The 72,089-nt window shown below is 38.6% G+C and overlaps 1 protein-coding gene and 1 long non-coding RNA gene across 3 annotated transcripts; both read left to right on the top strand.

Moving 5' to 3' along the window:
• Positions 1-35,769: 35,769 nt before the first annotated feature.
• On the top strand, positions 35,770-38,932 carry LOC103497265 (uncharacterized). Of its 2 annotated transcripts, XR_001763721.2 has the most exons (3): positions 35,770-36,306; positions 36,730-36,867; positions 38,636-38,932. It is a non-coding gene; the product is annotated as an uncharacterized LOC103497265 (long non-coding RNA). The 2 variants fall into 2 exon arrangements; XR_001763722.2 differs by lacking the exon at positions 38,636-38,932 and having other exon boundaries at positions 36,730-38,266.
• A 30,535-nt stretch (positions 38,933-69,467) lies between these two features.
• LOC127150565 (uncharacterized) lies at positions 69,468-70,685 on the top strand. Its single transcript, XM_051088435.1, has 3 exons — positions 69,468-69,660; positions 69,727-69,996; positions 70,087-70,685. The coding sequence occupies exons 1-3, from the start codon at positions 69,468-69,470 to the stop codon at positions 70,683-70,685; spliced, it is 1,062 nt and encodes a 353-aa protein (XP_050944392.1).
• Positions 70,686-72,089: the final 1,404 nt, after the last annotated feature.

Below are 72,089 nucleotides of genomic sequence, written 5' to 3'. Positions count from 1 at the left end.
ACTATCCTCTATTTAGGTAAGCCGGTAGAAGTTGCTTTGGAACGATTTGTAATGTGGATTTTCGGTGATGTCATTGTTAAACCCTGATGTTTGTGTTTAGGTGGATTCGTTTGGACGTCGAATTGAACAAGGAATTTAGCTACATTTCAAGTAAGGGATTTCTTACTACTGGACCTCGGACCGAGACTGGAAACGTAGTAATCCACATGGGAATTATACGATAGTAACTGTATTGAATTGATTGACGCATGTTTGACTAGTACATATCACTTATATGCTCTTGACTGATTAAAGGTAATGTGATCGTTAGTTGTAGCCTATGTACTATTATATATGTAATGAGTTGTTCTGTTGATGGGTACCGATGGCCTGATGTTCTGTGTATTGTGGTTATGTTGATGGGTTGTGCTGTCAATTGAAATAGTAATGCCGATGGATTATGAAAATCTTAATGTTATAAAAAGTTGAAGTCTGTTATCAGGATACTGGGTATGAGTTATGTCGTGGTGGTACCAAAGGTTTGAAATGTGTATACGCGGATGAGCCGTGCTGTAAACTGAATACGACTGTTATGCCCAATATGGACGTTATGCATAAAATAGATTACCTATAGATGTGCTAGGGTTTGAATTGAGACAAAGTACCATTAGGAGAATTTACAAAGTGATGATTTGACTATTAGACTCAATTTAGGGAATGTCACGATGAAGTGTGAATCGGATATACATATAGCGATCGAGGAGACAGTTGTTTAAACCTAAACTGTCTGACTGGCTAAGCTTATGACTGAACCGTTAGCCTGAACGTTATTGGGATGTGACTGTTGTAGATGGTTTAGTATAGACTGTGGGGTAACGGTTAGCTTTATCTATGGGGTAGAGTACCTTACAGGCATGGTGTCCTTCGGGATTCCTTCTCTTGATATGTGTATCCTTTGGGATCACGAGACTGATATGTGCATCCTTCGGGATCACTAGACTGATATGTGTATCATTCGGGATCACTGAACTGATATGTGTATCCTTCGGGATCACTAGACTGATATGTGCATCCTTCGGGATCACTAGACTGATATGTGCATCCTTCGGGATCACGAGACTGATGTGTGCGTTCTACGGAACCAATAGACTGTTTATGTAGGATACCCAAACATCTCTCTAAGAGAGTCCATGATCTGACGTGCAGTGACCATGATCTTATGTTTCTTGCTCAATATGTCAAACATACTAGCCAAGATGTGGAGGCGAGTCTTGTCATTGGCCTTTGTCCAGCGGTCATATGCATCCCTAACACTTTGGGATGCATATTTAGTAGGGAAAGGAGGACATTCCTCCATTAAGACGAAGCGTAGATCTGCGATAACTAGAATCATATTGAGTTTCGATTTCCAGGTCGCATAATTTTCACCGGTTAATTGATCTTTTTTAAGCAATGTAATAATTGAGGAAGACATGCTGGAATAGCAAATAATTGACCGTATTAGTTATCTTTGTCTTAACCCATTACATAAAACAATCCAATCAATTCAGTAAAAAAACAAACAATCAAAGAATCCTAATAAAACTAATGATTTAGTTTTTGCAAAGATACTTCAGAAGTTTAGAGCAACAGCCCCGAAGGGTGATCAATTACTCCTCTTCTGAATTGAGACAATCTCAACTAATTACTAATACCAGAATAACTCTTATTCCTATAGTTCTTAACTATCGTTGTTCGGTCAAGGATTCATTAACTAACTTAATTCATCCCGTAAGTGTGACCCTACCATTTTTAGATCCCAAAGGTACGCTTCAACAGGCTACCGTTAGAAAAGACAACTGTTGAAGATTAACCTAAGAAATCCTATCCATTTCTGGAGTTTGCGATGTTCCGACTTATATGATCAAGCCCTCTGAAGGGATGGTCGCTCCAAAATGATAGGCAAGCAGATCATAGAAATATCACGGTCCAACCTAATGGAGGAGACTGTAGGATACGTTGACACGCGTCCTTCTCCCACTTACTATGAACATTTTCCCTATTCACTTTGTTATTGATCCATACAAACACTTTTCGAAGGGAGGCCGCGCCCAGGGCGACACGAAGTCGAGTATGGATCTCACGTGTGAACTCTTAGGGACGTGAGAGCAAAAAAATTGATATACCATATATACCATTTTTCTCCCACTAAAATGTTCTATTAATTGAGGGCTTAGTTGCACTTAGCTAAATTCCGGCTAAATGAATCTAACTAAGTCTATTCTTATTATAACACTTGTAATAAAACTTTACACTAAAGTTTCTAGGTGTATTAAACCATTTAATTTACCTAGTGACATCTTATGCTAATAGGAATAAGGTTAATTCAACGTCGGTTCCGGGTCAGTTCCCAGGTAGGAGGTGTTCCGTAAACCGTCAACTTAAGTACCCCCAGCCTTAGACAAAACTTTACCGGTGGAGTTCCCTTATAACCTTAAATCCTATTTGTCCTATTTAGTTTCATTAAACTAAAAATAAGACTTAATTCTAATCCTATTAGAATTAATGTGATCTTAGGTCTATTTAATTTTAAACAATTTAAAATTAAATCAAATTAATCCTAAGATCCTATGTTTGCATGCAACTCTTTATTATAGGTTGACTGTTTCTAATAATGAAATTTTATAACTATTATAAAATTAGTTAATTTGCCCTATAATCATGCATACTATGGTTTAAATAATTAAAATCAAATTATAATTAAATAAAACCATATTACATGCATACATTATATTAATATAACAATTATATTAAACTTTGGATGTAATATGCACAATGCAAATTAATTTTCATCTTTATTAATATAACAATTATATTAAATAAAATATGAAAATCAATCAAGCATATACAAGACATTAATTTAAATATAACAAATTATATTTAACTAAGTAATGTCATGCATCATGCTTATTCAATTTCATATATTTATAATATCAACATATTTTAAATTACTCATGAAATTCCCAATCATGCATTAAAACAATACATTATAACATTTATAATATATAAAAATGCATGAACATGCTTAACCTAAGATGGGATTTATCTAAATGACATTCATAAAGCATTTAAATAACAATTGAACCTGTAAAATTGGTCCCTAAGATAAAATAAAGCAAAAATTACAATAATAAAGCCTTAAAATTATCCTAAAAGTGCTTTCAAAGCTCCAAAACCGGTCTCAAAACCTTCAAAAAGCTTCAAACTGGACCCAAACACCTTGAACCAGTCAAAAACCGTTCCAACCCGGTTAAAAACTACTTGAACCGACCCAAAAAATGAAGAACCAGCCCAAAACCGCCTGAACCGGCACCATATGAAAAACAAAACCGGAGCCGAACCGAGCCGTCCGTACAATCGAGCCGAGCCGACCGTCCGTACAACCGAGCCGAGCTGAGTCGTCCGTACAACCGAGTCGAGCCGAGTCGTCCGTACAAAGCCAAGCCGAGCCGAGCCGCGAAGCCATTCGTACAAGCCGAGCCGAGCCACGAAGCCGTCCGTACAAGGCGGTAACGTCATGATGATGTCATCCCTTCTTCAACCTCCAGACGCGGAATTTTTTTTTCTTTTTTTCGCTTCAGTTTCTGTACAGAATCGAAAAAACTCCCGTTCATGGCCTTCCGGTTGTTCGTTTTGAGCAAATTGGGTGTCGAAAAACTCAGAAAAACACCCCGAATCCAAAAATTGGACTCTAAATTACAGATTTACAAATTAAAATGCCAAAAAATGCAGAGGCCTTTACACTTTGATCTTATCAAAACAGTAAATCTATGGCCAAAATTACAGAAACATCCAATTGCAAAAACCACATTCATAATGCAGAGATCCCACCTAACCAATGCAAATTTTTAAAATTCTCAATTAAAATTGACTTGGCTCTGATACTAATTGAAGGGATGAAAACCCTTTACAGGGGAAAAATCACAGAAACTCAATTTTAATTGGAACCTTAAAAATACCAATACATTGGCAAAAAATAGAAAAACAATTTTTATGGTTAAACATGCTTTGAAAAAAATACAGAGAAGAAAAAACTTACGCTCGTTGACGACTCTAAATCTACCAATCACCAAATTTTGGGGCACCACCACTTGGAAACCTTCCTATTTTCTGATTGAGATGGTTTGTGGGAACCAAAATTGGAATAAGGGAATGGAGAGAATTTTTTCAGAGAGAATGGAAGAGTCTTCTTCGCAAAACTCACTGTTGTGATTGTTACGCAAAGAATTCCCACTTCTTCTGACGAAAGAAGTGAGAAGTTGGAGATAATAAATGGAAACGTGGGAATACCACCCACGTTCCCTATTAACTTAATAATAATTATTAAATTAATATATATATTAAATTAATTAATTAATTTAATTAAATAATTAATTAAATCATATTTAATTAATATTTTCATTTAAATCATATTTAAATGAATATCTCTCGCATAACCTATAGTTTTAATTTAATTAATTTAATTAAATCAAATTAAACTAAACTATTAATTAATTCTCCAATTAATTAATTTCTAAATTAAATATCTTATATTTAATTTAATCCATAATTTGAATCATATTCAAATATAAATTTCTCTCATAACCTATAGTTTTAATATGTATCATATACACATTAAATTTTAACTTATAGTTTTAATATGAACCTAATTCAAATTAAACTAATATTTGAACTTATTCAAATATTTTATTCTCTCGTAATTTAATTTTGAATCATATCCAAAATTAAATTTATATAATAAAGTCTAATAAACTTTATATTATAATGTATCAATATACATTATATTAATTCCCAAAGTAAATTTGAACATTTCAAATTACAACCAATATAAATAAATCTCATTACTCTTTATGAGCTAGGAAGGGGACCTAATGGACCTACAGATCAGAAGCTACAACGATATGAGATTAATTAGCTAAACTCATTAACTACATTAATCAATATTCGTTAACTGTGTGTACACTCCACTAAAGACTCATAGCTGAACTCTTCTCACTGTAGATATATTTCTGTGTCCACGGATATAGACCAATACCAGTAAGTTAGTCCTTCACAAGTGTTCGTAACACCAACTGGGTCAAATTACCGTTTTACCCCTAGGTTACCTCTAGTCCTTAAATACCAGTGCTCCTCTAATGAACAACTTGTTTATGGTCCAACCACTAAACAGAAAACCCTCTCGTGCCATAGAGAGGGTAGGGCCCTTTGTACAAGTTCCGGAGACACCATTTAAGGGAACACTTATCTACTTACCCTAAAGGTGGGAAGGAGTAAATTCCATCTTGTGTGATTATGTTTCCAGCTCCCCACTCGGTCTTGTCCCCAAAATGATAAGCATATTGAGTCGGCAATTTGGCCACTCTCACCCATACAAATCAAAGGACAATCTCTCGCAAACAGGAGTTCATAATACACTCAGGATTAAGACTAAGGCACCTAGGTCATCCTAATGAAATAAAAATTCAACTAGTTAACGGAGTTACATCTAGTGATTACTATTTCGTGGTCCAGTCTTATGCAAACTCATTGCATAGGATACCCTCACTCACATGTCGCATACATGAACACATTGGATCAATGTATTTTTATCAAATACAAAGTGAGCCGTATCCATAGTGTTAACAGGATAAGGTACCCAACCTTAGCACTATATTATAGACCCTTTAAGCTAATCTTGAACAATGATCCCCGTATGCTTCTACATACTGTTCAAGACTCATCAAACAGCTTAGGATGTTAGTTTATTGGATTTAGGTTATTAAGACAAAACTAATAATATAATCAATAACACTTATTGAAATTATAATAATAAAACACTTTATTAATGGCAGTCAATTGATTATATTTACTATCTACGAGTTTTAGGACATAAAACCCAACAGGTCGGTCAACCAAAAACCAATTTATGGGAAGGATACGGAGGCCTCAAACATTTTTGAAATAGGGTCATCACGATACCAATACCGATGGAAGAAGGTGGATGATGGAAGTTCACGGTCGAAGAGGGGTTTAATAGACGAGATTCACGACCAAATGGGTTTGGGAGCAAAGATTCATAGTAGATCGACAACCAAACGAGAGTCTATAGAGAAATTAGAGACGAAAATTAAGAAAAATATGGAGAAAGAAAATAGGCTAAGAAAGAGGAAAGAAAATGGAGAGGATGGAGGTGAAAAGGGTGGTCGGATAAGGAAGAGGGAAGGGTGAAAAAGGGAAAAGGAGAGATAAGAGGAAGAAGGAAGATGAAGGGTTAACTGTGAGAAAAGAGAAGGAATATGGATGGATTAGAAAATGAGAGAGACGGAATAAGAAGGAAATGGGGAGGGGGGAAGAAAATTTTCCTTTTCTTTCCTTTCCTTTCCGTGGGCCAAACAGTCCCTTAGTATAATTGAGTAGGGAGATTCGAACTACAAACTTTATAAGTATTAATATACTTAATGACAAATAAGCTATGTTCTTTTTCACTACTAAGAATAATTTAAAATGAGATTAAACAATGTAGTGCAATTTTAATTTAGAAGTAAATATTAATATATATAGAGAGATAAATTACCTTTTCAACCCCAATAGGTCTCAAAGCATCTACTTATTCTTCGTTCTTGATACATTGTAACAATTTTCCATGAATGTCGCTTGAAAAACTTTAAGATCATATATTCACATTAATTAACAACAAAATGTAGTTCAAAGGTGATCTAGAAATAAATTTTATAAAAATGACTTCACAAATTTAATGCAATGCAGTAGAACCATCCAAATCTTAAAATAAAATGTAACATAAATGTAACGACCCAACTCCTTATACTAAGTCGAAGCCATTACTAATTTAAAAGATAAATAAATTTGTAAAGTTTGGAAAAAAAAATAAAACAAAACCTCAAAATTTTCATTTAAAAGCATAAACAAATGTGATTAGAGATAAGTATAAAAATAAAATCCTAACTCGGACCCTATCTAATTTTGAAGAAAAAAAATAACAAATTAAGAATAGACTAAAATGCAAACGTTAAGGTCTGAATTATGACATGAACCGGAAGCATAAGATCCCTATGGCTCGTCACAGTCACTTCTGGATGCTCGCCAGCTTGCCCTTGCCCTTACCTCTACCTCTACCTGAAAAAATAGAAATGGAAAGAGTGAGTATAAAACACTCAGTAAGGGACCCACTACTAGTCCCTCTAGGTGCCTGTTAACTTTCTATTAGAATCCTAAAAATGGTACCGAAGAACTGGCACGTTCCCGAACACGTGCAACATGTGATCTCGTAGGAACAAAATCTGGTCTTCGGTGAACCCAAAGGAACACCTAGGACAACTGGTTTGTAGCGTACCGGGAGGAAAAACTAAGACAATCGGGCTGCGATCGATCTCGTCGAATCACTCAAATCATGTCTATATCAATGTCAGACTGGCGGTCCTGTCAGACTACGCAGTCCTAAATAGGTGGTGATCTCGAAGGACACCCATGCAAATACGACTCTAATAGGATAAGCTAACATACACTCTAACCATAGCATACACATAACATAGCATCATCACGTCATCATGTCACATCATATCATGTCATATCATATCATCATTAATTGCCATGTCGTTATGCAATCTAGTCATCAATATGTATAACTAGGAATACATATGATCTCTTAATTCCACTCGTAAGTCTAGTAGTAGAATCTATTACCTGGAGATTTGCTCAACGAGTTCTAACCGCAATGTCACGTTTTCCAAGCAGCGAAGTCCTAAATGGTTAGAAAACACCAATTTTCATAACTTAATCACCAAACGACCAAAGACCCAAGAAATTCAGTTGAAATAACTAACCCTAGGTCGAGGTTGAAATGCTTGAGCCCTTAACTGGAGAAATCCCACACTCCAAAAATCAATTGGTCCAATATGTTCCTTAAGAGAAATAATTTAATTTAATTTTAAGAGAAATAATTTAATCTAACCCCAAAATTAAATTACTTGAGATCCAACAATTTCAAATCAGTTGGGTATTCCAAAACCTAATCAAACTTACCAAACTAGGTGAAAAGGACCGAAAGCAGGTTAGCGGCTCAAAGACAGGTGAAGCGGCTAGGCGGCTTGGATAGAAAGCAGAAGGCGGCTCGGACAGACGGCTCGCACGCGTGTAAGGCAGCTCGGGCAGGCACGACGTGCGTGCGACTCAGCTACGGCGTACGTGCAAGCGCGCCTCGACACGGATGGGTGCGGGCACGGCTCGGGTCGCGGAGAAGAGATGTGGGTTGGGTTGGCTTCACGCGGTGATGAAGGCGCGGACACACTGGTCGAGTTTCTGGGTTCGAGTGACGGTCGAGATAGTGGGGCTTAACGGCGACCCACGCGGCCGACGGCTTGTCTTGCGGCGGTGAGCGACAGGTTGTGACGGAATGCAGCGGATCGGCGACAACTTCCAGGCAGAGAAGGTCGGACGGAGACGGTTCGGGTTACGGAGGAAGGCGCGGGTCAGCTCGGATTGCGCCTGCCGACGGTCCGTTGACGGAGACGACCACAACAAAAATGGCTGATGCTTGTGCACGGTTCGGCTACGGCGGCGACGCGACTTCAACAACGGAGGCGGTGCATCTGATGAAGCCGATCGGCTCGGACTGGCAGTAGTTGCGGGTCCCTATGCCTATTTAAACACCAATAGAATACCAATAAAAAATTTCTCTTCTTTTTCCTTATTTTATTTCAAACAACAAATCCTCTCTCTCCTCAAATAAATCTCACCAATCTCCCTTTTATCCTCTTTTTAACTTTTCCTAATAGATCACATAATCTCCATTCCCAACCAACCAATCATCTTTATCTACAAACAATATCTCTATCAATTTTATTATCCTAATCAAATAATTATATTATCCTCAAAACTTAATTAATTACACAACCAAATATAATTAATCAAGTTTCCTCAAATACATCCAGTTAACACAACTCCCAAGCACCACCACCATTTGAAATTTTCTTAATGTCTAATAAAAATCAAATATTCATAAATCACTTAATTCAAAACATCCAAAATTTCAATAACTACACCTAAGATAATAAAATTAAATTCCAATTTTTTGGGCGTTACAATCTTCCTTCATTTGAAAAACTTTTGTCCTCGAAAGTTCTAATATTCGAACAGCTCGGGGTACTGGGCTCTCATATCCTTTTCTCTCTTCCATGTGGCCTCTTCAACTCCGTGGTTTCGCCAAAGAACCTCGACCAGTGCAATTCCTCGATCACGGAGCCTCTTGACCTTCCTTGTCAAAATCTCAACAGGTTGCTCCTCGTAGCTCAAGTTCTCCTTAATTGCAATGACTCGAAGTCCACTACATGCGTCGGGTCTGCGACATACTTCCTCAGCATGGAGACATGGAATACGTCATGCACTGCAGAAAATGATGAGGGCAACGCCGAACGATAAGCTACAGGGTCAATTCGCTCCAGTATCTCAAATGGTCCTACAACACGTGGATTTAGCTTCTCCTTCTTCTCGAACCTCAGAACACCCTTCATAGGTGCTACCTTCAGAAAAATCATGTCTCCCACATCAAACTCGAGATCCTTACTCCGTACATCAGCATAACTCTTTTGTCTGCTCTGTGCTGTTAACATACGAGCTCTAATCTTCGGTATGGCTGCATTGGTGGTCTGCACTAACTCAGGGCCTAGCAGCCTCTGTTCGCCTATCTCTCCCCAACAAATATGTCAGAAACGATGGATACACGTACTCCATGCAGTCTCACTATCTCGGTCATATATAACTGTCTCCACTTACTGGCAGTGTAAGTGGATTTCCCTGGAACAAAGTGAGCTGACTTCGTGAGTCTGTCAACAACAACCCAAATGACTGTATAGCCTTTTAAAGTCCTGGGCAGTCCTGTGATGAAGTCCATCGAAACGCTCTCCCATTTCAAGGTTGGCACACTCAAGTGCTGCAACAAACCTGCTGGCTTCTATCTCAGTGCCTTTACCTGCTGACATACCAAGCACCTACTAACAAAGTCTGCCACTTCTCTCTTCATGTTCCTCCATCAATAGACACACCTCAAGTCTTGGTACATCTTCGTACTTCCAGGGTGCATAGTAAATGGAGAACTGTGAGCCTCAGTCAAAAGCTATGTCTTGACTGCACTGTCTTCCGGCACGCACAAACATCCCTCAAATGTAAGGCCATCATCAGAGGATATGGAGAAATCCTCACCTTGCCTTGTCTCTACCAAACGACGCTTCTCGACCATATAAGAATCATTTAGCTTAGCAACAATAATCCTCTGTCTCAAGGTTGGCTGCATTGACAACTGAGCCAAATGTGAGGTAACTTCCCCTACTGATACTGCAATCTCAGTCTCTCAAAATCTTTGAGCAAGGGAGCTTGCTTGGTGATAAGCGCTGCTGAATGTGCAACCTTTCTGCTCAGAGCATCAGCTACTACATTTGCCTTACCTGGATGGTACAGAATCTCGCAGTCATAGTCCTTCACAAACTCAAGCCATCTTCTCTGTCTCATGTTCAACTCCTTTTGGGTGAAGAAGTGCCTTAGGCTCTTATGGTTAGTGAAAATCTGTATCTTCTCACCGTACAGATAGTGTCTCTATATCTTTAGTGCGAAAACCACTGCTGCCAACTCTAGGTCATGGGTAGGGTAGTTCTGCTCATGACTCTTCAACTGACGGGAGGCATAAGCAACTACCTTACCTTGCGGCATCAGAACACAACCTAGTCCTTTCTTTGAGGCATCACTGTAGATCACGAAACTTCCAGATCCAACTGGTACTGTTAGGACTGGTGCAGATACAAGCTTCTACTTAAGTTCCTGAAAGCTACTCTCACACGCTGGACTCCAAACAAAAGGACTCCCCTTCCTGGTCAACTGAGTCAATGGACTGGCTATACGAGAGAAATCTTCTACGGACCTTCTGTAGTAACCTGCTAAACCCAGGAAACGATGAACCTCGTTAGCTGTAGAAGGTCGAGGCCAACTGGTAACCACTTCGATCTTTGTTGGGTCCACAGAAACTCCATCACTGGAAACCAAATGGCCGAGAAAAGTCACCTTCTTCAACTAAACCTCACACTTGGAGAACTTGGCATACAGCTTATTAGCTCGAAGAGTCTCCAAAACTGCACGCAAATGCTCCTCATGCTCAGCCTTAGTCTTGGAGTAAATCAAAATGTCGTCAATGAAAACTATGACAAACGTGTATAAGAAGTCCTTAAACACCCTGTTCATCAAGTCCATGAATACCGCAGGAGCATTAGTCAAACCAAAGGTCATCACAATGAACTGTAATGCCCGTATCTAGAACAGAAAGCGGTCTTGGGAATATCACTATCCCTAATCCTCAGCTGGTGGTAGCCTGATCGTAGGTCGATCTTAGAAAAGACGGAGCTCCTTGCAACTTATCGAATAAATCATCAATCCGGGGAAAGGGATGGCGGTTCTTGACTGTCACCTTGTTCAGCTTTCTATAGTCAATGCAAAGGCGCATTGACCCATCCTTCTTCTTCACAAAAAACACTGGTGCTCCCCAAGGTGACACACTGGGTCGAATAAAACCCTTGTCCAACAAGTCCTACAACTGCACCTTCAACTCCTTTAACTCAGCTAGAGCCATTCTGTAAGGGGCCCTTGAGATAGGAGCAGTGCCTAGCTCTAACTCGATGGCGAAGTCTACCTCCCTAGGAGGTGAAAGTCCATGAAGCTCGTTAGGAAATACATCGAGGTACTCCCTTACTACTGGTTCGAAGGACAAGGAAACTTCTGGTTCTCTAGTATCTAGTACGCTTGCCAAGACGCTCCCAGTACCCTAGCTAAGTAGTTTACTAGCCTTCATAGTTAAGATGACTTTAGGTATACAAACGATTCTTGCCCCCCTTAAATTTGAAACTAGCCCAGAATGAGGGTTAAAAATGACTTCCTTACGGAAATAGTCTATACTTGCATGGTTAGCAGATAGCCAATCCATGCCTAGGATTACATCGAAATCCTGCATGTCTAACACTAGTAAGGTCACATCTAACATCTGGTTTGCTATCTCTACTTGACATGCCTTTATCTTTTCTTTAGACAACAAAACCTCCTCAGATGGAGTAGAAATAGACAAAACACCATTCAACGGTTCTACCTCTAAACCAACATGCTGAACAAACATAGAGGATATGAACGAATGAGATGACCCAGAGTCAAACAACACAAAAGTATAGTGCCCCAAGATTGGGAGCGTACCTGTCACCACTATACTAGCTCGCTCGGCCTCTTGACGGGTAGTGACAAAAACTTTTCCATGCTGGGAAGCGGGAGGCTGATTCAGGATAGTCTCAATGGGTTTCCGAGGACAAGCATCAGCGGTATGCCCTGGTTGCCTGCACCTGAAGCAAACTCCACTCCCGACCAAGCAACGACCTCCATGAACTCTCCCACAGCTAGGACAAACGGGTAGTTCTTTCAAGGTTCTCCCGACAGTTGCAAGCTCTCGACGATGTCGCTAGAAGACACCTCCTGACCTCAGATTTCACTACGGTGTCACGTCAGGCTACGACTCAACCTTCCTCTTCTGACCAAAGGCTGACCCCCTGCCGACAGCCTTGGACGGATCAGCTCTCTCATACAGACTCAAGTCTAGTGCCAAGCGTAAAGCATCAGCATGAGTGGTTGGCCTGAGGGCTCGGATAATACCCTGGAGGTCTGGTCTGAGACCTCTGACAAACTTCTCGGTCCTGGCCTCCTCATCCTTCACTACATCAGGGGAAAAACGAGATAACATGTCAAACTCAGCATCATACTGCTCCACAGTCATGTCGCCTTGCTCCAAGTTCAGGAACTCTTGCTGCTTCGCGTACTTCACGTTGGCAGAAAAGAACCTAGCATAGAAGCTCTCATTGAACTGCTCCCAGGTTATCTTGCTGACATCTCCACCCAGCATCCTCTCAGCAGTCTCCCACCACGCGGTGCCTCTATCCTCCAGGAAGAAAACTATGCACTGAACCTTCTGGTCATCAGGGCATTTCATGTACCTGAAGATCTTCTCTATAGAGGTCAGCCACATTTGGGCCTTGGTGGAGTTGTCCATGGATCCGTCAAACGTTTTAGGATTATACTTCCTAAAGTCTCTCAGATGTTTGGCCTCAACCGACAGTTGAACTGGCGCGGGCTGAGCTCCCACACGGGCTGGAGGAGAGACGGTCTGGGCCTGACCAGGGGTGGCCTGGGTCTGCTGGGCAGCAAGAAAAGGTGCTAAAGCAGCCTGTAGCATGTCCTGGTATCGCTGCTTCATCGTGGCGAGATCCAACTAGGTGACAGGTGCGTTAGGGTTAGCTGCCTGCACGACAGGTTGCTCCTCCGACTGGGTACATCCAGCTCCTTTGCCTTCTCTATCACCCCCTCGATGTGCACCTCTACGTAGCGGCATCTTTTCCTGAAGTTTCACTAGAAGAAACTTTTCACAAAATAACCACAACACATATACTAACTACACTCATTTTATTTAGGCAAGATTGTAACCATAACATTTAGCAAAGTCTTAAAACATACCTCGCGAGTGACGAAGGACCGTATAGCCATAGGGCTAAAATAAAACAAAACAAAGACTTACATCGTAAGTCAGTCTACAGAACCTAAAACATAGGCTTTGATACCAACTGTAACGACCCAACTCCTTATACTAAGTTGAAGCCATTACTAATTTAAAAGATAAATAAATTTGTAAATTTTGGAAAAATAAAATAAAACAAAACCTCAAAATTTTCATTTAAAAGCATAAACAAATGTGTTTAAAGATAAGTATAAAAATAAAATCCTAACTCGGGCCCTATCTTATTTTGAAGAAATAAAATAACAAATTAAGAATAGACTAATATAAAAATGTTAAGGTCTGAACTATGACATGAACCGGAAGCATAAGATCCCTATAGCTCGTCACGGTCACTTTTGGACACTCGCCAGCTTGCCCTTGACCCACTACTAGTCCCGCTAGGTGCCTGTTAACTTCCTATTAGAGTACTGAAAATGGTACCCAAGAACTGGCATGTTCTCGAACGCGTGCAACGTGTGATCCCGTAAGAACAAAATCTGGTCTTCGGTGGACCCAAAGAAACACCTAGGACAACTGGTCTGTAGCGTATCCGGAGAAAACATTAAGACAATCGGGCTGCAAGCGATCCCGTCGAATCACTCGAATCATGTCTATATCAATGCCAGACTGGCGGTCCCGTCGGACTACGCAGTCCTAATTAGGTGGTGATCCCGAAGGACACCCATGCAGGTACGACTCTAATAGGATAAGCTAACATACACCCTAACCATAGCATACACATAACATAACATCATCACGTCATCATGTCACATCACATCATCATGTCATATCATATCATCATTAATTGCCATGTCGTTATGCAATTTAATCATCAATATGCATAACTAGGAATATATGCGATCTCTTAAATCCACTTGTAGGTCTAGTAGTAAAATCTCTTACCTGGAGATTTGCTCAACGAGTTCTAACCGTAAAGTCACGTTTTCCAAGCAGCGAAGTCCTAAATGGTTAGAAAACACCAATTTTCATAACTTAATCACCAAACGACCAAAGACCCAAGAAATTCAGTTGAAATAACTTACCCTAAGACGAGGTTGCAACGCTTGAACCCTTAACTGGAGAAATCCCACCCTCCAAAAATCAATTGGTCAAAGATGTTCCTTAAGAGAAATAATTTAATTTAACCCCAAAATTAAATTAATTGAGATCCAACAATTTCAAATCTTAGTTGGGTATTCCAAAACCCAATCAAACTTACCAAACTAGGTGAAAAGAACCAAAAGCAGGTTGGCGGCTCAAAGATAGGTGAAGCGGCTAGGCTAAAAAGCAGAAGGCGGCTCGAACAGGCGGCTCGCGCGCGTGCAGGGCGGCTCGGGCAGGTGCGGCGTGCATGTGACTCGACTACGGCGTAGGCCTGGGCGCGGCTCGGCACGAATGGGTGCGGACACGGCTCGGGTCGCAGAGAAGATACGCGGGTTGGGTCGGCTTCACGCAATGATGAAGGCGCAGGCGCGCGGGTCGAGTTTCCGGGTTCGAGCGACGACTGAGACGGTGGGGCTTGACGGCGACTTGTGCGACCGACGGCTTGTCTTGCAGCAGTGAACGAACGGGCTGTGACGGAACGCAGTCGATTGGCGATGGCTTCTAGGCAGAGAAGGTCGGACAGAGATGGCTCGGGTTACGAAGAAAGGCGCGGGTCGGCTCAGATTGCGCCTGCCGACGGTCCGTTGACAGAGACGACCACGACGAAGACGGCTGACGCTTGTGCACGGTTCGGCTACGACGACGGTGCGACTTCAACGACGGAGGCGGCGCATCTGATGAAGCCGATTGGCTCGAACTAGCGGCAGTTGCGGCGGCTGGAGGAGAAGGAAAATTTTTTAGGGTTTCTTCTTCTTTTCTTTCTTTTTTTTTCTTTTCTTTGTGCATGGGTCCCTATGCCTATTTAAACACCAATAGAATACCAATAAAAAATTTCTCTTTCCTTTTCCTTATTTTATTTCAAACAACAAATCCTCTCTCTCCTCAAATAAATCTCACCAATCTCTCTTTTATCCTCTTTTTAACTTTTCCTAATAGATCACATAATCTCCCTTCTCAACCAACCAATCATCTTTATCTACAAACAATATCTCTACCAATTTTATTATCCTAATCAAATAATTATATTATCCTCAAAACTTAATTAATTACACAACCAAATATAATTAATCAAGTTTCCTCAAATACGTCTAGTTAACACAACTCCCAAGCACCACCACCATTTGGTATTTTCTTAATGTCTAATAAAAATCAAATATTCATAAATCGCTTAATTCAAAACATCCAAAATTTCAATAACTACATTTAAGATAATAAAAATAAATTCCAATTTTTGGGGCGTTACAATAAAAGAAACGAGAAATAAGAAAATCCACCTTCAAATTGAACCACCTCAAAAAATGTTAGAAGAAGAAAGAAAGAAAAACCATTAGTTTCTTTCCAACTACGTAGGAATAGAAAGGAAAAACTATATTATAATAAATCATTTGAAAAGTTACAATTTTACTTCCAAAGATAAGATATATATATATATATATATATATATATATACACACATATATATTGAGAGTTCTCTCATTATTAAAAAATTGCATGAATAAGTTTTTCTCATACCTCTTTGACAACAACGACGATAATAATATAACTCAAAACATTTTTGGGCTTGAAATTACAAATGACATTGTATCATTTTTCTACTCTATTATGTTTATATCTTCAAGTCTTTTTCTCAAATCATCAAGTATTAACATATTGTAACACAAAAAATATATTGAGACAAAAGTAAAGTCAAAGATGAATGATGATAGTTGGTGTAACGCCCAACATTTTTCGGTTTCCTTTGTTATTTTGGACCACTAATAATATTAATACTAAGTGTAGTTAATATTATCCTTATTAAACTAAAGTTGTTTCCTTTTTTATAAACTATTGAAGTTAGGGGTAAATTAGTAAATCAATGGAGTGGCAAATTAATTAGTTGCCTTGGAAAGGGTCAAGGGTGGAGAGAGAGGAAAAGGGGGCTATTAAATTCTTTTTATTTTGGGATTTCTTTTAAAAAGAGGCATTGGGAGACGTGAGACTCCTCATCTCCCCAAAGAAGAAAAGAAAAAAAAAAAAAAAAAAAAAAGGGGAAACCCTAGCCGCCGCCACCCTCCGCGCCGCCGCACGCCGCCGCCGTACGCCGCCGCCGCACGCCGCACGCCGCCAGCTTCGACAAGCGCCGAGCCGATCCACCGCGCGTCTGCAAGCCGAAGGGAAGCCGAGCCATCCTCCGCGCGTCTGCAAGCCGAAGGGAAGCCGAGCCATCCTCCGCGCGTCTGCAGCCGAGTCCGCAGCCGCCAGCCGAGCCGGAACCCGCCGCGCCGCTTCGACCTAAGGGGGGACCGCCGACGCCGCGCCGCTCCGATCAGGAGAGTAGCTGAGCCGCGCCGCGTCGCTTCGATCAAGCCGATCCGCCGAAGCTCGCAGCGCCGCGTCGATCCGAGGAGTTCCGTCAGCCGCGCCACCCGATCGAGCCGAAGGGAGCCACTTCGCTCCGCGCCCAGCCGTCTCCCGCAGCCGCCGCTCGAAGCCGATCCGCCGCGCTTCACTCCAGCCGACGAACGAACCCGGAGCCGCTCCACCGTCCGCGCGCCCGAAGCCGAAACTGAAGCCGCGCCGCGTCCAGCCCTCCCCGCGTGTGAGCCGCGTCCGCGTGGGAAGCCGCGCCGCGCGTCCCGCGTAGCCGAGCCGCATCTCCTCCCTGTTGCAAGCCGAGCCGCCCGCGTAGCTTCCTGTACCGAGCCGAGCCGCGTCTGCTCAAGCCGAGCCGGTCCTGTCTTCTTCCAGCCGAGCCGCCAGGACTAATTTGGCTCCATCCACCTAAATTTTGGTAATCTAATTAATTATTGTGGTTTTTCCGGTAAGACTCCATGCTCGGACGTTAGTTAAATTAATTTGGGTCTAAATTAAATTATTTTCCTCAAGGGACGTCTTGGACCAAGAAATTGCTGCAGCGCGGGATTTCTTCAGTAGGGGCTCGAGCACTGCAACCTCCTTCTAGGGTAAGTTAAATTCAATTGAGTCTCGAACCGTTGGTCGTTGGCGACCTATTTACGAATTTTGACTTATTAAACAGTTAGGACTTCGTCGCTTGGAAAGCGTACTGCCTCGCGGTTAGGACTCGACAAGTAGATCTCCAGGTAAGAGATTCTACTACTAGTTTCATGTTTGAAGTATGAGACTGTGTATGCCCTATGTTGCATATTGAGAATTTGACAGTATGATGCCTGAAATAAATGTTAGTATGATGCAAATGACGATATAGTTGTGCTATAGCCTGTTATGTGTGGCAAGATCTATTATGGTTACGACGAATGACGGGACGGAGAGTGTAGAAATGATTTATGTGACATGTTATATGCTGATGCCATGTGTATGTTTACTGCAATTAGGGTACCTGTTAGCTTGATTTCTGTTAGAGTCGTACCTGCATGGGTGTCCTTCGGGATCACCACCTATTGAGGACTGTGTGGTCCGACGGGACGCCAGTCTAGCATGATATAGACATGACTCGAGTGACTCGACGGGGTCCTCGCATCCCGACTGTCCTAGGTGTCCCCGGGCACCGAAGACCAGAGTTACGTTCCTACGGGAGCGCATGATTGCACGTGTTCGGGAACGTGCCAGAGATTGGGTACCAGTTATCAGGACTCTAACAGGAAGTTAACAGGCACCTAGTGGGACTAGTAGTGGGTCCCTTACTGAGTATTTTTATACTCATTCTCTCCACTTTATGTTTTCAGGTAGAGGACGAGGCAAGGGCAAGGGCAAGCTGGCGAGCGACCCGAAGTGAGACCGAGGAGGGCCATAGGGACTACCGCTTCCGCTCATTTCTTATTTCAGATTTTAGCATTTGAGTTTGAGTACTTTTTATTTTCCACTATCTTTTATGTAGATAGGGCCCGAGTAGGATTTCAGAACGTTTTTACATTTTTGCATGACTACCTTGTTTATGTTTTTATAAATGAATTTCTTGAACCGTATGCTTTTAATAAAATTTTAGACTTAAACCACTTGTTCTATATTTTGTAATGACTTCGATTCAGTATAAGGAGTTGGGTCGTTACAGTTGGATCAATCAATATTATATAATAAAAAATCATAAATTATTATTAGAAAAAAACATATAACTTTTCCATAGAAAGGAAAACACATGTAACAAGTAAAAGAAATATGAAAATCAACCTATAAGTAAGGAGAAATTCAAATGTCTATAAGAAAATGGTTGAAGAGATATCTTTATATATAGCTGAAGAAAGTAAAACGTTACAAAGTCTTAATTAATATAAATTCATATTTTTAGATTTAAATTATTGAAATGAATAGATAAAAATCTTTCATATTTTATAATGGAGGTAAGAATTTGAAAAGCTAATCGATGGTCAATATTTATTTTATTCTTTATATTAAATAAATAAATTATAAATATAAATTAATTATGAAATAATATAATTAATAATTTTTTTTACAAAAACTCATCGGATATAAATGATTTTTTTAATTTAAACAATAATTAATATTTATTTTAAAACATAGGATAACGTTATAAATTTAAAATTTGCTTTGTCCTCACTCTTGCGCATCTTAAGAAAACTCGTAGGAGGTCTTCCTACATAGAATTGTTCCAAGCTAAACAGATATAGCTTTGGAGTTCTTATGAATGAGTCATCATAGGTAGTGACTTCCAATTTTTTAAAGTTTTCCTTTCTTAACATTACTTTCATGTCATCAAGATCCATGGATCCCTCTCACTCGAATGTACTAATATCTATTTATTCATGTCTCTCTCCTAAACTTAGGGCATTACATATATATTGTTTCTGTTTGATCATAAACAATAATTGTAGCAGTAACCATACAAGACAATGATACTAGACAATGCAAAGTAAATAGTCTCAATTATACCAAATTATGTTTGCAAAATGAATAAGCATGATAAAAAAACAATCCAATGACATTTGCAATGGAGGCCTATTACGATTAATCCATCAATGAAATTCCAGTTAAGAATATACCAAATTTAATTATAGATTGGTAAATTACATTGGCTTCAAATACTTTTCTAAACCTTCAACTATGTTTCGATATATTCTTGAACTTTCAATTTTCTTTCCCTCTTTTATCTTATTTTACTACATTCTCTTTTGTGCTTTGGATGATGAGTTGCAGTTGAGTTTAATATACAATTTTTTTAAAATTTTCTCTCCCTTTTATCTTATTTTACTACATTCTCTTTTGTGCTTTGGATGATGAGTTGCAGTTGAGTTTAATATACAATTTTTTTTAACAATGTTATATGAACGATATCACCAAACAGACAGAAAATACACAACCTCATATATACCAAAGAGAATCTTAGTCCAAAACTTCAACTTTAGCTTGAAATAATTAAGAACATTAGAACTAAAAATGAATAAAATAATAACAACTTCTAACTAATTTCAACTTTACTACTTCCTCATTCAACACGAACAAACAAATCACTCTTAATTCATAATAGTACTTAACTCATCAAAATATGTGAAACAACAACTAAATTAAACTAGCAATTAACACCTGCATACAAAATAAACCAATTATTTTCTTTTATTATTATTATTTTTTTAAAAGATATTGTAATACAACTTGAAAGGAGGATATGGACCTGGAACCTCTTGTACAAAGAGGTGTCAAAGAGGTGTCACTTGAGTGGATCTCATATTAGCAAAATAAACTAATTACCTCAACTTGTATAAAGTATTTCTCTTATACTAATATAAAGTATACAAATAAAGTAACCAAATTTTAACTTTAAACTTAAATTAACAACTTTTAATCTCATCCAGCAAATAAAATGTCTCCAAATTTACCATAACAGCACCTTAGAGCAAAAAAATAAAAGCAACTTTAGAACAGACAAGAAAAAACATTGTGGAAAGTGAGTATTACAGAGAGAAGGAAAAAAGGGAGAAACCCAAAACTTGAGTAGCTTAAAATCTTCTTCGTCATATGTTTATGTATTTTTAGGGGATAGTATAGAGATAGATTGTAACGCCCCGAAGATCGAGGTAAATTTTAGTAAATCATGTGAATTTTCGGCAATTTAAGATTTTTGTAAAACGATCAAATAATAATATAATAGTAATTATATTATTATTATTAGGTATTTTATCATTTTATTTTTTAATATTTATAACTTTTTTTTTCTTATTTATTTAATGTTAATACTAATATTATTATTTAATATTATTTTAATTATTTAATACTAATATTTATTATAAGTTATTATTATTTTTATTTAATATATATATTAATATTTATTATTATTATAATTATTTAATATTAATATTTTATTATTAATAATAATTATTATTATTTAATTTATATATATATATATATATTATTATTATTTAAAAAAAAAAGAAGGAGGAAACCCTATCGCTTGCGCGCGCCCCATCCATTTCCATTTTCTTCCCGACGCCGCCGTCCACCGCTTCGTCTTCTCCTTCTTTCTCTTCATCGTCTCACCGTTTCACAAGCCGCCGACCGCCCCCGAGTTTTTCTTCTCCATTCTTCCGACGGTCATCTCTCCTTCTTCACCCTCTTCTCCTTCCGACAGCAGCGCCACCACCATTCTCCTTCATCTTCTCCTTCGTTTCCGACGGTGCCAGCACCGCCTCTATCTCCGATCTCCTCTCGGTCTTAAGCAGCTACGGATCTGCCGGCCGTCTCTGTCTCCACCACAAGCAACACCTCCTCCTCGTGCGTCGTCCGCGAATCGCCGCCGCCATCGCTCGCCGGGGGAAAATCGATCACCGTGGCTGCCGTTTTCATCCAACCCGACCCGAGGACCCACATTTAACCCGAGACCCGTTTCCAGTCCGAGCCACACACGAATCCGGGCGAGCCGAGCTGAGTAAGCCGAGCCGAGTGAGCCGAGCCACGATCCGAGCCGCAAGCCGAGTGAGCCGAGCCGCGAGCCGAGCCGCGAGCCGAGTGAGCCGAGCCGCGAGCCGAGTGAGCCGAGCCGCGAGCCGAGTTGAGCCGAGCCACAAGCCGAGTTGAGCCGAGCCACAAGCCGAGCCGAGCCGAGGCCAAGCCGAGCCGAGCCGAGCCGAGCCGAACGCCTTCAAGCCGAGCCGAGCTCCTTGTTTCACCAAGCCACCTAAGCCTTCCTTCCTCCACTCCGGGTCACGGTGAGTTTTCGGTAAGGATTGTTTTGATGATTTTCCATAATGTTGCTATATCCGATTCGAGTTGGATATTGGAATAAGCTTTGGTCCTATCTTCCATCTCTTGAAGGTATTAAGGAGTTCACGTTTAAGTTCTCGGATTTCCGTGGCAGGCTTGTTTGGAGATAGCTTTCTTTTCCTTGGGTAAGTCAACGGTTGTTGCTTAGGGCCAAGTAAAATGACTTCTACTAGTATCATCGATTAAAACCTTCGTGTTTTCGTTTAGGTGGATCTGTTGAGCGTGGATTAGAATCGAGGGGCATAACCGAGTATCAGGTAAGGGTTTTCCTACTACTAGACCCCGAGTCCAGGCTGAAAACGTAGTAATCCACAGGGGATTACACGTTAGTGACTGTACTGAATGACTGTATGCGTGTTGACTGTTAAGTATTGTTATTATATTTGTCTGATGTAAATATATTGTGACTGCGAGTTGTGGATCGAGATTTTATGCTGATGGACCTTGAAGTTACGGTTCAGTATGTAGTAAAACACTGGTCTGGATGTGGTTCATGGAATTTGGACGGGGATGGACAGTGAGTCCAGTTTTGGTTATTTAGTCGATTGGACCTAGGGTTTTCCCTATTGGTGTGCGAATCGGTAATGCATATAGCAACTGAGGGTGTAGATGTTTAAACCTATACTATCTGACTGACAAAGCCTATGGCGGGACTGTGATGTGAATGCCGTTGGGATGTGACTGATGTAGACAGTTTAGTTTGGACTGAGGGGTAACGGTTAGCTTCATCTATGGGGTAGTGTGCCTTACGGATATGTGCATCCTTCGGGAGCACTAGACTGATATGTGCGTCCTTCGGGAGCACTAGACTGATATGTGCGTCCTTCGGGAGCACTAGACTGATATGTGCATCCCTCGGGAGCACTAGACTGATATGTGCATCCTTCGGGAGCACTAGACTGATATGTGCATCCTTCGGGAGCACTAGACTGATATGTGCATCCTTCGGGAGCACTAGACTGATATGTGCATCCTTCGGGAGCACTAGACTGATAGGTGCATCCTTCGGGAGCACTAGACTGATACGTGCATCCTTCGGGAGCACTAGACTGTTATGTAGGGTACCCCCGAATAGGAAGTTAACTGTTGTCCCCTAACGGGCCCAGTAGTGGGTCCCTTACTGGGTATGTTTATACTCACCCTTTCTCTTCTTTAACTTTTCAGGTAGGGGTACAGCGAGGGGCAGACCGACGAGAGGCAGGAAGGATGCGTGAAGGCCATATGGACGCGTCTGGTTTTCTTATCGCTTCCGCTACGTATTTTGTCAGAATATTTTGACTTGTGATTTTGAACTGGTGACTTGGTATTTTATTTTGTGACTTTTGATTATTTAAAATAGGGCCCGAAACTGTCTTTTGTAAGATTTTTAATGTTTTAATGAATCGTAACTGGTCCGTTTTAAATTTTATGTTGAATAGTCGAGTTTTGGTGTTTGGTAGTGACCTCAGCTTAGTCCGGAAAGTTGGGTCGTTACAGTTGGTATCAGAGCCTAAGTTTTAGGTTCTGTAGACTGACTTATAATGTGAGTCTGTGTTTTGTGTCCTTATGGCTGAAACGATCCTTGCCGCTCGTCAGGTACGCTCTCATGAAAGTATATGTATAACTCTACCTGCATTACCTTACCTAAGTTAAACTGCAAATTTAATTACCATTTATGACTAAAGGAATCGTTGGTGGTTGTTAGGGAAATGCCACCAAGGAGAGGTGCACGTAGGGGTGGCCGAGGAGGCCGAGGAAGGGGAGCAGGACGCGTTCAGCCTGAGGTGCAGCCTGTAGCCCAAGCCCCTGACCCGGCTGCGCCAATTACTCATGCGGACCTAGCCGCCATGGAGCAGAGGTTTAGAGATATGATTATGCAGATGCGGGAGCAGCAGAAGCCTGTCTCGCCAACCCCAGCGCCAGCTCCAGCGCCAGCTCCAGCACCAGTTCCTGCTCCAGCTCCGGCTCCGGTACCAGTTGCACCCCAGTTTGTGCCAGATCAGTTGTCAGCAGAGGCTAAGCACCTGAGGGATTTCAGGAAGTATAATCCCACGACGTTCGATGGGTCTTTGGAGGACCCCACCAGAGCTCAGATGTGGTTATCTTCCTTGGAGACCATATTCCGTTACATGAAATGCCCTGAGGATCAGAAGGTTCAGTGTGCTGTTTTTATGTTGACTGACAGAGGTACTGCATGGTGGGAGACTACAGAGAGAATGCTAGGTGGTGATGTGAGTCAGATCACGTGGCAGCAGTTCAAGGAGAGTTTCTATGCGAAATTCTTCTCTGCCAGTTTGAGGGATGCCAAGCGGCAGGAGTTCCTGAACCTAGAGCAGGGTGACATGACAGTGGAGCAGTATGATGCGGAGTTTGACATGTTATCCCGCTTCGCTCCCGAGATGATAGCGACCGAGGCGGCCAGAGCTGATAAGTTTGTTAGAGGCCTCAGACTGGACATTCAGGGTTTGGTCCGAGCTTTCAGACCCGCTACTCATGCCGATGCACTGCGCCTGGCAGTGGATCTCAGTTTACAGGAGAGGGCCAACTCGTCTAAGACCGCTGGTAGAGGTTCGACATCGGGACAGAAGAGGAAGGCTGAGCAGCAGCCTGTTCCAGTACCACAGCGGAATTTCAGATCAGGTGGTGAGTTTCGCAGCTTCCAGCAGAAACCTTTTGAGGCAGGGGAGGCTGCCAGAGGAAAGCCGTTGTGTACCACTTGTGGGAAGCACCATCTGGGCCGTTGCTTATTCGGGACCAGGACCTGCTTTAAGTGCAGGCAAGAGGGTCATACAGCTGATAGATGCCCGTTGAGACTCACGGGGATCGCGCAGAACCAGGGAGCAGGTGCTCCACATCAGGGTAGAGTCTTTGCTACCAACAGGACCGAGGCTGAGAAGGCAGGCACAGTAGTGACAGGTACGCTCCCAGTGTTGGGGCATTACGCCTTAGTTTTGTTTGATTCGGGTTCGTCGCATTCTTTTATCTCTTCCGCATTTGTGTCGCATGCCCGCTTAGAGGTAGAGCCCTTACACCATGTTCTGTCAGTATCTACTCCTTCCGGAGAATGTATGTTGTCGAAGGAAAAGGTGAAGGCATGTCAGATTGAGATAGCAGGTCATGTGATTGAAGTAACGCTGATAGTTCTGGATATGCTAGACTTTGATGTAATCCTGGGTATGGACTGGTTGGCCGCTAACCACGCCAGTATAGATTGTTCACGTAAGGAGGTAACGTTTAACCCTCCCTCGATGGCCAGTTTTAAATTTAAGGGAGGAGGGTCAAAGTCGTTGCCTCAGGTAATCTCAGCCATCAGGGCCAGTAAACTGCTCAGTCAGGGTACTTGGGGTATCTTAGCGAGCGTGGTGGATACTAGAGAGGCCGATGTATCCCTGTCATCAGAACCAGTAGTGAGGGACTATCCGGATGTCTTTCCTGAGGAACTTCCAGGGTTACCTCCGCACAGGGAGGTTGAGTTTGCCATAGAGTTGGAGCCGGGCACGGTTCCTATATCCAGAGCCCCTTACAGAATGGCCCCCGCAGAATTGAAAGAACTGAAGGTACAGTTACAGGAATTGCTTGATAAGGGATTCATTCGACCGAGCGTGTCACCTTGGGGTGCGCCAGTCTTATTCGTTAAGAAGAAGGACGGATCGATGCGTCTATGCATTGACTATAGGGAGTTGAATAAGGTAACCGTGAAGAAACAGATACCCCTTGCCCAGGATTGACGATCTATTTGACCAGTTACAGGGAGCCACAGTGTTTTCTAAGATTGATCTTCGGTCGGGATACCATCAGCTGAGGATTAAGGATGAGGATGTACCGAAGACAGCATTTCGTTCCAGATATGGACACTACGAGTTTATTGTGATGTCTTTTGGTTTGACGAATGCTCCGGCAGTATTTATGGACTTGATGAACAGAGTGTTTAGGGAGTTCCTAGATACTTTTGTGATCGTATTTATCGACGATATCTTGATATACTCCAAGACGGAGGCCGAACACGAGGAGCATTTACGTATGGTTTTGCAAACACTTCGGGATAATAAATTGTATGCAAAGTTCTCGAAATGCGAGTTTTGGCTGAAGCAGGTGTCCTTTCTGGGCCACGTGGTTTCTAAGGCTGGAGTCTCTGTGGATCCAGCTAAGATAGAGGCAGTCACCGGTTGGACCCGACCTTCCACAGTCAGTGAGGTTCGTAGCTTTCTGGGTTTAGCAGGTTATTATCGACGGTTTGTGGAGAACTTTTCTCGTATAGCTACTCCTCTCACTCAGTTGACCAGGAAGGGAGCTCCTTTCGTTTGGAGCAAGGCATGTGAGGACAGTTTCCAGAACCTTAAACAGAAGCTAGTTACCGCACCGGTTCTTACTGTACCTGACGGTTCTGGCAGTTTTGTGATTTATAGTGATGCTTCCAAGAAGGGTTTGGGTTGTGTTTTGATGCAGCAGGGTAAGGTGGTTGCGTATGCGTCTCGTCAGTTGAAGAGTCATGAGCAGAACTACCCTACACATGATCTAGAATTGGCAGCAGTGGTTTTTGCTTTGAAAATATGGAGGCATTACTTATATGGTGAAAAGATACAGATCTTCACGGACCATAAGAGCCTGAAATACTTCTTTACTCAGAAAGAATTGAATATGAGACAGCGGAGATGGCTTGAGTTAGTGAAGGATTACGATTGTGAGATACTGTATCATCCAGGCAAGGCGAATGTGGTAGCTGATGCTCTTAGTAGAAAGGTATCACATTCGGCAGCACTTATTACCCGACAGGCCCCATTGCATCGGGATCTTGAGCGGGCTGAGATTGCAGTGTCAGTGGGTGCAGTTACGATGCAGTTAGCCCAGTTGACAGTACAGCCGACTTTGAGGCAAAGGATCATTGATGCTCAGAGTAACGATCCTTATCTGGTTGAGAAACGTGGCCTAGCAGAGGCAGGGCAAGCGGTTGAGTTCTCGTTATCCTCTGATGGTGGACTTTTGTTCGAGAGACGCCTCTGTGTGCCGTCAGATAGTGCGGTTAAGACAGAATTATTATCTGAGGCTCACAGTTCCCCATTTTCCATGCACCCAGGTAGTACGAAGATGTATCAGGACCTGAAGCGGGTTTATTGGTGGCGTAACATGAAGAGGGAAGTAGCAGAATTTGTTAGTAGATGCTTGGTGTGTCAGCAGGTTAAGGCACCAAGGCAGAAACCAGCGGGTTTATTACAACCCTTGAGTATACCGGAATGGAAGTGGGAAAACGTGTCCATGGATTTCATTACAGGACTGCCGAGGACTCTGAGGGGTTTTACAGTGATTTGGGTTGTGGTGGACAGGCTTACCAAGTCAGCACACTTTGTTCCGGGTAAATCCACCTATACTGCTAGTAAGTGGGCACAGTTGTACATGTCCGAGATAGTGAGGTTGCATGGGGTGCCAGTGTCGATTGTTTCTGATAGAGATGCCCGTTTCACTTCCAAATTCTGGAAGGGTTTGCAGACTGCTATGGGCACGAGGTTGGACTTTAGTACGGCTTTCCATCCACAGACTGACGGTCAGACTGAGCGTCTGAACCAGGTTTTAGAGGATATGTTGCGAGCGTGTGCATTGGAATTTCCAGGTAGCTGGGACTCCCACTTGCATTTGATGGAATTTGCCTATAATAACAGCTATCAGGCTACCATTGGCATGGCACCATTTGAGGCCTTGTACGGCAAATGTTGTAGATCCCCGGTTTGCTGGGGTGAGGTGGGTGAGCAAGGATTGATGGGTCCTGAGTTAGTTCAGTCTACTAACGAAGCGATACAGAAGATTAGATCACGCATGCATACCGCTCAGTGTAGGCAGAAGAGTTATGCAGATGTGAGGCGGAAGGATCTTGAGTTTGAGGTAGGGGACAAGGTGTTCTTAAAGGTAGCGCCTATGAGAGGTGTCATGCGTTTTGAAAGGAGAGGAAAGCTGAGTCCCCGTTTTGTTGGGCCGTTTGAGATTCTGGAGCGGATTGGCCCTGTAGCTTATCGCTTGGCGTTGCCACCATCACTCTCGACAGTTCATGATGTGTTTCATGTTTCTATGTTGAGGAAGTACGTGCCAGATCCATCCCATGTAGTGGATTACGAGCCACTGGAGATTGATGAAAACTTGAGCTATACTGAGCAACCTGTTGAGGTGCTTGCTAGAGAGGTGAAAACGTTGAGGAATAAAGAAATCCCTCTGGTTAAAGTCTTATGGCGGAATCACCGAGTAGAAGAGGCTACATGGGAGCGTGAAGATGACATGAAGTCCCGTTACCCCGAGCTGTTCGAGGAATAAAACTTTCGAGGACGAAAGTTCCCTAAGGAGGGAAGAATGTAACGCCCCGAAGATCGAGGTAAATTTTAGTAAATCATGTGAATTTTCGGCAATTTAAGATTTTTGTAAAACGATCAAATAATAATATAATAGTAATTATATTATTATTATTAGGTATTTTATCATTTTAGTTTTTAATATTTATAACTTTTTTTTTCTTATTTATTTAATGTTAATACTAATATTATTATTTAATATTATTTTAATTATTTAATACTAATATTTATTATAAGTTATTATTATTTTTATTTAATATATATATTAATATTTATTATTATTATAATTATTTAATATTAATATTTTATTATTAATAATAATTATTATTATTTAATTTATATATATATATATATATATATATTATTATTTAAAAAAAAAAAGAAGGAGGAAACCCTATCGCTTGCGCGCGCCCCATCCATTTCCATTTTCTTCCCGACGCCGCCGTCCACCGCTTCGTCTTCTCCTTCTTTCTCTTCATCGTCTCACCGTTTCACAAGCCGCCGACCGCCCCCGAGTTTTTCTTCTCCATTCTTCCGACGGTCATCTCTCCTTCTTCACCCTCTTCTCCTTCCGACAGCAGCGCCACCACCATTCTCCTTCATCTTCTCCTTCGTTTCCGACGGCGCCAGCACCGCCTCTATCTCCGATCTCCTCTCGGTCTTAAGCAGCTACGGATCTGCCGGCCGTCTCTGTCTCCACCACAAGCAACACCTCCTCCTCGTGCGTCGTCCGCGAATCGCCGCCGCCATCGCTCGCCGGGGGAAAATCGATCACCGTGGCTGCCGTTTTCATCCAACCCGACCCGAGGACCCACATTTAACCCGAGACCCGTTTCCAGTCCGAGCCACACACGAATCCGGGCGAGCCGAGCTGAGTAAGCCGAGCCGAGTGAGCCGAGCCACGATCCGAGCCGCAAGCCGAGTGAGCCGAGCCGCGAGCCGAGCCGCGAGCCGAGTGAGCCGAGCCGCGAGCCGAGTGAGCCGAGCCGCGAGCCGAGTTGAGCCGAGCCACAAGCCGAGTTGAGCCGAGCCACAAGCCGAGCCGAGCCGAGGCCAAGCCGAGCCGAGCCGAGCCGAGCCGAACGCCTTCAAGCCGAGCCGAGCTCCTTGTTTCACCAAGCCACCTAAGCCTTCCTTCCTCCACTCCGGGTCACGGTGAGTTTTCGGTAAGGATTGTTTTGATTATTTTCCATAATGTTGCTATATCCGATTCGAGTTGGATATTGGAATAAGCTTTGGTCCTATCTTCCATCTCTTGAAGGTATTAAGGAGTTCACGTTTAAGTTCTCGGATTTCCGTGGCAGGCTTGTTTGGAGATAGCTTTCTTTTCCTTGGGTAAGTCAACGGTTGTTGCTTAGGGCCAAGTAAAATGACTTCTACTAGTATCATCGATTAAAACCTTCGTGTTTTCGTTTAGGTGGATCTGTTGAGCGTGGATTAGAATCGAGGGGCATAACCGAGTATCAGGTAAGGGTTTTCCTACTACTGGACCCCGAGTCCAGGCTGAAAACGTAGTAATCCACAGGGGATTACACGTTAGTGACTGTACTGAATGACTGTATGCGTGTTGACTGTTAAGTATTGTTATTATATTTGTCTGATGTAAATATATTGTGACTGCGAGTTGTGGATCGAGATTTTATGCTGATGGACCTTGAAGTTACGGTTCAGTATGTAGTAAAACACTGGTCTGGATGTGGTTCATGGAATTTGGACGGGGATGGACAGTGAGTCCAGTTTTGGTTGGTTAGTCGATTGGACCTAGGGTTTTCCCTATTGGTGTGCGAATCGGTAATGCATATAGCAACTGAGGGTGTAGATGTTTAAACCTATACTATCTGACTGACAAAGCCTATGGCGGGACTGTGATGTGAATGCCGTTGGGATGTGACTGATGTAGACAGTTTAGTTTGGACTGAGGAGTAACGGTTAGCTTCATCTATGGGGTAGTGTGCCTTACGGATATGTGCATCTTTCGGGAGCACTAGACTGATATGTGCGTCCTTCGGGAGCACTAGACTGATATGTGCGTCCTTCGGGAGCACTAGACTGATATGTGCATCCCTCGGGAGCACTAGACTGATATGTGCATCCTTCGGGAGCACTAGACTGATACGTGCATCCTTCGGGAGCACTAGACTGTTATGTAGGGTACCCCCGAATAGGAAGTTAACTGTTGTCCCCTAACGGGCCCAGTAGTGGGTCCCTTACTGGGTATGTTTATACTCACCCTTTCTCTTCTTTAACTTTTCAGGTAGGGGTACAGCGAGGGGCAGACCGACGAGAGGCAGGAAGGATGCGTGAAGGCCATATGGACGCGTCTGGTTTTCTTATCGCTTCCGCTACGTATTTTGTCAGAATATTTTGATTTGTGATTTTGAACTGGTGACTTGGTATTTTATTTTGTGACTTTTGATTATTTAAAATAGGGCCCGAAACTGTCTTTTGTAAGATTTTTAATGTTTTAATGAATCGTAACTGGTCCGTTTTAAATTTTATGTTGAATGGTCGAGTTTTGGTGTTTGGTAGTGACCTCAGCTTAGTCCGGAAAGTTGGGTCGTTACATAGATAGAAAGAGCAAAGAAGAATGAAATATAAGTTAAAATAATAACATCTGTCGGAGTAAAGGATCATAAAAAAGGGCGTTCTAAATTTAAGAAAAATAAATCATACTTTTTGTAAAAAATGAAATAGGAAGGAGAAATTCGGGCGATGACCAATGCTCCACGGTCGGCTTTGTGGGTGGGGCTTGTTAAATTATATAGCAACACTAACTAGAATGTTCTTGAAATATTAAATGTGTAGAATAAATTTATAGAATTATATAAAGTAAAGAAGAAATCTAGAAATATTCTAGAGTTTTAGGATAAAGAATTATAGAGAATTCTTTTAGATAAGAATAAAAGAAATATTTAGAATTATGCAAATAAATATCTAGAATAGGTATAATTCTATAGAAGCCTTTTGGCTTGGGCTCTAAGGAGTTCATGCCTATAAATAGGAGGTGTGATTCTCATTTGTGAACCAAGCAAATCAAAGCAAGTAAGCAAAGAGAGAAAGAGAGTTGGTAAGAAACTTTGAGTGAAAATGACTAAGTGTTCTCTTTAAAAGTATCCATCATTTTGTAAATCTTCATAATAAAACTTTCTTTCTCCCAAGTGAGTGTCTCTTTCTTTAGTACCAATTTCTTCAACAAGTGGTATCAAAGCCAAGCCAACTTAAAGATCAAGTACAGTTTGAGATTGTGAAGCTTGTTGTCTAGGACACAATTGATCGTGTAGTGCGTTCATCATTACATGATGATGGGAGACCTTCAAGTTGTTGGAGGAATCAAGAAGCTTAACAATAAGAATTACAAATCATGATTCACATGCATGAAGTCATATCTCTAAGGCCAAGACTTATGGGATTTTGTAGAAGGCATTGAAGTTAATCTACCTGAAAATGCTGCTACTTTGAACAAATGGAATATCAAGGCAGGTAAGACCATGTTTGCAATTAAAACTACAGTTGATGAAAAAATGTTGGGGCACATTTGTATTATGGAGACACCAAAGAAAGCATTGGATAAGTCCGCCTCACTTTTCTCGAAGAAGAATGATGCAAGATTGCAGTTTTTAGAGAACAAGCTTTTGTCAGTTGCTCAAAGGGAGATGACTATCAACCAATACTTCACCAAGGTAACATCTTTATGTCGTGAAATCTGTGCATTAGATCCTACATCAACTATTTTAGAATCAAGAATGAGAAGACTTATTGTTCATGGTCTTGAATTAGAATATAGAAGTTCTATTGCTGCTATTCAAGGTTGAGTAGTCCAACCTTCTTTGATTGACCTAGAAAATATGCTTGTCAATCAAGAAGCATTGTCTAAGTAAATTTTAAATGTCACAATAAAGAGCAATAATGAAGAAGTGCTCTTTAGTGGCAAAAAAAGAGGTAATTCAAAATTTCAAAAGAAAGTATGGTCAAAATGAGTTGAAGAGACTCCAAAGGGCTCTCAAGTAAGGGGAGTTAGTAAAAATGATCGTCTACACGACCATAGAAAGAAGGGTGAATGCTACAACTGTGGAAAGATGGGCCACTATGCTAGAGAATGTCGTTGAAAGAAGAAGACAACAGAAAATAATGCAGTCGCCTCCCAGGCTAAGAGCTTAGTGAAGAAGAATGGATGCATAAGCAAATTGTGTAACAACAGATCCCAACACCAGTCGACATCCAATGTGATGGAGAATGAAGTGTTAGTTCTCTATACATAATAGGTAAATTATGGAAATGATTGGATTGTTGATTTAGGCTCTAATTGAAGGAGTAAGAACCCAAACACAATGGAAAAATTACAGAACCATTACTCAAATTTAATAGAAATTTAAAAATATAAATACATTGGCAAAAAATAACAGAAATTAAATTATTAATTCTAAAGTTAAGCATGCTTTCGAAATAAAAATACATACAGAGAGGAGGAAGAAACTTACTCTCGTCGACAACTCTGAATCTACTAAATGCTAAATTTGGGGTACCACCACTTGGAAACCTCTCAATTCTCTCCATTGAGATTTTGGTTTGGGAAAACCAAAATTGAAAAATGGGAAAAAAAAATTGAGAGAAGATTCGAGAGAATACAAGTACGCATTAAAAAAAACCACATAACTATTATATCTCTCGTACCTTACCTCCTGAAGAAGAGGGAGTTAGAGAGATTATGGGATACGTGGGAAAACTATCCACGTTCCCTAAGTAACTCCCTTACTTGAAGGAGTTAATTTAATTAATTTAAATTAAAATAATAAAATTAATAATTAATTAAATCATATTTAATTTAAATAATATTTAAATGAATGTCTCTCACATAACTTATAGTTTTAATTTAATTAAACAAAATTAAACTAAACTATTAATTAATTCTTCAATTAATTAATTATTAATTTAATAAAAATTTGAATCGTATTTAAATATAAATTTCTCTCGTAACATATAAATTTAATGTGTATCATATACACATTAAACTTTAACTTATAGTTTTAATATGAATCTAATACACATTAAATTGATATTTAAACTCATTCAAATATTTTACTCTCTCGTAAATAAATTTTGAGTCATATCCAAAATTAAATTTATATAGTAAAGTTTAATTAAAATATAAACTTTATATTATAATGTATCACCATACATTATATTAATTTTCAAAGTAAATTTGAACATTTCAAATTACAACCAATATAAATAAATCTCATTACCCTATACGAGTTAGAAATGAGACCTTATGGACCTACAAATCAGAAGCTACAATGATTTGAGATTAATTGGCTAAACTCATTAATCACATTAACCAATATTCGTTAACTGTGTGTACACTCCACTAAAGACTCACAACTGAACTCTTCTCACTGTAGATATATTTCTATCTACGGATATAGATCGATACCAATAAGTTAATCCTCCACAACTGTTCATAACACCAACTGGGTCAGATTATCGTTTTACCCCTGGTTATTTCTAGTCCTTAAATACCAATGCTCCTCTAATGAACAATTTGTTTATGGTCCAACCACTAAGCAGAAACCTCTCTCATGCCATAGAGAGGGTAGGACCCTTTTGTTCAATTTCCGGAGACACCATTTAAGGGAACACTTATCTACTTACTCTAAAGTCAAGAAGGAGTGAATTCCATCTTAAGTGATTATGTTTCCAGCTTTCTACTCGGTCTTGTTCCCAAAATGATAAGCATATTGAGTCGGCAATCTGGCCACTCTCACCCGTACAAATGAAAGAAAAATCATTCGCCAACAGAAGTTCATAATACACTCAGGATTAAGACTAAGTTATCTAGGTCATCCTAATGAAATAGAAACTCAACTAGTTAATCGTGTTACATCTAGTGGTTACTATTTCGTGGTCCGATCTTATGAAAACTCATTGCATAGGATACCCTTAATTGCATGTCAACTATACGAACGTGTTGGATCATTGTGTTTGTATCAAATATAAAGTGAATCGTATCCATAATGTTACCAAGATAAAGTACCCAGTCTTATCCCTATACCATAGATCCTTTAAGGAGATCTCGAACATTGATCCATGTATGCTCTACATACTGTTCAAGACTCATCAAACAGCTTAGGATGTTAGTTTATTGGATTTAGGTTATTAAGACAAAATTAATAATAAAATCAATAATACTTATTGAAATTATAATAATAACACTTTATTGATAACAGTCAATGGATTATATTTACCATCCATGAGTTTTAGAACATAAAACCCAACACGAACCATATGACATGAGATAAGAAGAATCTCTAAAATACAATAAAGTATAAAGGAAGGACAACTCGAAGTTGCCAAATAGCCCACGTTGGCAAGACTTTGATATTGCATCATTCTAATTCCAATCAAGTGAAACTAGATAATGTATTTTGTGTGCTTGGAATGAAAAAGAATTTTGTGTCAGTATCTCAATTGACTTCAACAGGAAACTTCGTCTTGTTTGCACCTGATAAGGTCAAGTTGGAAGGACAAAGGATGGACTCCATCTATGTTATGTTAGCGAAGACTACCTACGTGAACAAGACGAAGAAGAATGAAACAGCAGATTTGTGGCATGTAAGACTTAGTCATGCTAGCTACAACAAATTGAAGACATTAATAAACAAATCCATGTTGAAGGGGTTTCCACAACATGATATCAGAGAATACATGGTATGTGTTGATTGTCAGTATAGGAAAGCACATCAACTACCATTCAAGGAGTCCATATTCAGAGCAAAACAACTATTAGAGTTCATGCATTCAGATATATTTGGCCCTGTCAAGCAATCTTCAATCAGTGGAATGCGCTACATGGTAACCTTTATTGATGATTTCTCCAGGTATGTTTGGATGTTCTTTATGAAAGAAAAGTACGAAACAATTATAAAATTTAAAGAATTAAAAAAAAGTTGAAAATGAGTTAGGAAAGAAAATATAATGTTTATGTTTAGATAATGGGGGAGAATATATCCCTAATGAATTCTCTCAACACTTGCCAAAAGTATAAGATATGTCATCAATTAACGAGTCCAGACACTCCACAACAAAATGGAGTGACAGAAAGGAAAAATAGACATCTTGGCAGAAGTATGACGTAGCATGTTACGTGTAACTAATGTTCTAGGAAGATTTTGGGCTCAGTGCATGAGAACAGTGCGACTCATTTGGTTAACATACTTCCTCAATAGAGGCTTGAATTCAAATCACCTTATGAAAAGTTGTTGAACATTAGCCAACAGTTGGACACTTCTAAGTCTTTGGTTGTGTATGCTATGTATTCGTACCAGATCATTTGAGAAGCAAGTTTGAAAAAAGCAATGAAATGCATCTTTGTTGGATCTGACGACCAAAGAAAAAAATGGAGGTGTGTTGATCCAATTAGTGGATGATGCTATACATCAAGAAATGTTATATTTGATGAAGCATCATCATGGTGGACACCCGAATTAGAAAAGTCTACCAAAGATGAAAAGTCTTTCAAAAAAGGATAAAAAGAATAGATAACACTATAACAAATAAAGCTTTTAATAGCATTTAAAGATAATTTTAAATTGGACTATTAACAAAAATGAAATAATTTTGGACCCTCTTTTTCATGACCCTCCCTCTCCTCTTCACGATACCCACTCACAGCATACTCTACGTTCAAAACACGTAAAACCCACAAAACCTTTTCACGGCTGCTATTCACAGCTCTCTGTTCGTCTTCTCTCTACCGTCTGACGTTGTCTCTGTCCACCGTCACTCTTCTTTTTCACCGATACCCATACCAAAACGTAACGCACCTTATTCATCATTCAATCGAAAGCCAGACTGAAACGACGACTGCCGAAACGTAACCCACCCTGTTCGTCATTCAACCCAAACCCACGCTGAAATGACGACTGCCGAAACGTAACCCACCCTGTTCGTCGTTCAATCGAAACCCACGTCGGAACGACGACTGTCGAAACATAACTCGCCCTGTTCGTCGTTCAACCGAAACCCACGCCGAAACAACAACTGTCGAAACGTAAAACCCATCCTGTTCGTCGTTTAATCGAAACCCACGCAAAACTTTGTTCGTCGTTCTTGAGTTTTTTGAATCAACGATGTGGGTTTAAGGTAATTTTTCCATCTATTCATTTCTCAATAAGATTTCTGGGTTCTGAATTTTTACCATTTGGGGTCTACTGCTTTTGTCCCTTATGCATTTTTCTTTTGTATTCAGTCTTTTTACCTATGAATTGTTTCTCAATTTTACGTTTATTGATTCGTCTGCTTGGTTTTGGTTGGTAATTGTTGTTGATTGTGTTTTGTACATCCGAAAATTTGTTTGTTTGAGATTTGGAGATGATAATGTTGTTTGTTCTCTAGTAGTTGAGTGAGTGGCTGAGGGGAGAACTGATTTTTTCCCTTGTTGATTGTCTCTTGGTATTTTGTTCTACTGTATTTTCTTTTGAGCTTGGCGAAATTTGATTGCACCTGGGGTTTAATTTTCTGAGTGGTGTTGGTCTTTGTTCTCTAATTGGCTTTTGCATTTTTTAGGACTTCAAATGATCCATTCCTTCATGCCCATAATTGAAGATATGGAACTTATTTACTGGTTCTAGTTAATTTGTGAAGAAGGAGAACGGAGAGAGTGAAAAAAGTAATTTTATTACCCTTTTTAGTGTTTGATGAGAGGTACGAGGTTTCATCTTCTTTTGATCTTCTATGCTTGTCTGTTGGTGTTGGAATTGAACTACTCCATTTTGATCCATGGTTTTGATTTTTTTTCTTTTTGTTCAATCTTTAATTGGAGGAAGAAGATGAAGTGTGTGTTTGTGTTGTGTATGTTTTGTTGGTGAGAAAAAGTAGATATTATGGGAGATGGGCAAAGATGGTGGCTTGGTTTATATAGAGAGAACCTTGAACTTATTTTTTTGTGGGTTTTAGTGAATTTACTTTAATACCCTTTTAATTTTGGCATATATCCATATTGTTCCTTCTTCAAAACCATCTCCACCTTAGTTTTCTGTTATTAAAATCTCTAGATGTTTTTTCTTTCATGCTCTTTGTTTTCATATTTATTTAAATATAATATGTCAATTTTTAGTCCAATTTTAAAAATGAAATCTATTCTTTTATGTATTTTAGTTTGGGTGTTTTGAAAATATTAATATTGAATGAATAGAACCAAAACTTACGAGTAGAATTAGTATAACATTAATCTTTTAAAATGAAAAAATGACGTGATTATTAAATAAGGTTGAAGTTTGTTTGTTTTTTGTGTTTTAAAACTATGGTTGTTTTGATCTCATCATTTAGAAATGATGTTCTTCAAAAAAAATTTCTCTAGGTATATGAAATTATTAGTTTATACATGTGTGAATATATAATAAGTTCCCAGAATCTTTTATTTATTTTTTTAACTATCATAATAAGATATGGAATAGGATAGTGTTAGTAGATGCTAGAAGTTCTTTTTGGATGTTATAAAGAGATGCATTTGTTAGATTTGTTATCTTATAGAGTAAAAGCTTGAAGTTCAAAAATAGTTTGTTGATTATTATTAAATCACTCAGACAAATAATGCAATGATTAGAACACCATTCTTCACGCTTTTCACATCAAGAAACACATTTAGTTCTATTCTCCTATGGTGCTTGCAGACTTTAGTAGAGGTCATCATGATCGTTTGCTTTGATTCTCATGGATTCTGCCTAATTTTCCTGTTTGACTCCATATTTTTTTCCCTTTTGTACCATAATACATTCTAGTCAACGTGTACACACCTTAACTAATCTCACAAACATTTAATCTTTTTCATCTTTAAATTGTCGTTTATATCTCTATTATAATACCCATGCTTTTCATTATAATCAATGACTCGTAATCTCTATTGCATTTCCATTTGTCAACCCATTGAGTAAGATTTAAGCATCTTCATTGTTTTAAAGCTAAAAGAAGTCATGATTAACACTAGTATTAACTATATAGCTTAGAGTTTTTCCCCTCATCTTTTCTAATATTGCAAACATAATGAATCATGATAATAAATCTGAATATTCAGTGAGCAATATTTCTGTTGTTATATCCTTTAGTGAAGGAATATTTTTGTGCAGTGTTTTATAGTAATTTACATCAGCTCAAATGAAGTTATTCGTTGTCTTTTTTACTGAAAGACTTGCAATTGTTATATGTGTCTAAACAAAAACAAAAACCTTTGTTTTGGAATAATAGTAGTTTTTTTTTTTGTTAGTAGTTAACTATATTTTTGGTTTCATATGAGATTATCATAGGTTGAACAAAGTGAGGAACTTTCAAATGTTACTGCAAGTGTGCTTAAGTGACTAAATGTTCTTCCAACTTGTCCAATGTCTTCTTCATCGATAAATTTATTTGTAATAAGATGAAAATTATTTATGTCATTATTTTCTTATTATAGTATTTCATATTTGTCTTTTGACAGAGTATCAATAACAATAGTCAAATTAAGTGTATTAGATTGGTATGGCTCAGGAGAGATTGTTATTAAAGGAAGATGGTCTTCTAATGATCTAGCTGCTTAGGTTCATGTTCCTATTGGTCCACATGCAATTAGAGTATGGGTTAATGTAGCAAAGAAACCAAACGCATATTTGTGTAGGCCAACATCAGAAATGATATGTATCAAAGAAGCTTTGGGAAGTATAGTTGCATGGCCATCTGATAAAGTGATCATTGGTATGTTGTTTAATTCTAAACTTTTTTGTCTACATTTGTTAAAGATTTTCTATACCTGTTTAATTAATATCCACTATTATTGGTGTCTACATAAAAATAAATTGATATATGTTTTGTAAATTTATGTAGCTGAATGAAATGGAGTCTTAACCAAAGGACTAAAAAACCAATGAATACAGTTAGCTCATATAATCTTGTACACTTATAATGAACTTTGTTTGTATTTTGAGGGTTAATTTGTATGGTTGATACATTTACTAAATACTTTATTTACCTTCGTATCATTTAGACCGCAACATTAATTAAGTAAATTACTGACTACTTTATTTTGTAATTTTAATATATTATGAATGAAAGTTATTAGTATTCATTTTGCTATGAAGTATTTATGTTTGTAGATTTAACTAAAGTTGAGTCATTGAACTAAAATTAATCAAAAACTAATTAATTCAAAAATTATTTTTGAGAAAAAAATTCTCTTTCATAGCCATAAGTTAACGCCATAGAGAGATTTATATAGTCAGAAGCCAAATGGTATCAAAAGGTTATTATAATAATTGAAAATGATTAAATAACCTTATTATAGTTTTATCATAGCTGCAAATACTATATTATAGCTACAAAATCTATATTATAGCTTAATATTATACCTATAAATACTATATTATAATATTGAAAAAAAGTTATTATACGTCAAAGATAGCACATTGTTTAAGCTATATAAACTTATTATAGCTCTAATGAAAAATACTTTCAAATGTTTTTGGCAACGTATATAAGCTATATCTTCATACTCTACGATAGGGCTCATTATAGCTTTGAAAAAACGCTATAAAAAGTCCTAGACTTTTAATAACATGGTGATGGATGACATACTAACGCAACAAAATTAAGGATCGGAATTTTACCCTAGATGCATCTAAAATAATTTAGATGTGAACATGCTTAAGACAAAAAGCCCTAATTACACTAATTAGGGTTTAGAAAAAAAAAATCATGCCTTTGTAGGTTCTCCCGACTTCTCTAAATCTCTTCACGATCACGAACCAGGACCACTATTAGTGTTAACCCGCTATTCTCCAGACTAAGAACCAGGTTGTGGGACCCGTTAAATGAAAGAATTGAAGAAAGAGATGGAAATTGGTGGTGGAAAAACAAATTTGAGATTTGAGAGCATAGGTTTGTTTGTAATTCAAAATTACAAAAATTGCAAAAATCTTTTTTCAAGTTGAAAAATGCCCCTTAAATAGACTAATTACATGCAAAATTGCATGTAATTAGTTTATTAAATCTCAACACCTAGCATTTCACTAACATTTAGTAGAATTAATCACCATTCTATTATCTGTTAGTGAGCTTGGTGTTATCACCATAAACTTCACATAACCCACTAAGAGTTAGTAGGATTATACCAACAAAATGTTGGATTTTTCCACTAACTTTGGTTAAGGGGCAAAATGGTCATTTAACCATTCTAGTCAAAGTCAAACTTTGACTTTTTAAGTCAAAAGTCAATATTTTGACTTTTTAAGTCAAAAGTCAATATTTTGACTTTTTATCATTTTGTCCGCCTTGACTAATTCCGAACTCTTGAGCACGAATCCACATTCATTTTTCTAAAATTCAAATCACATTTGAATATAAAGCCGGTCAAAGTTTGATTTTTCAAAGTCAAAAGTCAAACTTTGACTTTTAACAATTTTGACCTTTTTCCATCAATTTCAAGCTTTTGAATATGAATCCGTATTAATATTTTTAATATTTAAATCACATTTAAACTTAAAGCTCTATAGTCGATCGCTATATCACATATATTCGTCGACTTCTCTCTCTTTACCTAATTCAAACAATTCGAATTGTTACATCATATTGTTCTATGTTAATTCCGTATGAGCTAGCAGGGGAACCTAATGGACCTATAGATCATGGGCTCCAATGATCCGAGATTAACTGGCTAAACCTTTTTAGACCAAGCTAATCAACATTCGTTAACTAACGATTCATTCCATTAAAGTCTCGTAATTGCACTCTCCTCACTATAGATATATTTCTATTCATCTGATATAATCATGATCAGTAAGTTAATCCTTCATAGGTTTTTTGTAATCTCGACTGGGTTCTAATACCATTTTACCCCGTGACTACATCTTGTTCCTTAAGTTTCACTGATCCACTATTGAATAATTGGTTTTAGGTCCAACTTATAAACTGAATTTCTCTCGGGTCAATGAGAAGGGTGGGGCCCCTTGTTCAAGACTTTGATTCAAATCTTAAGGGAACAACCTATCTACTAACCCTAAAATGGGTAGAAGCGAATTTCGTCTTGCACCCTATATCCCTAGCCATCCACCTGGTCTTACCCTGAAATGAGAGACTTATTGGGCCAGCACCATTGAGCTGCCCTCACCTATGCAGATCTAAGGATAATAGTGTTTGAACAGAAGTTCATAGTTAGCTCAGGATTAAGATTAAGTTACTTAGGTCATCATAATCGAAATAGTCAGTTTATATTGTCAACGGTGTTATAACTTAAAAGTGACTATTTTTTTGTTCCAATCTTACGTAAACTCTTTACATAGGATGCCCCCACTTTCATGTCTCTACATGAATGATTTAGGATTACATCGTTTGTACTAACTACAAAGTGGGTCGCATCCATAGCATTTTCAGAATAAGGCATCCAACCTTATTCATACATTATAGATCGTTTGGATTATAAACTCGAACGTGATCCACATTTATATCTCTACATAAATGTTTAAGTCTACACTAGATAGCTTCAGGATCATAGTTTATTGGATTCAAAATTTTAGTATTCTATTTTTACTAGTAAGTCCTCAATAACCACTTTATAGTATAGAATATAACTTAACTACAAACTACGAGTTTTATGATATCAATTCCAACACATGGATTGTCAGGACTTTGCAAAAAGACTATAAAAAGTCTATTATAACATTTTTCATTAGCTATCGTATATGTTATTTCTTGTAGTGTAAGTCAAGTACAACAGGCTCCAATAGAAGGTGAAAAAGAAAACGAGGAAGACGAATAACACAAAGTGTAACGTCCACAGAATTAAGATAATTTTGAAGTTATTTATCTTAGTTTTGTTTAATGAGATTTAAAATATTAAACGTTATTTTGAATTCATTTAATGAAAATTATTTGATTTTGTGGAAATTGGAATTAATTAAATATTTGTTGGATAAATATTTACTTACCTAGAGGTTTTGGCTTGTGGTGTTTGTTGAGATTTTGATTAAATTGTGTGTTATGAGGTTTGAGTAAAGTTGAGGATTTTTGGTGTTGTTGAAATTGAATTAAATTAAATAATTATGGTTGTTATTTAATTAAATCGTAGAGTAAAAATTTTGTTGGAGATTTGATAATTAAATGTATATATGGATATATATATAATTATTATGGGAAATGATTTTTTGTTACAGATTTGATAATTATATTTGTTGAAATATAATTATTTAAGGAAAAGATAATACATATTTTGGAGAAATGATATTTATTAAGGGAGCCAAAGGAAAATATTTATATTTTGTAAAAATATAATTATTTGTAAAAGGATAATTATTTTGGAAAAAGATAAATAATAATTAATTATTGTGGAAGATAATTGATTATTTTGGAGAAAGATAAATAATAATTAATTATCGTGGAAGATAATTAATTATTTTGGAGAAAGATAAATATTGATTTTGGAAAGAAGTTGATTTGATTGGGCAAATAAGAAAAGAGAAGAAACTGGATATATTTAAAAGTAAAATTGATAATTATATATTAAAATATAATTATTGGGAAAAGGAATGTAACATACCAAATCTTTAAGGAGTTTTTATTAATTATGTTAAATTATTTGGGTGTTATATTAAGGATTGAGCCAAAATTTAATTGTTGGGTTAAGATAATTCATGATGGAAATTATGAGTGATTTATTGGAGAAGATTTGATTGATTAAAAGAACTGAGGATTTAAGTTAATTTGAGATATTGGAGGGAAAAGTTGGTTTTGGTGGAATTTGATTTAATTGAGTATATATATATATATATCTATATATATATATATATATGGATATATATATTTAATTAATAATTTGGATTTTTTTGTAGAATATGATATTAATTATTTGGTTTTGGTAAATAATTAATATGAAAAAGTAAAGTTAATTATATGACGAAATATAACTATATTTGTTTGGAAAAGAAGATAATCCGTGAGAAAAGAGATAGTTAATTTGATTGGACGAAAAAAGATGATATATTTATTTAGAAGATAGAATGATGATTTAAATAAATATATACGTTTATATTTTTGTGAGAGAATAATAATAATAATAAAGAAGTATTATTATTATTATTATTAATGGTTATAAATGCCTAAGATTTTGTGCATTTAAGAAATTTATATTTTGGTATATGTATATTTTTGAGGAAGGATAATGGGAATAAAAATATATGTATATTTTGATATTATATATATATATATATATACACACATATACTAAAAGGAAAATAAAATAATAATAATAAATATTTTTGTTATTATTTGGGTTTACAAATAGCACTAGAATGCTTAATTTGAAAAGAAAAGGAAAAAGAAAAAGGTTTTGTCTTCTTCACTGAGATAACTGTAACGACTTAACTTTTCAGACTAAAAGTAGTTTCATAAATCCTGTTCAAATTCATATAACATCCAAAACTATAAAAAAAAACTGTTTTCGTGCCCTGTTAAGAAAACGTTCAAAGGTTCACATAACCGCCTAGGAAACTATTGAACAAAACAATTAAATATACTAAAATTTGACTCGTTTCCATCCTCAAAATAATTTAAGATAACAAGACAAAATAAAAAGAAAAGAAATGTCTAGCGAAAGCATTAAATTAGACATCTCCGTATGACATTCATGAATCCTTCTTGCCCTTCGCCGATCTACCTTGCATGTTACCTTTGCCTGAAAAGTTAAACATAAAAAGGATGAGTATAAAATATACCCAGTAGGGAACCCACTACTGGTCCCGTTAAGGAAAATAATGGTTAGCTTTCTATTGAGGGATACACTACAACATAACAGTCTAGTGATCCCGTTGGATGCACATCTCAATCAATCTAGTGATCCAGTCGAATACACAACAGTTTAGTGATCCCGAAGGATACCCTTATTAGTCTAGTGATCCTGAGGGATACATAAAATGTGGTGATCCCGAAGGACACCCATGCCTGCAAGGTACACTACCCCATAGATAAAACTTATAGTTATCCCTCCATCCAGTCTAAACAGTCTACAACAATCATATCATAACAATCTCAAACTAACAGTCTAGTCTCTAGGTAAAGTCAGTCAGACAGTCTAGGTTTGGTCAACAAACCAACTCATCATTATGTAGTTATACCTAACAATCACATCGTTTTAGTCCAAACAATAACATAAACTACAAGTGATATATACTAGGCATAACGTCTATATTCAGTCTATAGCACAGTCTGTAAATGAATATACAACTTACACATAAGGGTTCCGAATACTTAATTCATCCACAGCACAACTCAACAAAAAGGCTAAGTTACGAATAGCAGTCAATTCCTCATCATCTATTCAGTCAACAACACGACCCAACAACGTATAAAAATAAAACTACACTTAGTCAATTTAATGCGACATTTAAAACATACTTTTGCATCATTTACTATGTTTAAATCTCAAATTTGAGTCCAGTAGTAGGAACCCTTACCTCGAAATAGCTAAATTCCTAGCTTAAACAAAAAAATTTAATGGTTCAAGTACTATACTAACCAAAACACACAACTTCAGGTTCTACCACTTACCCAAGCAAGAGGAAAATCACGCTCCAAATGAACCCGTCATAGAATCTAAGAATTCAACTCCACCACCTTCAAGAATTTAATAGTAACGAACCTAGTTAATTCAACATTATTCCAACATTAAACTTAAATCGACTATGGAAAACACTATGAAACCCACCGCTTTACTCTTACCAAAGATTCACAGCAAGACAAAAGTGCAGAGGCGGCGCGAGAAAAAGCTTGCGAACGAAGACAAATTTGGCGACGAAAACTTGCTCAACGATGCATCAACGGCCAAAGACACTTCGGCTTGGCTGTGAGAATGTGACAGAGGGACGGACGATGACTGGTCACGGCTGTGGCAGCGGAACTGAATGAAAAGCGACGATAGACGGTTGGGCTTTAGATAAGTGACGACGGTTGGAGGAGATGTGGTGACTTTGAATACGATGAACGACCTGACGTACCAACGGTTGCCGGTGGGTGGTCATCGGAGTAAAAGGGCTGACGTCGATGCTCAACGGAGAAGAGAGGAGATGTGGGTTGGGGCGGCGGCTGGCGAAGAAGAAGAAGAAGAAGGAATGGAGGGGTGTCGGCTGGTGGAAGAAGAAGATGGTGATTTTAGGTTTTTATAAGAAAATTAATAATAATAATAATATAATTTATTTTATATTATATTATATTATTTTATATTATATTATTTTAGTATAAAATTTATATCCTTCTTTTTCTTTTCCTTTCCAAATTTAAATAACTTAACACTCAATAAATTAAATTCTCAATAACATAAAGCAATTATGTTGAGAACATACCTCGAAATTTTAGGACATTACAATAGCCCTCTGCCGCTGCCACCTCACCAGTTTTAGTTATGATTGGTCTCTTTGGCAAAACTTGAACATTTAAAGCGATAATTTTCTCATCAAGGATAAGAGAATTTTTTAACATCCATTGGAGTAACCTTGGTAAGCTAAGAAAATTAAATTAATAATTTGTTAATTTTAATTTTGGATCTAATTGGGGTTTCTTTTAAAAAGTTCTATTGGCTAATTTTTGAAGGTTTAATCTTGGAGTTTTCCCAATCAAGATTGAATTGGTTTCAACCCCAATTTTTAGGTAGTTATTTGATTTGGGAGAATTTTTGGATGATAGCCAATTGCTAATTTTATTAATTAAGATACTGAAATTTCCTTTTATGGTAAGGATCAAATTAATTGGAGAATTTTTAATATCAGCTAGGGAGTACTTTGTTTGGCTAAAATCTCAAGGTAAGAGATTCTACTACTAGACATTCGAATTAAACTTAAGAGACCGCATGTATTTATGGTTATGCATTGATGGTAGCTAAATGCACAACGCGATGCTATTGATGATGACTGACATTATATTGATGATTGATGATGATGACTGATATTATGTTTATGATTGATACTATGTTGATGATGACTGATGTACATTGATGATGATGCATGATATATTAATCACATGATTAAGGACATTAAGATTAATAGTCATGTCATGTTATGATGTTTATGATATGTTACATGCTATGGATGAACGTTCTGTTAACTTTGTCTATTAGAGTCATATCCATATGGGTGTCCCTCATGATCACCACCTTTTTATGATTGTGTGGTCCAACGGAATCACTAATCTTATGAGATGTTATGTATATGAGTGGTCCGACGGGGTCACTTACAGTCTGATTGTCCTAAGTGTTCCTTCAGGTTCACTGAAGACCAGTTTGTCCTAGGTGTTCTTTCGAGTTCACCAAAGACTAGTTTTGTCCTAGATATTCCTTTGGGTTCACTGAAGACAAGATATGTTCCTACAGGATCACTAGATTGCATATGTTTGGGAACGTGTCAGTTTAGGGGTACTTCCTTACGGGACTCTAATGGAAAGTTAAGAGACACCTAGTGGGACTAGTAGTGAGTCCCTTACTGAGTATATGTTTATACTCACTCTTCTTATGTTTAATAGTTTAGGCAAAGGTAAAGGTAGAAGAAAAGTTGGCGAGTGACAGAGAAGGATCCATGACATGCCATATAGGGACTTAATTTTACTTTTGCATCTATGTATCAGTGTTTCAGTATTAAGTTTTTAATGAAAATTTAGTCTTCCTCGTTTCAAGAAAGTGTCTCTTGTTATTGTTTCTTTTTAGTAATGACCTCAACTTAGTATAAAGAGTTGAGTCGTTACACAAAGTCCTTGTCAAAGTGGAATACATAATCAAGAACCACAATTACGGAGGTCAACCAAAACAAGAAAACCAAATTCCAGGTATGTAGATGCATAATTAGCAAAATTTGCAGAGCCAGCAACATAAGAAGAAGCGTAAAAAAATATCCAATGGAGAAACACCATGGAAGAAGAAATGAAATCATTAAGAAGACATAGACATTAAGACAAAGTGCCAGATGGCTAAGTGCATTCAAACATGCAAAGTCCTAGAAGGCTAAAAAAGTTAATGTTTAGGGGGAGTGTTAAATTATATAGCAAAACTAACTAGAATGTTCTTAAAATATTATATGTGTAGGTTAAATTTCTAGAATTATGTAAACTAAATAAGAAATCTAGAAATATCCTAGAGTTTAAGGATAAAGGATTCTAGAAAATTGTTTTAGATAAGGAAAAGAGAAATATCTAGAATTATGTAAATAAATATCTATAATATATAGAATTATAGAGAAGTCTTTTGGCTTGGGCTCCAAGGAATTCATGCCTATAAATAGGAGGTGTGATCCTCATTTGTGAACCAAGCAAATCAAAGCAAGTAAGCAAAGAGAAGAAGAGAGAAAGAGATTTAGTAAGAAACTCTGAGTGAAAGTGAGTGAGTGTTCTCTCCAAAAGTGTATCATTTGTAAATTTTCTTAATAAAACTTTCTTTCTTCCAAATGAGTGTCTCTTTCTTTAGTGCCAATTTCTTCAATAGGGCTGGAGAGGAAAAATGGAAGTGAGGGGTTGTGGGAGAAGGGTGTGTGATTGGAAGAAAAGAGAAGAGAGGTAGGGTGTGGGTATAGAGTGGGTTTGGTTTAACTTTTATTTATTTATTATTATAAAATAAGTTTTGGGGTTTAGGGGGAAAGGGAGAAAAAAGGAAGAAGGGGGAAAAGAATTTTTTGTTTTAAAAAAATGTGTGGAAAGGAATGTGAAATAAATTTTGTTTTAAAAAGATTGGTAAACAATGTCGGTTTAGAAAAAGATGAATATAAAAATTGTTTCCAAATGCAATTTTAAGAATATAGAGACATATTTCTAAATTATTAGTGACCATTTCAATAGTTATTGGACTCTTCATGTGGGAGAAAGTTGATGAGGACAAGGTAGCATTGACTAGAGTGATCAACACTTGATATCTGTATTCGAAAAGAAGGAAACCAAAACTGCTTTTTACAAGTTAGTGACTGGGTGGTAGTCGGCTTGGTTTTTGCAGGTATGGACAAGGAAGGTTGGGGCAAGGAGTTAAGGAAGAGTGGAGGGGTTAACAAGGTGTTATCTTAGTGCCCCATCAGAGCATAAGGACGAAAGATAGCTGATATTTGATACCCAAATTGGTGTTGTCGAGCCGGATAGGAACAGGGATGCAAATATTCAAGAGATGATTTATAGAAACTTGGGGAGTGGATACAACGAAGTTGGGTTCGGATGAAGGCACTACAAGAAATAAGGGCTCTCCCGATGCAACAAATCATTGTGACATATATCAAAATGCGTCGAAAAATGATCTTCCAATGCATAAAGGCCCATCGAGCAACGGGTTGGGAGAAATGCATCGGGAGAAGATTTCTTGATGTGAAAATGAAGTGCGTTAGGATTTAAGAACTCTTGATGCAGGAATGAAGCACGCAAGGAGTCAAGAACTTCTGACGCGCTTAAGGACGTCGTTGAAAGTGTCCTAATTTTTGACGTCACTTTGAAAGCGTCAAGAGATCCATCTATCACGACGTTGTCTAGACGCATCAGACGTGATTAATAACTCCCGACGCCTTTATGCATCGAGAGTTGTTGTATTTTTTGTTGTTTTTCCATTTAATCTTTATTTTTTTAACATGTGATACCTTTTTGAGTTTTGATTCGATTTAAATTCAATAAATTTTTCAAACAAAAAGTTTACAAAATTAATAACTACAGTAAAATACCAAAGCTTAATTACAAAATTAGAACATATTACATAAAAAATAAAAGAGTCTTACAGAGTTTGTTTGAAACAAATACATAAAAAAGAAAAATACATTGCTTAAACTTCAAATAAACTAAAATGGATGCCAAAAACCAAAACTTTTTGACTAACAATAATAAAACTTAACTCCATGACGAACAACCTATCATTCCATAACAACCCAACAAACTCACTCCAACATCAACCTATCCCATAAGAACCCAATGTAACAATTTTGACTCTTTATACAAATTGTTGAAGATTTTGTCTAAATTTTTTTGGGAATATCTTTAACTAAATATCATTGATTAATGAATGAGATATATCTTTGATAAATGAATTAATTAAAGGATGAGATATTCAAAGGATAAAAGATTTTCCATTATTTTAGGAATCTTGTTATTTATCTTCAAAAGAAAAGAAGATTTATACATATAATATATATGTATAAATAGGTTGTTACAATGACGATTGGGTGTGACAAAAAAAAAATAGAGAAACATAAGTTGAAAAAGATTGTTCACATCGGAGGTCGTCTGCAGAAGCTACTGGTTTCCAAAGGTATTATGATCTATGTCTATAAGATCAACATGTTGATCTAAGCTGAAATAATCGATGAGTGACGTAACAGACGAGATAGTGGTATGTGTGATCAATGAGATCTTTATAGGGATTTAAAGAGGTCGTCGAAGATATTCATTCATGTGTTCAGGGAGAGCCTGAAGCTAGACATCGTGAAGTAAAGTAATTCAGGGGGAGCCTGGAGTCTGATGTCAAGACACATGCTATTAAGTCATATAATTGAAAAGAGCACCGTATGCTGTATTGATGTATATTATGTAACGACCTAACTCTTTATACTAAGCTGAGGTCATTACTAAAAAGAAACAATAACAAGAGACATTTTTTGAAACGAGGGAAGACTAAATTTTCATTAAAAACATAATGCTGAAACACTGAAACATAAAAGCGGAAGCAAGACTGAGTCCCCATATGGCATGTCACGGATCCTTCTTTGTCACTTGTCAGCTTTCCTCTACCCTTACCTTCGCCTGAAATATTAAACAAAGAAAGAGTGAGTATAAACATATACTCAGTAAGAGACCTACTACTAGTCCCGCTAGGTATCTGTTAACTTTCCATTAGAGTCTTGAAAAGTGGTACCCAAGAACTGGCACGTTCCCGAACACGTGCAACATGTGATCCCGGAGGAACATAACTGGTCTTCGGTGATCCCAAAGGAACACCTAGGACAAACTGGTCTGTAGTGTACCCGGAGGAAACACTAAGACAATCGGGCTGCGAGCGATCCCGTCGAATCACTCGAATCATATCTATGTCAATGCCAGACTGGCAGTCCCGTCGGACTACGCAGTCCTAAAAAGTTGGTGATCCCGAAGGACACCCATGCAGGTACGACTCTAATAGACAAATTTAACAGAACGCCCTATCCATAGCATGTAGCATAACATAACATCAGTCATCATCATCAATCATCAACAGTCATCAACAACATACTACCGGTCATAACATAACATCAGTCATCATCATCAATCAATATAATGAATTATGCATTTTAGCTATCATCAATGCATAATCATAATTACATGCGGTCTCTTAAATTCAGTTTGAAGGTCAAGTAGGAGAATCTCTTACCTTGAGATTTTAGCCAAACAAAGTACTTCTTAGCTGACAGTAAAAATTCTCCAATTAACTTGATCCTAATCATAAAAGGAAAACTCAGTATCTTAATTAATGAAATTAGCAATTGACTAACATCAAAAAATTCTCCCAAATTAATTAACTTCTCAAACAAAAGGGGTTGAAACCAATTCAACCTTGATTGGAAAAAATCCAAGATTTAAATCTTCAAAAAAATTAGCCAATTGAACCTTTAAAGAAACCTCTAATAGATCCAAAATTAAATTAATAAAATATTAATTTAATTTCTTAGCTTACCAGGGTTACTCAGATGGAGGTTGAAAAATCCTCTTATCCTTGATGGAAAAATTCATCACTTTAAATCCTTAAGCTTCCAAAGAGACCAATCTTAAGTTCAACTGATGAGGCGGCGACAACAGAGGGTTATCTTAGAGAAGAAGATAAAGAACCTTTTTCTTTTTCCTTTACTTTCTAACTTAAACATTCTAATGCTATTTATAGATCCAAATAATAACAACAATAATATTTATTATTATTATTCCCTTTTCCTTTTCCTTTTAGGATATATATATATATATATATATATATATATATATATATATATATATCTTTATTCCCATTATCTTTCCTAAATAAATGCCTTAAATGCACAAAATCTTAGACATTTATAACCATTAATAATAATAATAATACTTCTTTATTATTATTATTTTTCTCACCAAAATCTACAATAAACATATATATTTATTTAAACCATTATAAATATATATCTTTTTCGTCCAATCAAATCAACCATCTATCTCCTCATGGATTACCTTCTTTTCCAAACAAACATAATTATATTCCATAATATAATTAACTTCACTTTTCCAAATTATTAATTAAATATATATATATATATATATATATATATATATATATCCACATATATATACTCAATTAAATCCAATTCCACCAAAACTAACTTTTCCCTCCAAAATCTCAAATTAACTTAAATCCTCAATTAATTTAATCAATCAAATCTTTTCCAATAAATCACTTATAAATTCCAACATGAATTATCTTATCCAACCATAACAACTCCACTCCAGAATTAATATTTATCTTTCTGCAGAATAATTAATTATCTTCCACAATAATTAATTATTATTTATCTTTCTCCAAAATAATTAATTATCTTCTACAATAATTAATTATTATTTATTTTTCTCCAAAATAATTATCCTTTTACAAATAATTATATTTTCCCAAAATATAATTAATTTACTTTTTCTCCTTTAATAAATATCCTTTCTCCAAAATACAACTATCTTTTCCTTAAATAATTATATTTCAACAAATATAATTATCTTTTCCTTTAACATAATAGTTATATATTGTAACGACCAAACTCCTTATACTGAGCCGAAGTCATTACTAAATGTAATTAGCATAATTTAAGCCATAAAGTTTAGTTAAAATGAATAAAACCTCAGAATTTTATTTATAAAAATCAAATCAGGGTAATGTGCGAAATATAAAAAAAAATATTAAAATCTTACTCGGGCCCTATCTATTTTAAAGAAACGAAATAGTAAATAAAGAAGAAAATAAAACTCAAGTACTAAATGTTTAAAACGGGGGTGTGAGCAGAAGCAGAAATCCCTATGGCTTGCCACGGTCACTTCTGGTCGCTTGCCAACTTGCCCTTGCCCCTACCTCGGCCTCTACCTGAAAAACATGACATGGAGAGAGTGAGTATAAAATACTTAGTAAGGGACCCATTACTAGTCCCACTAGGTGCCTGTTGACTTCCTATTAGAGTCCTGAAAATGGTACCCAATCTCTGGTACGTTCCCAAACACGTACAACATGCGCTCCCGTAGGAACGAAAATCTGGTCTTCGATGTCTCGGAAGAGCACCTAGGACATACTGGTCTGTAGTGAACCCAGAGGAAGCACTAAGACAATCGGGCTGCGAGGATCCCGTCGAATCACTCAAATCATATCTATATCCATGCTAGATTGGCGTCCCGTCGGACTACGCAGTCCTAAATAGGTGGTGATCCCGAAGGACACCCATGCAGGTACGACTCTAATAGGCTAAGCTAACAGATACCCTAACCATAGCATACATATACATAACATCATAATGTAATCATATCAGTCTAATCATCATCTCATATCTCATCATAATATCCAACATACAGTTATAACAAGCCACGTCATCACATTACCATGCCATCATATAAAACCACATCATCAGTCACATCATGCTCTCATTAATTTACATGTGTTGTACAGTCTAGTCCTTAACATGCATAACTAGAGGTGTATGTGGTCTCATGGTTCTAGTCATAAAGCTAGTAGTAGAAATCTCTTACCTGGAGATTTGCTCGACGAGTCCTAACAGCAAGAAAAAAAATGTGCTTTCCAAGCAGCGAGGCCCTAAATGGTTAGAAACCATAATTAATAATCTAACCTTCATGGAAACAAAGTCCAAGAGTCGTTCGAAGCAACTTAACCAAGATCAAGGTTGCAATAATTTCCTTTAAGTCGAGAAATCCCACGCTCTAACTCCAATTGGTCCAACCGGCCCCTTCAGAAAGATAATTTAATCCAAATTAAATTATTTAAAACCAAAATTACTCTTCGTTGGGTATGCCTCAAACCCAACCAACTTACCAAAAACTTACCAATGATACGAGGGGAAAGGACCGAAAAACTGGGTGGCTCAAAAGGGCTTGGCGGCTCGACTCGAAAAGCAGGGATCGACTAGGTGGCTCGGCTTGGGCACACAAGGATCGACTTGGCTGCTCAACTTGGGCGCAGACGCGACTCGACTCGGCTCGGCTCGGGCGCAGGTGCTGCATGCGTGCGGCTCGGCTGGCGGTGAAGATGCGGGTCGCTCGGGTCGCGGGGCGGAGACACGACCGGGTCGAGTTTATGCGTGAACGAGGCATGGCATGGGTTTCCGGATTCGGAAAGATCGACGGGGTTCTCGAGTCGGTGCGGAGGCACAGTCGCCGCTTGGCTTTGTCGGCTTCGACGGATGGCGCTCGACGTGCGACGACGTGGCTTCGTGGCGGCAGCTGGCGGAAGAATTCGGCTCGCGATTGAGGGATGCGGGTCGGCTTGAAAACGCGGCTAGTGGCTGGGCTGCGCGGCTTCGCAACCTTCGACCCAAACGCGACGATTGAGCGGGGCGGACGAGGGACTGGCGGGGCTCCACGTGGTCGGCTCGGGATTGCGGCTGAGGTCTCGTACGTGTTGGCTGAAATCCGGCGGCGCGGTGGAGTTGTGGTTGACGGCGGCTAGGGTTTCAAACAAAAGATTTTAGGGTTAGCTTCCCTTTTCCTCTTTTTCTTTTGAAGAAGATGATGGGTTTTTATGGTGCACGGGTCCCTAGGCCTCATTTAAACACCAATTAACCCCACCTTCTCTCTACTTCTCCAAATCTCACCAAATCCCTCTTTTCTCTCCTTTTAAAATAATTTTTTCTTTCTTTTCCCCAATTAAATCCTCACGTCTCTCTCCTCAACCAACCAACCTTAATCTTCAACAAGTAACTTTACCAAATTTATTTCCAAATAAAACAATTATTATCCAAATCAAAATAATTATAACTTTAAACCTCAATTAATCAGAAAGTCAAAAATAATCAAGTTCCTCAAATAAATTCGAAATTTCCATAATTACACTTAAGACGATAAAATGAAAAATCCAATCTGTTGGAGCGTTACAACCTTCCCTCCTTAGAAAACTTTCGTCCTTTAAAGTTCTAATTCTTGAACAGCTCGGGGTACTGGGCTCTCATGTCCTCTTCTCTCTCCCACGTGACCTCTTCAACTCCATGGTTTCGCCAAAAAACTTTGACCAGTGAAATTTCTCGACTACGGAGCTTCTTGACTTCCCTTGCCATGATCTCAACAGGCTGCTCCTCGTAGCTCAAGTTCTCACTAATTTGCAGTGGCTCGAAGTCCACTACATGCGTCGGATCTGGGACATACTTCCTCAGCATGGAGACATGGAATACATCATGCACTGGAGAAAGAGATGGGGGCAACGCCAAGCGGTAAGCTACAGGGCCAATCCGCTCCAGTATCTCAAACAGCCCTACGAAGCATAGACTTAGCTTCCCCTTCTTCTCGAACCTCAGAACACCCTTCATAGATGCTACCTTCAGAAAGACCATGTCTCCCACCTCAAACTCGAGATCCTTACGTCGTACATCAGCATAACTCTTCTGTCTGCTTTGTGCTGTCAGCATACGAGCTTGGATCTTCTGTATGGCTGCATTGGTGGTCTGAACTAACTCGGGGCCTAGCATCCTCTGCTCACTGACCTCACCCCAGCAGATAGGAGATCTACAACACTTACCATACAGAGCCTCAAATGGTGCCATGGCGATAGTAGCCTGGTAGCTGTTATTATAGGTGAACTCCATCAAATGCAAATGGGAGTCCCAACTCCCTGAAAACTCTAGCACACAGGCTCTCAGCATGTCCTCCAAAATCTGGTTCAGCCTCTCTGTTTGACCATCGGTCTGCGGATGAAAAGCTGTGCTGAAGTCTAACCTCGTGCCTAATGCAAGTTGAAGTCCTTTCCAGAACTTCGATGTGAAACGAGCATCTCTGTCCGAAATGATGGATACAGGTACTCCATGCAGTCTCACTATCTCCGTCATATATAACTGTCCCCACTTACTGGCAGTGTAAGTGGATTTCCCTGGAACAAAGTGGGCTGACTTCGTGAGTCTGTCGACAACAACCCAAATCACTGTATAGCCCTTTAGAGTCCTGCGCAGTCCTGTAATGAAGTCTATCAACACACTCTCCCATTTCCATCCCGGCACACTCAAGGGTTGCAACAACCCGACTGGTCGCTGTCTAGGTGCCTTCACCTGCTGGCACACCAAACACCTACTGACAAAATCTGCCACTTCTCTCTTCATATTCCTCCACCAATAGACACTCTTTAAGTCCTGGTACATCTTCGTACTTCCAGGATGCATGGTAAATGGAGAACTGTGAGCCTCAGTCAAAAGCTATGTCTTGATTTCACTATCTTTCGGCACACACAAGCATTCGTCAAACGTAAGGCCATCGTCAGAGGATATGGAGAAATCCTCACATTGCCCTGTCTCTACCAAACAATGCTTCTCGACTAAATAAGGATCATTTAGCTGAGCAACGATAATCCTCTGCCTCAAGGTCGGCTGCACTGACAACTGAGCCAACTGTGAGGTAACCTCTCCTACTGAAACTGTAATCTCGGTTATCTCAAAATCTCTGAGTAAGGGGGCTTGCTTGGTGATCAGTGCTGCTGAATGTGCAACCTTCCTACTCAGTGCGTCAGCCACTACATTTGCCTTACCTGGGTGGTACAGAATCTCACAGTCATAGTCTTTCACTAACTCAAGCCACCTCCTCTGCCTCATGTTCAGCTCCTTCTGGGTGAAGAAGTACTTTAGGCTCTTATAGTCAGTGAAAATTTGTATCTTCTCACCATACAGGTAGTGCCTCCATATCTTCTGTGCAAAGACCACTGCTGCCAACTCTAAATCGTGGGTAGGGTAGTTCTGCTCATGATTCTTCAACTGACAGGAGGCATAAGCAACTACCTTACTTTGCTGCATCAGAACACAACCTAGTCCCTTTTTCGAGGCATCACTATAGATCACAAAACTTCCCGACCCATCGGGCACTGTCAGGACTAGTGCAGTCACTAGCTTCTGCTTAAGCTCCTGGAAGCTATTCTCGCAAGCTGGGCTCCAAACAAAAGGGGTTCCCTTCCTGGTCAACTGGGTCAAGGGGCTGGCTATACGTGAGAAGTCTTCCACGAACCTCCTATAGTAACCTGCCAAGCCCAGGAAACTACGAATCTCGCTAACTGTAGACGGTCGAGGCCAAATCGTAACCGCTTCGATCTTTGCTGGATCAACAGAAACTCCCTCACTGGACACCACATGTCCAAGGAAAGATACCTTCTTCAGCCAGAACTCGCACTTGGAGAACTTGGCATACAGCCTATTGGCTCGAAGAGTCTCTAAAACTTGGTGCAAGTGCTCCTCATGCTCAGCCTCCGTTTTGGAGTAGATCAAAATGTCGTCAATGAAAACTATGACGAACGAGTCTAGGAAGTCCTTAAACACCCTGTTCATCAAGTCCATGAATACCGCAGGAGCATTAGTCAACCCAAAAGACATCACAATGAACTCGTAATGTCCGTATATAGAACGGAAGACCGTCTTAGGGATATCACTGTCCCTGATCCTCAACTGGTGATAGCCTGATCGCAGGTCGATTTTAGAAAAGACAGTGGCTCCCTGAAACTGATCGAACAAGTCATCAATCTTGGGCAAGGGGTAGAGGTTCTTGACTGTCACCTTGTTCAGCTCTCTGTAGTCAATGCAAAGGCGCATCGACCCATCCTTCTTCTTCACAAACAACACTGGGACTCCCCAAGGTGACACACTGGGTTGGATGAAACTCTTGTCCAGCAACTCCTGCAGCTGTACCTTCAGCTCCTTTAGCTCGGTTGGAGCCATTCTGTAAGGGGCCCTCGAGATAGGAGTAGTGCCCGGCTCTAACTCGATGGCGAAGTCTATCTCCCTGGGAGGGGGAAGTCGTGGAAGCTCGTCGGAGAAAACATCAGGGTACTCCCTTACCACTGGTTCGGAGGACAGGGAAACTTCCTGTTCTCTGGTATCCACTACGCTTGCCAAGATGCCCTAAGTACCCTGGCTGAGCAGTTTACTCACCTTCATGGCTGAGATGACCTTGGGTATACATACAATGCCCGCCCCCCTAAATTTGAAATTAGGCCCAGAGGGAGGGTTGAAGACGACTTCCTTACCAAAACAGTCTATGCTTGCATGGTTAGCCGACAGCCAATCCATGCCTAAAATCACATCAAAATCCTGCATGTCTAACACTAGTAGGTCACGTCTAACATATGATTCGCTATCTCTACCCGACATGCCTTTATTTTTTCTTTAGACAACAGGACCTCCCCAGAAGGAGTAGAAACAAACAAAATACTACCCAATGGTTCTACCTCTAAACCTACATGCTGAACGAACACAGAGGATATGAACGAGTGGGATGACCCAGAGTCAAACAGTACAAAAGCATAATGCCCCAAGATTGGGAGCGTACCTGTCACCCTGTACCAGCTCGCTCGGCCTCCTGACGGGTAGTGGCAAAAACTCTTCCCTGCTGGGAAGCAGAAGGCTGTTGCGGTGTCGTCTCAAAGGGTTTTCGAGGACACGCGTCAGTGGTGTGCCTTGGTTGTCTGCACCTGAAGCAAACTTCACTCTTGGCCAAGCAACGACCTCCATGGACTCTCCCACAGGTAGTACAGATGGGTAGCTCTCTCAGAGTTCTCCCGCTATTGCAAGCTCCCGTCGGTGCCTTTGAAAGACACCTCCTTACCTCAGAGTTTGATGTAGTATCACGTCAGGCTGCGACTCAAACTTCCTCTTCTGTCCCAGGGCTGACCCTCTGTCGACGGCCTTGGACGAATCAGCTCTCTCATGCAGGCTCAAATCTAAGGCTATACGTAGTGCATCAGCATGAGTAGCTGGCCGGAGGGCTCGGACGATGCCCTAGAGGTCTAGTCTGAGACCTCTAACGAATTTCTCAGTCCTGGCAGCCTCATCCCTTACCACATTGGGAGCGAAACGGGATAGCATGTCGAACTCGGCGTCGTACTGCTCCACGGTCATGTCGCCTTGCTCCAAGTTTAGGAACTTTTGCAGCTTGGCGTGCTTCACGTTGGCAGAGAAGAACTTGGCATAGAAGTTCTCCTTGAACTTCTCCCAGCTTATTTTGCTGACGTCGCCTCCCAGCATCCTCTCAGCAGTCTCCCACCGGCGGTGCCTCTATCCTCCAAGAAGAAAACCGCACACTGCACCTTTTGGTCTTCTGGGCACTTCATGTACCGAAAGATAGTCTCTATGCACGTCAACCACATTTGGACCTTTGTGGGGTTGTCCATGGATCCGTCAAAAGTCTTAGGATTATACTTTCTAAAGTCTCTCAAGTGTTTGGCCTCAACCGACAGTTGAACTAGCGCGGGCTGAGCTTCCATCGGGGATGGAGGAATGACAGTCTCGGCCTGAACAAGGGTGGCCTGGTTCTGCTGGGCAGCGAAGAAAGGCGCTAGAGCGGCTTGCAACATGTCCTGATAGCGCTGCTCCATTACGGCGAGATCCTCCTGGGTGACCGATGCATTAGGGTCGACCACCGACACAGTAGGTTGCTCCTCGGGCTGGCCACGACCGGCTCCTCTGCCTCCCCTACCACCTCCTTGGCGTGCACCTCTACGTGGCGGCATTCTCCTTAAATTTCACCAGTAAAAACTTTCACCACAAGAGCATAACACTCAAATTTCTATGTTTATTCTATTCAGGCAAGGTTATAATCTTAACATTAGCAAGACTTTGAGACATACCTGGCGAGTGAGGAAGGACCGTATAGCCATAGGGTAAAATAAAGCCAAAACAAAACAAAGACTTACATCGTAAGTCAGTCTACAGAACCTAAAACACTGGGCTCTGATACCAACTGTAACGATCCAACTCCTTATACTGAGCCGAAGTCATTACTAAATGTAATTAACATAAATTAAGCCATAAAGTTTAGTTAAAATGAATAAAACCTCATAATTTTATTTATAAAAATCAAATCAGGGTAATGTGCGAAATATAAAAAAATATTAAAATCCTACTCGGGCCCTATCTATTTTAAAGAAACGAAATAGTAAATAAAGAAAAAAATAAAACTCAAGTACTAAATGTTTAAAACGGGGGTGTGAGCGGAAGCAGAAATCCCTATGGCTCGCCACTGTCACTTCTGGTCGCTCGCCAGCTTGCCCTTGCCCCTACCTCGGCCTCTACCTGAAAAACATGACATGGAGAGAGTGAGTATAAAATACTCAGTAAGGGACCCACTACTAGTCCCAATAGGTGCCTATTAACTTGCTATTAGAGTCCTGAAAATGGTACCCAATCTCTGGCACGTTTCCGAACACGTGCAACATGCGCTCCCGTAGGAACAAAAATCTAGTCTTCGGTGTCCCGGGGGAGCACCTAGGACATATTGGTCTATAGTGAACCCGAAGGAAGCACTAAGACAATCGAGCTGCAAGGATCCCGTCGAATCACTCGAATCATATCTATATCCATGCTAGACTGACGTCCCGTCGGACTACGCAGTCCTAAATAGGTGGTGATCCCGTAGGACACCCATGCAAGTACGACTCTAATATGCTAAGCTAACAGGTACCCTAACCATAGCATACATATACATAACATCATCATGTAATCATATCAGTCTAATCATCATCTCACATCTCATCACAATATCTAACATACAGTCATAACAAGCCACGTCATCACATTACCATGCCATCATATAAAACCACATCATCAGTCACATCATGCTCTCATTAATTTACATGTGTTGTACAGTCTAGTCCTTAACATGCATAATTGGAGGTCTATGCGGTCTCATGGTTCTAGTCATAGAGCTAGTAGTAGAAATCTCTTACCTAGAGGTTTGCTCGACGAGTCCATAACATGCAAAATGTGCTCGATGAGTCCTAACAAAAATCTCTTACCTAGAACCGGAAAACTAGGTGGCTCAAAAGGGCTTGGCAGCTCGGCTGAAAAAGCAGTGATCGGCTTGGCGGCTCGGCTTGGGCGTGACGCGGCTCGGCTCGTGCACAATCATGGCTCGGCTCGGGTGCAGGTGCTGCGTGCATGCGGCTCAGCTGGCGGTGAAGACGCGGGTCGTTCGAATCGCGGGGCAGAGACACGACGGGGTCGAGTTTACGTGTGAACGAGGCGCGGCGCGGGTTTCCGAATTCGGGCGGATCGACGGGGTTCTCGGGTCGGTGTGGAGGCACAGTCGCGGCTTGGCTTCGTCGACTTCGACGGATGGCGCTCGGCGTGCGACGGCGTGGCTTCGTGGCGGCAGCTGGCAGAAGAATTCGGCTCGCGACTGGGGGATGCGGGTCGGCTTGGAGACGCGACTAGTGGCTGGGCTGCGCGGCTTCGCAACCTTCGACCCAGACACGACGGTTGGCGTGGGGCGGACGAGGGACCGGCGGGGCTCCAAGTGGTTGGCTCGGGATTGCGGCTGAGGTCCCGTATGTGTTGGCTAAAATCCGGTGGCGCGGTGGAGCTGTGGTCGGCAGCGGCTAGGGTTTCAAACAAAAGATTTTAGGGTTAGCTTCCCTTTTCCTCTTTTTCTTTTGAAGAAGATGATGGGTTTTTATGATGCACGGGTCCCTAGGCCTCATTTAAACACCAATTAACCCCACATTCTCTCTCCTCCTCCAAATCTCACCAAATCCCCCTTTTCTCTCCTTTTAAAATAATTCTTTCTTTCTTTTCCCCAATTAAATCCTCACATCTCTCCTCAACCAACCAACCTTAATCTTCAACAAGTAACTTTACCAAATTTATTTCCAAATAAAAAAATTATTATCCAAATCAAAATAATTATAACCCTAAACCTTAATTAATCACAAAGTCAAAAATAATCAAGTTCCTCAAATAAATTCGAAATTTCCATAATTACACTTAAGACGATAAAATGAAAAATCCAATATGTTGTGGCGTTACATATATATATTTCCACATATACATATAATTATCAAATCTCCAACAAACTTTTCACCCCACAATTTAATTAAATAACATCCAAATTATTTAATTAAATTCAATCTCAACAACACTAAAAAATCCACAACTTTACTCAATTTTCTTAACTTACCATTTAATCAAAAACTCAACAAACACCACATGTCAAAACATTTAATTAATTAAATATTCATCCAAGAAATATTTAATTAATTTTAATTCCCACAAAATCAAATAATTCTCATTAAATGGATTCAAAATAACGCTCAATAAATTTAATCTAATTAAACAAAATTAAGATAATTAACTCCAAAATTATCTTAATTTTTGGGGCGTTACATATTGACTCAAGTGAATATTAATAAAGACTACTCATCAGGATTGTGCGAAGCTCCCCAGACGTAGGCAATATTGGCTGAACTGGGTTAACAAAGTTTCTTGTGTTATTCTCTTATGTTGTCCCTCTAGTTATTATAAAAGGTATTAGCTTTAGTATTAACTGAAGAATTAATTATCTCACTCTTTTTTCAATTGGAATCAGAGTGGGTTGTTAGATCATGGAGATAATCAGAGAGGGACCATCAACTTCTCGTCCTCCGGTACTAGATGGAAAAAATTGCTCTGTTGAAGATTTTGTCTAAAAGATATTATAAGATTATTTTTTTAAAAGATAAGATAATTAAAGGATAAAAATGATTTTATCTAAAAGATATTATGAGATTATTCTTTTAAAAGATAAGATAATTAAAGGATAAAAGATCCTCCTTTATTTTAGGAATATTGCTAATTATCTTTGAAGATATAAGATTTATACATATAAATCCTATATGTATAAATAGGACTTTCGAATACAGGGTTCGGTAGCGGAAAAATATTAAAATGATCATTCATGGTTGAAGGTTAACGAAGAATTGATTGCAGAAGTTGCAGAAACGAAAAGGCAGTATGATCTTATGTCTATAAGATCAACATGTTGATCTAAGTTGATATTGTTGATGAGTAAGGAAAAGGATGAGACAGTGGTTTGCATGATCACAATAATTTTTAGAAGTATATAAAGATATCGTCGAAGACATTTACTCATACATTCAGGGGGAGCCTAAAGTCTGAAGCCGAGACACATGTTATATAGTTATATAGTTGAACAGAGTACAGATGCTATATCGATGTATATTGACTAAAGTGAATCTTAATAAAATTACTCATCAGGGCTGTGCGCAGCTCCCCAAACGTAGGCAACATTGGCCAAACTGTCCCTCTAGCTATTACAACTGTTATTAGCTTTAGTATTAACTGAAGGTTTAATTGATTATCGCACTGTTTTTTCAATTGGTATCAGAGCGGTTATTAAACCATGGAGATAATCAGAGAGGGACCATCAGCTTCTCGTCCTCCTGTTTTAGATAGTAAAAACTACTCATATTGGAAACCTCGGATGATCTTATTTATTAAGATGTTAGATGGAAAAGCTTAGAGAGATCTTGGGGCAGGTTATGATCCTCCTATGATTACCATGAATGGTGTTTCGGTTCTAAAACCTGAAGTTGATTGGACCGATGCTAAAGAGCAAGTTTCCATTGGAAATACTAGAGCACTTAACGCGATATTTAATGGTGTTGACCTGAACATTTTCATGTTAATAAATTCTTGCAGTACAGCCAAAGAAGCTTGGAAAACCTTGGAGGTAGCGTATGAAGGTACTTCGAAAGTAAAGATCTCAAGATTACAGTTGATAACGTCTAAGTTTGAGGCATTAAGAATGATCGAGGATGAATCAGTGTCTGATTACAATAAGAGAGTGCTTGAAATCGTAAATGAATCTTTGCTGCTCGATGAAAAAATACCTTACTCTAAAAAAGTGAGGAAAGTACTTCGATCCTTGCCCAGGAAATTTGATATGAAAGTTACTGCCATTGAGGAAGCTCATGATATTACAACGCTGAAACTTGTTGAATTATTTGGTTCGTTGCTTACATTTGAGATGGCCATTGCTGATAGAGAAAGTAAGAAAGGCAAGGGAATTGCTTTTAAATCCACGCATGTAAGTGAGGAGGCTGTAAGTGACACTAAAGCAAACATTAACGAATCAATAGACCTCCTAATCAAACAGTTTACTAATATGGTCAAGAAATTCAAAAACTTGAATACCACAGGATCAAACGCTCAAAATCTGATTAACTATAAAAGAAAAGATGGTGAGAACAATATGAGAAGGTTTAATGAAAATTCAAACAGTAGAAATAGTGATTATGGACGAAAAAAAGAGGGCGAACAAGAATTTTCAGATGTAGAGAATGTGAGGGAGTTAGCCATTATCAGGTTGAATGTCCCATGTTTTTAAGAAGACAAAAGAAAGCCTTTCAGAAAAATTTTCGTGATACATTGTCAGATGAGGACACTGACGATAATGAAGAAGATAATGGCATGAATGCATTCACTATACACATTACAAAAACTGATTCTGATGATGAAAGTGAAAGTTCTGAAGAAAATTATGATAATGAGTTGACATTTGAGGAACTCAAAGTACTGTGGAAAGAAGATATTGAAGCCAGAGCAATACAAGAAGAAAGAATTCAAGACCTTATGGAAGAAAATGAACGATTAGTGTCTATCATATCATCTCTAAAGCTGAAATTAATAGAAGTTCAGAAAGACTACGATTAGACGATAAAATCTGTGAAGATGTTAAATTCAGGAACTGAAAATTTAGACTAAATACTAAATTCAAGACAGAATAGTTCAAGTAAATATGGTCTTGGTTTTGATGCTTCAGAGAGAAGTATTAAACCTACAACTGAAACAAAGTTTATTTCTGCTTTAGTAAAAGACGAAACTGAAACAGTTCCTACAATGACAGTTGTTAATCCTCCAGCTAAAACTACAAGATGGACTTGTTATTACTGTGGTAAAAAAGGTCATATCAGACCTTTTTGTTTTAAACTACAAAGAAACAAATGGTGGCAGTGGAAGACAGAGTATGATAGTTTAAAGCATAAATCAACTTTAAAAAATTGGAACAAAGGAAAAAGAAGTCGTATGGTCTGGAGAGTTAAACCATCTGAACACTGCAATATTACCTTACAATATCTTGAAGTTATTTATGTTGCTGTTTCTGTTGAAGTTGTGCAGTTCATATGCTGTTTTGAATACTGGCTACAAGGTAGAGAAATGAAATGATGGTTATGTTGATCTGTTGTGTTAATTATGTGGTTGAATATGGATGTTTGCTGACTGTTCTTTTATGAAAAGTCTCTGAGATGCATTATCTTGAACGAGAAAAGAAATTCCTTTTAGACAAAAGGGGTAGATTATTCTTTTAAAAGATAAGATAATTAAAGGATAAAAGATCCTCCTTTATTTTAGGAATATTTCCAATTATCTTTGAAGAAATTGAACTTTCGAATATAGGGTTCGATAGCGGAAAAATATTAAAAAGATCATTCATGGTTGAAGGTTAACGAAGAATTGATTGCAGAAGCTGCAGGAACGAAAAGGCAGTATGATCTTATGTCTATAAGATCAGCATGTTGATCTAAGTTGATATTGTTGATGAGTAATGAAAAGGATGAGAAAGTGGTTTGCATGATCACAGTAATCTTTAGAAGTATATAAAGATATCGTCGAAGACATTCACTCATGCATTCAGGGGGAGCTTGAAGTCAAACATCATTGAGGAGAGTTACTCATGTATTCAAGGGGATCCTGAAGTTTGAAGCCGAGACACATGTTATATAGTCATATAGTTGAACAGAGTACAGATGTTGTATCGATGTATATTGACTAAAGTGAATCTTAATAAAATTACTCATCAGGGCTATGTGCAGCTCCACAGATGTAGGCAACATTGGCTGAACTGGGTTACCAAAGTTTTTTATGTTATTCTCTTCTGTTGTCCCTCTAGCTATTACAACTGTTATTAGCTTTAATATTAACTGAAGGTTTAATTGATTATCTCACTGCTTTTTCATACTCATACTAGAAGCCTCGTATGATATTCTTCATTAAAACATTAGATGGAAAAGCATGAGAGCCCTTGTTGCTGGTTATGAACCTCTAATGGTCACTATGAATGGAGTATCAGTGCCAAAACCGAAAGTTGATTGTACAGATGCTGAAGAACGATCTTCAGTTGGAAATGCTAGAGCTATAAATGCAATCTTCAACGGTGTGGATTTGTGTTCAAACTTATTAACTCCTAAACTACTACTAAAGAAGCTTGGAAAATAGTGGAAGTTGCATATGAAGGAACTTCTAAAGTGAAGATATCATGACTGCAGTTGATAACTTCAAAATTCGAAGCCTTGAAAATGACTGAAGATGAGTCAGTCTCTGAAAATAACGATAGGGTTCTGGAGATAGCTAATGATTCGCTACTGCTTGGTGAAAAGATATCTGAGTCTAAAATTGTTCGCAAAGTGTTAATACCAAGGAAGTTTGACATGAAGGTCACTGCTATAGAAGAAGCCTAAGATATAACAACTTTAAAACTTGATGAACTATTTGGGTCGCTACTTACTTTTGAAATGACTGTCAAATAGAGAAAGTAAGAAAGGTAAGGGGATTGCCTTTAAATCTGCTTATGAACAGGAGACCGCTGTAATTCAGTTTGATAATGAAGTTAATCAGGATGAGTCAATAGCTCTCGTAACGAAACAATTCTCTAAGATGGCCAGGAAGTTCAAAAGTATGAATACTGCTGGAACAACTGTCAAAACTGGAAGACACGATGGTGAGAACTCTATAAGAAAGGCTATTGACTTCTCATATAGAAGAAATAGCGATCATGGTAAGAAAAAAGAAGATGTAGGGAGGTCTTTTAGATGTAGAGAATGTGAGAGGTTTGGTCATTATCAGGCTGAATGTTCCACATATCTCAAAAGACAAAAGAAAAATTATTATGCTACCTTGTATGATGAGGACTCAATTGATGACGAAGTTGATCATGGCATGAATGCCTTCACAGCGTGTATTACAGAAATCAATCTTGAAGATGATAGTGAGTGTTCTGATAATGATGAGAATGAAAAGTTAACGCTTGAAAAACTCAAAATGTTGAGGAAGGAAGACTCGGAAGCTAGAGCTATTCAAAAAGAAAGAATTCAAGATTTGATGGAAGAAAATGAACGTTTGGTGGGAGTCATATCATCTCTAAAAGTGAAATTGAAAGAGGTTCAGAATGAGTCTGATCAGACAATTAAGTCTGTAAAGATGCAAAATTCAAGAACTGACAGCTTAGACTCAATCCTGAACTCAGGACAGAATGACTCAAGTAAATATGGTCTGGGGTTTGATGCTTCCATGAGGAGTGCCAAGTTTACATCTGAAGTAAGATTTGTTCCAGCTTCAGTAAAAGGAACAACCAAACCAAATTGTGCAACTGCGGTTACTAATAGACCTGCTAAATCTTCCAGACGAGTCTGTTATTATTGTGGTCGAGGTGGTCATATTCGATCATTTTGCTACAAAAATACTAAGAGACGGGAGATATCAGCAAAAGGTAAAAATTGAAAATCATCAGAATAATTTAATGTTTGCCAAATGTTACAAAAGTATAAGGGGAGCTCACATGATTTGAAGAGTGAAGACATCTGAGAAGTGCAAGGTTGCATTTACAACAGTTTAAACCATTATTGATGCTTTGTACTTTGACAGTGGATGTTCAAGACATATGACTGGCAATCGACCATTCTTTATTGAAATAGAGGAATGTGATTCAGATCATGTTACTTTTGGAGATGGAGCCAAAGGAAGAATTATTGCAAAAGGAAATATTGATAGAAGTAATATACCTGTCTTAATGAAGTTAGATATGTGGATGGATTGAAGGCAAACTTGATTAGTATAAGTCAACTATGTGACCAAGGATACAGTTTAAACTTTGACAACACTGGTTGTGTAGTTACAGACAAAAATAATAAAGTGTTTATGAGTGGAAGATGACAAGTAGATAACTGTTATCATTGGAGCTCCAATAGCTCAAACATATGTCACTTAACTAAAACTGATCAAACCTGGTTGTGGCATAGGAAGTTGGGGCACATTAGCTTGAAAAGCTTCGATAAAGTTATTAGAAACGAGGCTGTTGTAAGCATTCCTTCTTTAGATATCAATGGCAAATTTTTTTATGGTGACTCTCAAGTTGGAAAGCAAACTAAAACTTCTCACAGAAGTTTAAAATGTTATACAATTAGAGTTCTTGAACTCCTACATATTTATCTTATTGGTCATGCAAACTGAAAGTGTGGGTGGAAAGAAGTATGTTTTGATTGTCGTGGATGATTACTCCAGATTTACTTGGGTTCGGTTCTTAAAAGAAAAATCAAATACTGCTAAAACATGTATCATTTTATGTTTGAATTATGGAAGGGAATGAAGCCAAATATTAAGTATTTTCATATTTTTGGAAGTAGTGTTACATTCTAGCCGATAGAGAGTATCATTGGAAGTGGGATGTGAAATCTGATCAAGGAATCTTTCTTGGATACTCTCAGAATAATCGAGCTTACAAAGTCTTTAATATTAAATCAAGAAAAGTTATGGAAACAATCAATGTTGTGGTAAATGATTTTGAATCTAATGTCAACCAATTTAATATTGAGGATGATGAGACTTCTATTATACCTGATGTTACTTCTACCCTTCTTAAGGAAATACCTAAAGATGATCGTCAGCCAGACAGTACGAAGATAAATTCAAAAATAATAACTGATGAAGTTATGAATGATGAAATTGTACTTGTCCCGTCTGCACATGTGAAAAAGAATCATCCCCCAAATTCCATAATAGGTGATCCTTCAGCTAAAATCACTACCAGAAGGAAAGAGAAAGTAGATTACACAAAAATGATTGTTGATTTATGTTATATCTCAGTAATATGAAAAACAGTAAAAGATAATCAAGGACCTTTCAGTTACGGCTGCAACTAATAATATACATAATAACTAGTGAGAAAGTAGAAGAGAATAACACATGAGACTTTGGTAACCCAGTTCGACCAATAATGCCTACGTCTGGGGAGCTGCGCACAACTCAGATGAGGAATTTTATTAATAGTCACCATAAATATCAAAACATCAATATAGCTTAAGTATACATCTAAATACTATAACTATATGACTTGTGAATTAACATCAGACTCCAGGCTCCTCCTAGAATAAAGAAGACTCCCGTCGACAGCGTCTGAAGGTCAGGCTCCCCCTGAATGTATGCATGACTCAGTCATTAATCAAACTAACCATAGTCTCATTCTGTATATTACTCATCCTCAAAACTCTACTTTAGGTAGTCATGTTGCTCTGGAAGTTATAAACTACCTTTCGTTTCAGCCGCAGCCGCTTCAATCACCAATCGGAAGATTAGTCTTCGTAATCAGCACCCAAGCTTTTTTTCTTCTATCTTTTCACGCACATTTCAATCCTCTTCAGAGAACATATATAACCAACTTGTATCTTCTAAAAATATAAGATCCCTAAAGAAGAGGAACTTATTTTATATCTTGGAGATAAATAGAGGAATTCCATAAATATATGAGAATCAAATATTCATTGGTTATCTTCTCTTAAATATATCTTCTCTTTTAATTTAAAAGATATTCTTTTAGACAAACTACACTTCAACACAATAGAACCCACATCTGTTGAAAGTGCTCTCAAGGATGAATACTGGATAAACGACATGAATAAAGAATTACTTCAATTTAAGCGTAACAATTTGTGGACCTTGGTTCCTAAGCCTGACAGGGTGAATGTTATAGGAAATAAGTAGATTTTTAAAAATAAAATTGATGAATCAGAGTATGTAACAAAGAACAAAGCTCGTTTGGTGGCTCAAGGTTATGCTCAAGTAGAAGGTATTAACTTTGATGAAACTTTCGCACCTGTTACAAAACTTGAAACTATTCACCTCCTGCTCGGAATATCGTATATCTGCAAATTTAAATTATATCAAATGGATGTCAAAAGCGCCTTTTTAAATGGTTACTTGAATGAGGAAGTCTTTGTAGCTTAACCAAAAGGGTTTGTTGATTCTGAATTTCCTCAGCATGTTTACAAGCTCAATAAAGCTTTGTATGGGTTAAAGCAAGCTCCTCGAGCTTGGTATGAGCGCTTAACAATCTATCTGGGTGATAAAGGATACTCTAGAGGTAGAACTCAAATGGAGAGTCTCCCCTGATATAATAGGTTTTTTTTTCTAGTGATTATTTAAACGGCCATTAACCTGTTCATCCCTTCATCCTTGCTGTTACAACAGTTCATTTTGTTTTGATAATTGTTCACTATGGTAAATTCTTGCAAGGGTTCCTAAATGACGCAGCCATCTGAAGATGAACCTGAGGTTACAATTTTGTCGCCTCCTGTACGACAGGTGAAGGTGAGAGAACGGAGGTTCAAAAGTACTCCACCACGAAGGTCGTATCGACTACCATCTGAAAAATCACAGGAAGAGGCCTCAAGTAAGTTGTATGAATCTGTGTTGTCTGAGTCTGTACCTGTGGTAGGTGAGTCTTCTGTTCCTGCTTCTTCTATCGCACATGCACCTCGAGTTCTTGTGACTACTGTGTAAGATTTGGATTCGAATGACCCGGATGATGTACCTCTAGCTCGATTGTTGAAGAGGACCTTGATTCCATATGTTTCAGATAAACTTCCTGTTGATCCCCCTAATTCTATTCATTCACAGGAAAGTTCGTCAACAGAAGGAGTATTTATTGCTACTCCTAGTATTCCCCTAGCATCTGACGTTCAATCGGGGCCGTCAGCTCATTCCCCTCCTGCATCGCCACCTCCATTTGCTACTGTTGATGCTCATGAATCTGTTCCCAATGATGTTCCTGGTGATATTTCTGCTGTACCAGTGCGTCAATCGAATGATCAACGAGAACAGGATGAGGTGGAACCTCAACACCCTGATATTTGAATTGAAGAAGTTCCTCCAAATGATAATGAAAATCCTGCCGTTCCTTCTACTTCTGCTGATATCCCCACTGCATCTAAGCTAGCAGAAAGGAAATTTCAACAAAAGAGGTGTAATATAACTACTAAAACTGGTAGGAAGAAGATTCCTCCAAATATTCCTTTTGTCCTCATTGATGGAATATCCTTTCATCATGAAGAGAGTGTCCAATGTTGGAAGTTTGTGGTGCTGCAAGGGATAGCAGATGAGGTAAATGTTTCTGACAAACATCAATCTTGTATGAGTATTATGGACCTTATTGGAAGGGTTGGTTTAACAAAAACTATTTCGAATGTCGGTCCATTTTATCCCCAGCTTATTAGGAAGTTTATAGTTAATTTGCCTAATGATTTTAATGATCCAAGTAGCCTAGATTATCAGACGGTTCATATTCGGGGGTTCAAATTTGTGATTTCTCCTATTGTGATTAACGGGTTTTTAGGGAATGTTATTGATGTTGACTGTTCTCCATCGTCTCCTTCCACTGATGTTCTAGCTTCTGTCTTATCTGATGGGACATTGTCCACTTGGCCTGTAAAAATGGAATTCCTGCAGTCACTCTTAGCATGAAATATGTCATTTTGCATAAGATTAGTATTGCTAATTGGTTCCCTTCCTCTCATGCCTCCAGTGTATCTGCTGCCTTAGGAACATTTCTATATCGAATCTGGAATGATAATAAGGTGAATACAGGTGCATTCATTTACAATTAGCTGTTACGACACGTTGGTTCATTTGGGGGTAAGATTCTCATTGCTTTTCCATGACTCTTCTCAAATCTGTTAGTACACCTCAATGGAGTTGTGCTCACTGTAGCTGATACTCCTGAACCTGACCTAAAACTTTATCCCTTAGCTACAGACTCTTTTAAGGTAGTCATGTGCCTGATATTGATCATAATGTGCATCCATCTCGTGGTTCGAGCGTTTTCAACACTAGTGACTGGGATGAGTCTGCTGAAGGTTTCTTTGTTGATCGTGAGTTAGTTGCCCGCATTGTTAATGCTCTGACTGTTGAATCTCATGCTTTAACTAACTCCATCAATCTATTTTATGAACAACGGTTGGAAATTGATGCCCTCATTCGACACTTGAAGACCTTTGCTCCATCTACTAGTCGTAGAAAATCAACTACTGATTGATATATTTTTTTTGGTTCAAAGGGGAAGTGTGAGTGCCATTGTTGGGTTGGGTTTATTAAGATGATCTGATGTGTTGTTTTTTTGTGAAGATTTGTTGTTTTTGGTGACAGAAGTAATTGACTAAATCTTTTGTCCTCTAAAGTTTTTGTTTGAAATGAATGAATCAGTTTATTAAGTGTTGAAGCTTGTGGCTTTGTCTTGAACCAGAAAAGAAATTCCTTTTAGACAAAAGGGGGAGTTTGTTGAAGATTTTGTCTAAAAGATTTTTGGGAATATCTATAACTAAATATCCTTGGTTAATGAATGAGATATATCTTTGATAAATAAATTAATTAAATGATGAGATATTCAAAGGATAAAAGATTTTCCATTATTTTAGGAATCTTGTTATTTATCTTCAAAAGAAAAGAAGATTTATACATATATATATATATATATATATATAAATAGATTGTTACGGTGACGATTGGGTGTGACGAAAAAAAATAGAGAAACATAAGTTGAAGAAGATTGTTCACATCAGAGGTCGTCTGCAGAAGCTACCGGTTTCCAAAGGTATTATGATCTTATGTCTATAAGATCAACATGTTGATCTAAACTAAAATAATCGATGAGTAACGTAACAGACGAGAAAGATATTCATTCATGTGTTCAGGGAGAGCCTAAAGCCAGACATCGTGAAGAAAAGTAATTCATGGGGAGCCTGGAGTCTGATGTCAAGACACATGCTATTAAGTCATATAATTGAACAGAGCACCATATGCTGTATTGATGTATATTGACTCAAGTGAATATTAATAAAGATTAGTCATCAGGGCTGTGCGCAGCTCCCC

This window comes from Cucumis melo, chromosome 8 (genome assembly GCF_025177605.1).
Source record: "Cucumis melo cultivar AY chromosome 8, USDA_Cmelo_AY_1.0, whole genome shotgun sequence".
Lineage (NCBI taxonomy): Eukaryota > Viridiplantae > Streptophyta > Magnoliopsida > Cucurbitales > Cucurbitaceae > Cucumis > Cucumis melo.
Note: the sequence above shows the minus strand (reverse complement) of the source record. Positions and strands in the feature narration are given on the sequence as shown.

Excerpts from the sequence above, each read along its gene's own strand:
- LOC127150565 (XM_051088435.1), top strand. The coding sequence starts at position 69,468 with ATGACGCAGCCATCTGAAGATGAACCTGAGGTTACAATTTTGTCGCCT. Across the intron at positions 69,661-69,726 it reads TGAGTCTGTACCTGTGGTAG|ATTTGGATTCGAATGACCCG; the intron begins GTGAGTCTTCTG and ends CTACTGTGTAAG. Across the intron at positions 69,997-70,086 it reads TGTTCCCAATGATGTTCCTG|AAGTTCCTCCAAATGATAAT; the intron begins GTGATATTTCTG and ends TTTGAATTGAAG.